At 40.1% G+C, this 70131-nt stretch overlaps 7 protein-coding genes across 7 annotated transcripts in view; 4 read left to right on the top strand and 3 right to left on the bottom strand.

Annotated features, from left to right (window-relative positions):
• The window catches only part of faxca (failed axon connections homolog, metaxin like GST domain containing a), a 10958-nt gene extending 9374 nt beyond the window's left edge, over positions 1-1584 (bottom strand). The window contains exon 1 of the mRNA XM_063495623.1: positions 1119-1584. Within this exon, the coding sequence (XP_063351693.1) occupies positions 1119-1378 (260 nt within the window). The 5' untranslated portion in view covers positions 1379-1584. The remainder of the gene's footprint in view (positions 1-1118) is intronic.
• Positions 1585-2652: 1068 nt separating this feature from the next.
• ccnc (cyclin C) lies at positions 2653-9979 on the bottom strand. Its single transcript, XM_063495066.1, has 12 exons — positions 9839-9979; positions 9379-9485; positions 9111-9195; positions 8783-8852; positions 8629-8680; positions 8466-8521; positions 7166-7201; positions 6984-7075; positions 6814-6881; positions 6638-6717; positions 5991-6109; positions 2653-4190 (listed from the first exon to the last, which is right to left on the bottom strand). Exons 1-12 carry the CDS (start codon positions 9868-9870, stop codon positions 4136-4138), a joined length of 852 nt encoding a protein of 283 aa, XP_063351136.1. The 5' UTR covers positions 9871-9979; the 3' UTR covers positions 2653-4135.
• Positions 9980-10595: 616 nt separating this feature from the next.
• Positions 10596-15292, top strand: ngs (notochord granular surface). Its single transcript, XM_063496057.1, has 11 exons — positions 10596-10906; positions 11096-11261; positions 11480-11629; positions 12769-12888; positions 12994-13089; positions 13381-13515; positions 13603-13713; positions 13791-13901; positions 14050-14174; positions 14714-14983; positions 15105-15292. The coding sequence occupies exons 1-11, from the start codon at positions 10710-10712 to the stop codon at positions 15196-15198; spliced, it is 1575 nt and encodes a 524-aa protein (XP_063352127.1). The 5' UTR covers positions 10596-10709; the 3' UTR covers positions 15199-15292.
• Positions 15293-24575: 9283 nt separating this feature from the next.
• pgm3 (phosphoglucomutase 3) lies at positions 24576-30115 on the bottom strand. Its single transcript, XM_063495462.1, has 13 exons — positions 29942-30115; positions 27767-27975; positions 27481-27665; positions 27311-27378; positions 26989-27122; positions 26648-26843; positions 26408-26565; positions 26220-26303; positions 26033-26131; positions 25789-25908; positions 25582-25704; positions 25151-25324; positions 24576-25027 (listed from the first exon to the last, which is right to left on the bottom strand). The coding sequence occupies exons 2-13, from the start codon at positions 27971-27973 to the stop codon at positions 24938-24940; spliced, it is 1638 nt and encodes a 545-aa protein (XP_063351532.1). The 5' UTR covers positions 27974-27975; positions 29942-30115; the 3' UTR covers positions 24576-24937.
• Positions 30116-32184: 2069 nt separating this feature from the next.
• Positions 32185-61060, top strand: snap91b (synaptosome associated protein 91b). The gene is made up of 23 exons (XM_063496114.1): positions 32185-32841; positions 32960-33237; positions 43296-43438; positions 43909-43984; positions 45646-45748; positions 45896-45989; positions 46092-46203; positions 46320-46426; positions 46537-46578; positions 47093-47166; positions 47349-47354; positions 47909-47921; positions 48014-48147; positions 48728-48801; positions 49017-49031; positions 49635-49805; positions 52130-52228; positions 55439-55513; positions 57815-57901; positions 59030-59091; positions 59981-60061; positions 60165-60276; positions 60946-61060. Exons 2-22 carry the CDS (start codon positions 33108-33110, stop codon positions 60249-60251), a joined length of 1785 nt encoding a protein of 594 aa, XP_063352184.1. The 5' UTR covers positions 32185-32841; positions 32960-33107; the 3' UTR covers positions 60252-60276; positions 60946-61060.
• LOC134643642 (uncharacterized) lies at positions 52539-55431 on the top strand. Its single transcript, XM_063496113.1, has 3 exons — positions 52539-54065; positions 54700-54786; positions 55313-55431. The coding sequence occupies exons 1-3, from the start codon at positions 53873-53875 to the stop codon at positions 55315-55317; spliced, it is 285 nt and encodes a 94-aa protein (XP_063352183.1). The 5' UTR covers positions 52539-53872; the 3' UTR covers positions 55318-55431.
• A 3150-nt stretch (positions 61061-64210) lies between the features above and the next one.
• Positions 64211-65942, top strand: LOC134643552 (leukotriene B4 receptor 1-like). The gene is made up of 2 exons (XM_063495979.1): positions 64211-64216; positions 64872-65942. Exons 1-2 carry the CDS (start codon positions 64211-64213, stop codon positions 65940-65942), a joined length of 1077 nt encoding a protein of 358 aa, XP_063352049.1.
• Positions 65943-70131: the final 4189 nt, after the last annotated feature.

Genomic DNA, 70131 nt, shown 5'->3' with positions numbered 1-70131 from the left:
CAACATTATAATAACGAATCACCGACCGGGTAATGTCAAAACTGCCACAACCACAGCCAGACGAAAAGCAGCACATTCACGCGGAGAGGATGCAGAATTAGGACAAGGAGCTGTCCGCCGTGTAAAGTGCTGAAACGACAAACAAGCAGGAGGCTGAGTGCAGAGGAGCTGTCTATTTTCAGTGCGGTGCTTAAATAGCCGCTGACACCAGAATGGAAAAGGATCACCTACAGCACGCATGGCTGCTGACAGGACGATGTAGAGAAAAGGAGGCAGGGGGGAAACTGCAACATATCCGCTCATACAGGTACAAAAACCAACAAAAAAACCCCGCAGAGGAAGCTTCCGTTTCCTCATCTTAAAAGCACATCGTCCAGTGCCATTTGGAGTAACACTAAGTACCCTTTAAACTGTGACATAGCACAGACCCTGGCCTGGACTGCGGGTAAATCGAAGAAATAAACTCGCTCAGTCAAAGCTTTCACCCTGAAAATGAACAATTAAGCACACAGCGCTTCTTTCTACTTTAAAGCTGCCATATCCCCTCCCGCAACCTTCATGATTCAAGGTGTTTACATCAGAGGTTATAAAAGACCCACACATCACTGCAGCGTTTAGACTGGACCTAAACACCAGCGGTAGTGTTAACCTCCATCACCTCCCTTGTCCTTCTAGCAGAGACTAATGAAAGCGACCTACTGCCTCTAATGTCCTTTCATTTGGCAGCAGAGCTATGTGAAGGCCGTGGTAGCACACGGATATACAATAACACTAATAAACTATTATCATGTCACTAATCACAGAAATAAGCTAGCGAAGATGGAAATCTCCCCTAATATGTGTGTGTTTATGAGGAGGAAGCTCAAGGGGTGGAGGTTCCGTTACATCACAACACCCCCACCCCCACTCACGACTTCTTCTCCTCCGTCTCCACTCTCACCCAGCCCAATCAGACGAGATTAAGTAATATCAGACCTCAGTGGAAAATACAGCTTTGGAGTGAAAATATGAGCAGATCAAATCCACACGGATTGTGCTCTGGCCTGGGAGGCCTGCGTACAGGGATCCTGAGGTCTGCCTCTCTCTGACAGTCCCTGTGTTGTTGTTGTTGTTGGTACCTGATGGCCAGCAGTTCGTGCAGCAGATAAGCAGCGGCAGCGAGCAGAGCCCCTCCGGTCAAATACAGTGTTTTCCGCCACCACGAGTCCGAGCCCAAAGCTGACATGATCCCGCCGCAGTCCTGCAGTGGGTACGCGATGATGTACCCGTAAAACGAGAGCTGCTCATCGGACCCCAGCAGACCGGAGGAGAGGCTCTGGTTCGGACCGAGATCAACCACACACGACCGAGTCCAGGCGAACCCGACACGCCAGTACATGCTCTCTGTCTCTGGCCACTTTCCGCCTCACTCTGGCAGCCAAGAGCTTCATCAGCGGGGGCTTCATGGGTGCACGCGGATGCAGGTGAGAGGCGACGGCACGAGGACCAGCCGACCGGACACAAGCATCCCGCCCGGAGCCCGTCCCCGTAGCGGGGTTGACTTTCTCTGAAGCCCGCTCGGAGCTCCCAGGTTACGTCCCCCTTTTTATAATTACTGTCAAGAGTGAGTAAAACACAAAAGGGGTTCCGGTTATACCTTTCAATATAAAAGTGGATTTGCGGGTCATCCTTTGCAAAATAATTCGAGTAATTTCAAGAAAAGTGCCAAACAAAAATAGCTAAATCCAAAGCTAAATACAAACCATTATTAAACTACTACAGAATAATTAGGCTACTTTACTGGTGGGCAGCCAAATGAATGAGTGGCAACAGGACAAAATTCCCTCCCTTTTGACAATACTTTGTATTTAACCCTATTAAAACAGATAAAATTCTTATAAATGAGGCAACGGTGCTAATAAAAATATTAGAAACAGCACAATATTTGTGGAAATAAAAGGTCACAAAAATGAACAGGTGTGCCACAGAGAATGAGCAAATATGAAGATTTGTTTCAAGTTTACTGTTTAAAGCGTAGTGGCTTTAAAAGTCGAACTTCAAACAGGCCTTTGTATCTTTTGACCATGATTAATTCTTTGGGGTTACGCTTATTTTAAACTTAATTCCCTGTTGGTGTGGTTGCCAACAGATGTGTCACAGACTTTACGTTATGGTTAAGGTTAAGTACTCCTGAAGAAGCACTTAAAAATAGCTTTGCTTCCGCATTTTGTCAGTTCATATATAATCATTTTAACTCCAATATGAACTTGACTTTAGACCTTTATTTTGAAGGAGACATCACATAGCTTGCCATACTACCTCCGCTGCCCTCAAATTCTCTTATGCAGCTAAAGTGACGTCACGGGAACTGACTGTACCCTGAAGGTGTCAACTACCAGAGTTTACTGCACCGCTTCATTTTCATAATCATAACGCACAATTTGTTCCTCACTTTTAATGTCGCCACTTGGAGCCCCAGGCTGTGCACATTCCGAATTTTCTACCAGTACACGCCAGATGTCACTCTTCGTAATCAACACTAGGGGTCCCACCGCAGCCCCTGCTCTGAGCAGACACTGCTGTTGGCAAAAAGGACTTCCTATGACTTTTGTAACATGATGGAAGATGCCTCAATGTGCATTACACAAACACGGAGGCCCACTTTGTTAAGTAGACAATACACTTTATTACCATAACTGAGCTTTGAAATGAGCTTTAAAGATTTTTTTTGTTCTTTAACTAGAACTAGATATAGGATCACACCCTATTTTAATGTGGACACCAACAATAGATGAGTTGAATGGGAGGAAAAAGGCCAGAGGGCACCGTGCCACATCTGCTTTTCTTTCTTTCTTTAAAAGAAAAATAATAATAAGCAACAATAGCAGCACACTGTGCAGTTCACCTGAATGGGACAATGTGCTTTCATGAGGGGTTCTCTCTTTAACCAGCAGCTTTTATTTTGTAAGGCTTTCAAGCACCTTGTTTTAAGTACAGCCACACACACAGCTTCCGCTGTATTACATCACAAAAATATAGAGACATTTACACACACATATTGCCACAACTCAGTGATTAAATGCAGGGAAGAGAGTAAATTAAAATAAGGTACAACCAAAACTTTGCAGATAAACATTAAAAAAAAAAAAAAGATGTTCCTTGACGAATTAAAAGCAAAGGTTTTTCCAAAAACAAAAAAAGTGTTAGATAATACACTATACAACTAAAGTAGGGTAAATTGAAAAAATAATTACTATAAAAACAAACAAACAGGGGCACTTTTATCTGAAGCACAAACCAGCTCATGATTTCCATTAAACTTTTCTTATATAAACAAAAGCATGAAAGATAAAAGAAAAATATCATAAGGCTATTTACAAGGAGGTGGGGGTTGCGAAGGGGGTGGTGGGGTTGTCATGATTCAAAACAGTAAATTCTTGTATTCAAAGAGCTCATTTGTGCCCTCATGAGGAGCTTCTCTTGGCATTTCTCCTGCCACAGTTTACCAATCAGCCAGCAGAGACACTTAACAGGGCAGGTGCATCCCATCACAGCTGAACAGGGTGATAACCAATAAGATCCACCCTGTAAGCTCAAAATCAATTAACAGAAAAAAACAAGTCTACTGCAATCCCTGAGGAATTAAAACCCACCCAGAGTGGCCGCTCACATGTAGTACACACAGACACACACATGCACGCACAGTGCTCGTGATCAAGTTTTGTTTTTTCAAATCCCACGGAGCTCGACGTGTAAACACTCACTCCTCTGGACTGTTCAAGGATGTCAGGATCATCACAATGACGAGTGTCTACTGAACCATTACATCTGTTCCCCCTACATTCCCTCCCACCCCCAAAATGTTCCTTAGCTTTTAAGTTCGTTTCAAGTTGGAGCCTAATCGAGACAACGCCATGGCTTGTTGTATTCGATTGGCTGTTCACTGCAGGCATTTCCGTGTTTCTCGCTCAGTCCACAAACCCATAATGATCAGACAAGGAGGAAAAGGTAAAGACACTCAGTTTGTTGGGGAGTGGGGTTTGATTGAGGATCAAATTTCTGATTGTTGTGACTGTTTCCAAGTGACACTGTAATGGTTGCATTGTGACATTACCACGTCGACATTATGGATTCCCACGGAAATACAGACGGCATGCTAAGACTGACTGTAGGAGTTGCTCTGGTTCCCATTGGAGCTCTGATCACTCTCACTGCAGACAGAGAGAAAAATGAAGTGCATACAGGTCACTGAGATAGACTGTAAGGAGTCCAAGTGTACAAGAACATACTGTACTAATGAAAGCAGACCCACAGCAATTAAAAACAATTAACTTGTGAAACCATTTCCAGAGAAAAGAAGCTCAAACCTCATCTTCACATGTACAGTAATTTTCTACCTACACTTTGCACAACCTTCCCCATAATCTTTACATATTTCTTAATTTCTATTCCAATATCTGTCGGTAGTTATATACTGTATATATATTTTAACGATACAAAATTCACCGTTCGGTTCGATACTTTGGTGTCACGGTTTGATATTTTTTCGATACAAAAAATGTTCATGCCTTTTTAATTTGTCATTTATTAAAATTATAAATATATATTTTAACTCAAAAGTAAAGTTTTTAAATGTAGTGTTGCTGAAACAACAAAATAATTAAAAACAATAAATCTGATCGAGAAATCACTCATCTTTGGAAAAGAGAGTTTGGAAAAGAGAGTTTATTACAGAGAAATGGCTCTTTCCAAAATAAAAGCTATACTATACGCTTCTTCTGGGCTATATTCTCAGCAGCATATTAAACATATCAGGTCCCCATAAGGAGAATCATGTGCTAACGGCTGTCTAAATGAATCAGGTAAAGTTTGTAGTATGCGTGCTTGTTGTTTTTGTCTGCTTCCACTTGTCTTTGCACTAGGATGATGTCGGTGTAAATGTGCAGTCATATTCATTGTGTTCCCACTAGTGCTGTCAGCGTTAATCTCGTTAAAATGACATTAACGCCATAACGCCGCAAATCTCCGTTAACGAGTTACCGCGGATCGCCTGCTAACGCACTAGTTCCCACCAATGTAATTGAGCATTGCGTGGCACATCCGACATACCGTTTTACTTTTGTCCATGACGCGCTTACCATCAGGGTCATACTTCACATGAAAACCAAAATAGTTCCAAACGCCAGATCTGAATGAGGGTGGGGGAGGTTCAATTTCGGCTAGCGTTGAGGCAGTTGCCATGTTGCAACGAGCTTAACTTCTGTCTCGCTAGCTTGCGCTGCGCTCAGTGGATCTGCGCTCGACAGTGCAGCCTAGGCGGAGTAGTCGAACGCAGATCCACACAGACAGCATCGTCAGAAGAAAAGTTGATAAAATAAATTAAAAATTTTGTATTGTTCGATACATATGCGTACGGAACCGAGAGCACTGTATCGAACGGTTCAATACCGATAAGAGTATTGTTGCACCCCTGAGAGATAGATAGATAGATAGAGATATCTATCTATCTATATCTATCTATCTATCTATCTATCTATCTATCTATCTATCTATATATATATATATATGCATGCATGCATGCAGTGGTGACAAACCAGATGTTGAAACTAAAACTGTGTTGATCAAACCACTTTATCAAAATCTCTGTTTTTGCACCAAATCCTTGCATTTTTGTTTTATTTGCACAAAGGTCTAACCTCCCAACTTCTTTTATAAATTGGTTTGTCAGAATCAGAATACTTTAATAATCCCTAAGCAAATTATGTGAGTTACAGTTGCTCCAAAACAATAACAGTAACAGACTAAACTAATTAAATAATACAATATATTACGAAGTTTACAAAATATAAGAAATAGCTAAAATATATACACAAATAGCTCAATTTAAATATCAAGAATATTACAGAGGTGAAATATATATGATTGATATTTAACTCTACTTAATCTGTCCTTACTGTTTTAAAATATAGAATTTTTTTAAAAAAAGAGAAAGAAACGAGTACACTACATACCTGTTTGGAGGTGGTTTGGGTTTTGGCATCTTATTTAGGACAGCAGCTATCTCCTTTCTATCATCAAAATTTTTCCACTGGTCATACAGCTTCAGAATGACACGGATAATCTCCAGGATCTTTACAAAAAATAGACACACAAAAACACAAGACAACTTGAGGCAATGCAACATCAGTAATGAAAACTCACAAATGCTAAATCAAAGTAAAATGGGTCATTTTCCTGTAAGTAAAACATACAGTAGTCATTGAACAAAATGAACATTTTCTTATGTAAAAACATATACATGAAGTGAATGACATGATCCGTCTGTGTCAGTATGTTACATGCTCAAATCCACAACAAAAATATCACTTTATGTGGTTAATATCTGAGCACAAAATATTCCTAGCACAAACACATACAGCACATAAAAGGATAGCAGTGATTTTAATAACTAGGTCAATCTCATGACCTCATGCTACTTAAAGGCAGATAACTCATCAGCAGTTTATGGTGGCAAAGTGAGAATAAAGATGTAAAAACTTGATTTAAACAGGCAACAATGTGCCGTATCACAATGTGTGGAACCTCAAGTTGCTATATGTTATGAGGCTAAGTACGAATGGGTAAAACTCTACAACACTGAAACTGATATCAAACTGACTTTGTCCATGTCGACCGAGAGCTCTGCAAACCACTGTCTGGCATCTTTCTGCTGCACCACACAGGCAACATGCAGACAGGCTGTGGGAGGAAAAGAAGAACTGATCAGGTTAAAGCTTATTTAAAATCAGTAACTATATTAGAGAACAATCTGAAATGCATGGGTACAAGTCTTACCCAGGGCGATCATGAAGGGAGGGTAGAGCAGGCACAAATCTGTCCTGTACGTGTCATTCACTATTCGCCTGGTAAAGAGACATTGGCAGGGCAGGCACAGAGTGAGGACACACAAAAGCAACTAAATCGAATAAACAAAAGCAACAAATGTCAAGCAGATGGTATCGTACCAGGCCAGAGGCAGCAGCATGTCCTCCTGTCCCATATCCTGCACATACTGCAACAGTGGTCTGTAGGGGTGGTACACAATCAGGCAACAGTCCTGAAAACATAGAAAAATATTACATCAATAAATCAGTAACACAACACTCAGTCAAGCCAGCACTAAAGACACAAATCTTTCTGTACTTACCATCAGCTCCAAAAGGTAAAATTCACATTCTAATATCTGTAAATACACAAAGCAGGACTGGGTTTAGGACACAACATGTCAGGCACCATAAACTAGTTCAGAGAAGACTCCAAAGAAAACACATGGCAGCTTCTTACAGAGATAACTTACTCACAAAACTACACCTGTAACAAATTAAAAATGCTTAAAAACCAAGACATCTGAGAGAAGACGATCTGGACAGTATAATATATTATACACCTTTAAGAGCTTGCAAAGCTTTTAAATACTATTCAACATACGTGACACAGCATGCAAAAACGCAGCTAGAGTCCAAAATAATAATTAATAAAGAAATTCCAAAATTTCTCAATTAACATGCAAAATAACAATTTTATTTATCCATCTTTGTTTATTTTCTCTGACTTTTAACTTGAGGAAGTTAAGCTATCCGTTCTTGAATTTTTATGGTTTAGTAAACATTCAAATAGATAAGCAGTCACTTGTAGCACATTTAGAAATAATTAAACTTCTGATAAAAACTCCACCAGTGTTACAGGAAATATTAGACTGCTCACAATCTACACCGCTTTTTGTTTAGAACTGTCTGTGTGCTACTCCATCACTCTCTTTTTCTATGTCTGCAAAAGCAGACACAGAGATTTATGTTTATGAGTAGCATCACCTTGCAAATTCCCTCCCTGCTGTGTGAACCACTCCCTCCTTTTATCACTTTGCAGTGGCCCTCTATAAATAATAATTTACACACTTTTCTGGTCAGAGGGCATGTCAAAGCTGTGCTGGTGATGTCCCAGAAACCCTGCAGTGATGCTAGATAAATAATATTGTGGCAGCTCACTGCATTTGCCACCACAATGTGAGATGCTGTGCACGACAACTGTGCGTACTATAGCACACAGTACAATGCTATCTCTCAGAGTAGCTGAGTTTTCATCACAAGGGTGTGAACATTAGCTGGGGAATCTCACATATTAATAGACACTAATGCCGTGACACTGTGATATAGAGTAAAAGGTTCTTGTTATGTTGTAAAGCGGCATGGCGGTTAATAAATAACTTTCCAGATAAATTGAATTCTGTCCAGTTTTTCCTCCATCTCTGCTTTACTAAAATATCATGTACATAAGACAACAACTTAAATATTTTTCATGTCTAATGTCCTCAACTCTTTCTGTCCTGTGCAATTTACCATCAAAACTCAAAACAGGTATTTTTGACTGTCATAAAAAAGATCACTTTACCTCTCTTTATTATGATGCTGTGCCTGTTATATTAACTGCTGCAAGGATATTTTACTTACATGATTCATTCTGTAGGGGAACTCCTTTGGAAAAGCAAAGGAAAATCTTGTTTTCACTGTTTGAGAAAAATAAAACAGTATTATACAACCTACCTACACTGCAGGAGAAAAAACAAATTTATTTTTAAATTTAAAGAATATGTTGCTGAACACAGTCACTTACACACAGATGTTGCTGCAGAGATCAGCCTGGTGTTGGATACAACTCCAAATTCCTAAAAGGACAAAAATGATTAAGATCAGATCAGTTAATAAGTGGGAACCTTAAAGACAGTAAGGAACTTCGAAGCTTCGCAGCAGCACATAAACACTCATACCTCAACTTTAGAAGCCAGGAAAACACAGGTAGGAGCCATGAGAACTGGATCTATACTTTTCAGAGAATACCTACATAGAAGAAGACAAAGAAAATTATTTGTTTGAGTAGTAGGTATTAAAGTAAAAAAATAAATAATAATAAAAACAACTATTTAAAAAACTGAACACAGTAACAATAAACTAAAACATTTTATATTGAAAGATAGATGTTTTTGAATGGAGTATGGGGACACACTTCACTGCCACTCCCACAGGAGTATAAAAATAAGATTTTTTTCCATATCACCTAGACCTAATAGATAGTCTATTTGGATGGGATCCGTTTACCTGGCATAGAAGCGTTTAAAGTAAACAGTTGCAGTAGCAATGACCTGCTGACGCAGCTTCAGGTGTTCACCTAAAGCCTGGATCACTGAAAGACACAGAATTAAATACTGAAAAGAGGTATAGCCCATTTTATTATACCAATATAGATTGGTTATAAATAACTGTTAAGCCTGGAGATGTTTTTTTCTGAAGCAAACACAGCTTACACGAACAATACCAACATAACTTGGTAGGCTATCAATTACTATCAGCCAAATATAACAAATACCATTGGCAAAGAAAATCTGTAGCTTCCAGTACTCCTCTTCTGTGAGAAACTTCAGGTCCTTCTGGCGCTCTTTCATCAGGTCCTGCTTATCCAGGACCCACTGCAGACTGACAAATACATGAAACAATATTGTTTCAAACCGCTTAGACGTCAAAACGTGAGCAATGAAGCTAGCAGGCAAGACAACAATAACAACATATAGCTAAGCTTTAGCCGCCGGCTCTGGTGTCGCTGACAACATAACAGAACGCTTGCATGATTACGTTTTATGGCATATACAATCTTACTGAGTTTTCTTTCGGTCTTCATTTATATTGACTATTTTAGATCCTAGTAGCAGTTTAGGAGAAACCGTTAGCGTCGTCATACGATGCATCCGCAAACACAGCTAGGCCTCACAACAAAGGCGGCGAATTCATAAACAAAACCGTAACATGTCGAAGTTTTAATAAAAACTTACTAATGAGAACTCTGCCAAAAATTCCCCGCCATATCGTAGCAGCTGAGGTAGAGAAGTAAGCTTTAAACTGATATTACTCGCTTGCAAAGGAGTGAATACCAGACGGAAAGTAGTTAGGGCTAAGCAGAAGCTAGAGTAACATCAAAAACCTTCCGGAAAACGAAAGGGGATGGTTCCGGATTGTATTTAAAGTCCTTTAAAATGTCAAAAGTGGGTTTTTTTTTTCTTCAAACAGTGTTGATTTGAGTTTTAAATAATTGATAATTAATTTGAATAAAGTAACATTATTCAAACGGCTAAATCAGTCTATGTCCAGTCAATATCATTGAGTTACATACAGTTACATTTTACAGTAATACAGTAACATTTTGATATTTTATATTTAAGCTAGCCTGATTCTATTAACATTGCACTGTACAAGTAAAACAAAAATCACCAGACACAAGACAACACTAAGAAACAGTGAGTAAGTAAGAAACATATCAGTCGTCGTACGTCTATCCTTCTGTCTGGAAGTTTTTATCCACCAAAATGTGTGACTGGTATATTGCTGAAAATAATATGGGCTCTAAATTCAGATTTCAGTGCACTGCATATACAAGTTGCTTTAAAGGAGGCTTTAAAAGTAGTTCAGCAGAAAATTCTGTCATTATTGTCAGTAATATTCTTTCAGTCTATAGGTCTAATAAATTATTTGGCGTAAGCTTGACAGATGTTTGTAGGGACATGCACCCTTTGGTTGGGGAGGTTCTACATTCCTCTTTAGGTGCTGAGGGAAGGGCTGAGGAGAATATAAGACCCCAGCACAGACTGTGAGACAAAGTAAGCGACCGGTTTCCAGTCTTCAGCTCCATCAGTCAAGTCTGCCAGGATGAGCCGCAGTCCAGAGAGGATGTCTTCATACCGCCGTCATTTCGAGGGTACTTTGGCAGCCAGTTCTGCCTGCCAGCTGCAGGCTTCCAGTCCATCTCCCACCCGGAGGGAGACCCGCCATCGGTCAGCAAGCTTCACCCGGAGTGGTGAGACAAGGGGGCGCATGGCCCTCAGTAACAAGGCTCGACTGACCAGGTGGGTAACGTGTAAAAATGTATTTATTGGTTATTTATGTTAGTTGTGTTCAGATTTGTCTTTTTAAAGAAGTGTGAAACAAAAAATACCAACATCAATCAGAAAAAAAAAAAAAGCTACAGTGGACTATGTTGTGAGTGAATCACAGATCAGTAAATTATTTTAAAGTCTTCTCTTTCTCTCCTGCAGCAGTACAAGCATGGGAGCTCTGTGCTTTGGTGTGTCTAAGGATGGTGAGCTGAAACTGGACCTGGATGTGGCTGCAGAGGAGAACCGGGCCTTTATGCTGACTCGTACCCACGAAAGGCAGGAGATGGTCGTCCTCAATGACCGTCTGACAGTGTATATCGAAAAGGTAATCTGCAGTCCAACCATATTCTGCTCCTGTGTTCATAATAAAACCTGAAACACATACACACAGGTCTGTTCTGTTGTCTGTTTCTCTTGTTCAGAAATGAACAAGAACATAAAAGTTAACATTACACATAGTGCTTCATAGCCTTTTAAGATGAAATGGTAGCACTTTGTGTTTTTTTTAAACTTTCAACCTCTTTCTCGTGCTCCTTGCTTTAGGTGAGAACACTGGAGTCAAAAAACAAGCAGCTGGAGGCTGAGATCGACGCCCTGAGAAGCAGCTATGAGAGATCATCTGGGCTTAGGAAGCTCTACGAGTCTCAGCTGAAGGAACTGAACAGGGACGCAGAGCAAATGAGAGAGCAAAGGGTGAGAGAGAGAGAGTCAAGTGACTTTTTAAGTGGCAAACTGAGAGAGCTGGTGTGGGTCCTTATTGTAGTCACCACTGCATTATTTCACTCCCTTATTTGCTCAGTTCTTACCCCTCAGCTGTAAAATATTGATGGAGTGTTGTTGTCATCCTGGGGGACGGGGCTATGGCTCCCCACACCCTCTAGCTGATTGTTACATGGAGAAACCTTTTGAATACAAGCACGCTCATCCACACAGGTGTACGCACAGTTGCACGCACGGGTGTTCACTGCTCACAGACACAAACTACACCTTTGTTGACTGCTACCTCAAAGGACATTGTGCGCTGTCTGTCCTGCATGCTGCACTACAACATTCAATATTTAGTATTTACTGTTATTTACACTTAGCTAGATTATTGCGATGGTGTTGTGTTTATTATGTTGCGCTCTTTTTTGCTTTTCCCTTTTTTTCTCTCAACAGGTGATCCAGTATTTTTCTTTTTAAGTGCCCTTTCTTACTGTCCCCGTTCCCCTGTTTTTCTTTCCCTCCCTCTCCCTTTCTTTCTCCCTTTCCTATCCCCCAGCCATGTCTATCCCGTCTGTAACAACTGAAAATAAAATAAATAATAATAACAGAGGTCGATCAAATGGACCAATACGGCAAGGCCTTCAGACAACAATTCTGATGGCTAAAGAACCAAACGGGACAGGCAAAAAACAAAAACAAACAAACAAACAAACAAAAAAAAAAAAAACAACAACAACAACAACAAAAAAAAAAAAAACAACCCACCAGCCTCTATCAATCTTGTACTTAGAGCTTGTTCTTGTGCTGCCATGATTCCAGTCTCCCTTTTTTCTTTGGTTTTTCTTTTTCTTTTTGCAGGAACTCCGGTGTGGAAAATAGGTACCCTGCTGGGATAATAAGCTGGCCAAAGTGTTAAAATTTTATGTGTGTTAGTAATATTTTGTTGCACATAAATGATGCAGTTCTTTTTAATGTTCTTGTTTTTTTGTGTATTGTCGAATGGTTTGCAACTACGTCCTGTTTTTCTCCTTTTCCTCTTTTCCCACATTGGGTAGCGCTAGCGCTGAGGGGTAGCACTATTTTTTGATTCTACAGGAGTTTGACAGTTGTATCTGTGGCCTGTACAGGATCTGTCTTTGGCAGCCAAGGAGGCAATGTTGGGCCAGTTGGACACGCTGAAGGCAAGATATAATGAAGCCCTGGAGACCAGGAAGAAGTCAGAGTATGAGATTGAGGCTCTACGCCCGGTATGACACAATGAAAAGTCAATTTGTAACTTTGAATAAAGACACTTAGTAGCTGCTTGTGAAAATAAATTACTTTTATATTCCTGTTGTTTCTGTTCTTCTCAGAATGTGGACGAAGCAACCTCAGCCCAGATTGCGCTGGAGAAGCAGTTGGAAAATTTGGAGGGTCAACTCTCCTTCCTGCAGAGAGTTCACAAAGAGGTAACACATAGCTGCCTCGTGGTTGGCATGTCATTCATTTTCCCCATCAGTGGTTTAACGGGCTGTAAATTTGCTGGTTATTGTCAAATCCAGCTCGTCTTGATGGACAGAGTGAGTAAGACCATAAATATTGTAGTTATCTATTTGGTGTGAAAACTTCAGAGGAAGTCAAACAGACAAGTTCTGATTAATCTGTGGGGCAGAGTGGGAGATTTGCTTTCATAGAATTGAAAATGTTCCTAGCTCATTTAACTGTTTTTCCCCCCGTGTTTGTTTTTGGTCTACTGAAAGGAAATCGAGGAGTTGATCCTGCAGATCTCTTCAGCATCCTCTGAATCTGACTTCACGTTTGGCCTCCCAGACCTTTCCTCCGCCCTAAAACAGATTCAGTCTCAGTACGAGAGCATTGCTGCCAAAAACCTGGAGGTAAGTGGCATTGATGAAGCTGAAGTATGCCCCGACTCTGGAGGATTTGTCTCTAGATCTCTTTGCATCTCATTCTGTGTTGTCCAGGAAATGGAGACCTGGTATAGAACCAAGTTTCAGGACCTTAATAACACCTCCAGTGAACATATTCAAAGAGTCCAAAGTATGAGAGAGGAAATTGCTGCCTATAGGAAGAATGTGAGTGTTACTTTCTGTTCTTCTTGTGGTTTGTTCTGCAACTTTTCTGGATACTCAGTGTACATGTGCACAAATAGATCCTAGACAAAGAACATGAACTGGAGGTACTGAAGACAAGGAATGAGTATTTGGAGGCCCAGATCCGTGACAGATTGGAGAAATATAAGAATGAAGAGAAGGGCTTAGAGGTAACTAACTGACTGACTTATAGAGATATTTTTTGTCGTCATCCTCTGGCCTGATCACAACAACAAAAAAAAAAAAAAAAAAAAAAAAAAAAAAAAAAAACCCAAAAAAACCCCAAAACCCCATACACCTCTGATGTAATTTCAACAGGAGCACATTGAGGGAATTAAAGCGCATCTGAAGGTGAGCAAGGAAAAGACTGCTCTGCTGCTGCGAGAATATCAGAACCTCCTGAATGTCAAGATGGCTCTGGAGATTGAGATCGCCACCTACAGGTGAACAAGCATTACAATAGGTTTTAAGCACTTAGAACACTTAAACCGTTAATGTGCACACACACACAGATGTGGGTGTGTGGCTTTTACGTCAAGTAGAAAATAAATAGTATTATGCAAAAGTCTTGAGACACTCCTTTTTTTTTTTCCCCCTTTACAGTTTGCTTCCAAAGAAAGAGATTTCCCTTTTAATTTTCTCAAGGCTTTCTGAAGGTTTTTAATGTTTTTCTTTGTACATTGCCACCTTTTTTCACTAATTTTCAATCCAGTTCTTGTACCCATCCTTATTTGTTAAACCACTTAACACTGACCTATTAATCATTCATTTACTACCGATAAATGAAGCCTCATTAGAAATTGCCTTAGTGGAAGGGTGGCTGTCAAGAAGGAAAACAGGAAGAAAAGGTGGAGGTATGCAAAATTACACAAGATGTGGAAAGAAAAAAAAAAAAAAAGAAAAAAAAATCAGGCAACAGATCAGATGGATGTAAACCGGTAAAACTTTGGTTTTCCTTTCTTTCCGTCTGTTTGTGTGTTAGGAAACTGATTGAGGGGGAAGACAGCCGATTGGGCACCATGGTCCAAAACCTTTCCTTGACTGGAGGCTTGCAACTTCCTTCCAGTGATAGCAAATGTGCTCTCTCAGCACCTTCAAAGCTGGGTGGATCTTTGAGTGATACAAGCGGTAACAGTACTGAGAGAGCTGCAAGTGCTGGCCGAATAGCAGCAGCCTCATCAGACATCCAGGCTGATGGTAACTTAGAGAAGCAGGCAACAGTGATGTCCAAGAGGAAGACGGTCCTCATCAGGTAGAGGGCGACTTTGGCACGGAATGCATGACACATAAAACCTGTAACATTTTCAGTCAGGTCTCTAGTGACTACACATTACAGTAATCATATTATTCTGCCTGATCTCCCCTTTTCCCAGAACAGTTAAGACAGATGAGGACATTTACGAAAGTGACACACAGGAGCGCACCATCATCATTTACGGAGCAGCCGCTGATATAGATGAAGAATAAACCCCCAGCTCTGTGATTCTTTGAGTACATCTGGTGTGCTGTCATCACTCCGCTCTGCCTGGTCCTAACTCGCTCTCAGCCTCTGCTTATTTAACCCTCCTGTGTGACATGAGCATGTCATTGAAAGTAAGAAAAATAAACAAACAAAAATAGCTGTGGTTGTCATTTCAATCATAAAAATTCTATCAGTGTTACTTCACTGTAATTAAAAAAAAAAAAAAAAAAAAAGGGCCAATCTCCTCTTTGTCTATCATGTAATTCAAATAATAGCAGCAAAACCGATTCAACAGTCATTATGTAAACTTACATGATTTAATGAAAATTAAGGGAATTATTTAAAGTAACTGTTCACAAATATCCAGTGTTGGGGAGTAACACAATGCATGTACCGGCGTTATGTACTTAAAATACAAAATATGAGTAACTGTATTCCATTACAGTTACTGTTTAAATAGGTGGTAATCAGAATATAGTTACTTTGTTGAAATAAATAGAATACATGGCGGTCATTTCCTGTTTCATATGTTAGACCAGGGGTCCCCAATCTCAGTCCACGAGGGCCGGTGTCCCTGCAGGTTTTAGATGTGTCCTTGATCCATCACAGCTGATTTAAATTGATAAATTACCTTCTCAACATCTCTTGAAGTTCTCCAGAGGCCTGGTAATGAGCCAATCATGTGATTCACGTGTGTTGACCCAGGGTGAGATCTAAAACCTGCAGGGACACCGACCCTCGTGGACTGAGATTGGGGACCCCTGTGTTAGACTATCCTCTCTCCCAACTTTAGTGATTAGATGGAATGCGAACATTCCGGAATGCGAACATTCCGGAATGCGAACATTCCGGAATGCGAACATTCCGGAATGCGAACATTCCGGAATGCGAACATTCCGGAATGCGAACATTCCGGAATGCGAACATTCCGGAATGCGAACATTCCGGAATGCGAACATTCCGGAATGCGAACATTCCGGAATGCGAACATTCCGGAATGCGAACATTCCGGAATGCGAACATTCCGGAATGCGAACATTCCGGAATGCGAACATTCCGGAATGCGAACATTCCGGAATGCGAACATTCCGGAATGCGAACATTCCGGAATGCGAACATTCCGGAATGCGAACATTCCGGAATGCGAACATTCCGGAATGCGAACATTCCGGAATGCGAACATTCCGGAATGCGAACATTCCGGAATGCGAACATTCCGGAATGCGAACATTCCGGAATGCGAACATTCCGGAATGCGAACATTCCGGAATGCGAACATTCCGGAATGCGAACATTCCGGAATGCGAACATTCCGGAATGCGAACATTCCGGAATGCGAACATTCCGGAATGCGAACATTCCGGAATGCGAACATTCCGGAATGCGAACATTCCGGAATGCGAACATTCCGGAATGCGAACATTCCGGAATGCGAACATTCCGGAATGCGAACATTCCGGAATGCGAACATTCCGGAATGCGAACATTCCGGAATGCGAACATTCCGGAATGCGAACATTCCGGAATGCGAACATTCCGGAATGCGAACATTCCGGAATGCGAACATTCCGGAATTCCAACATTCCGGAATGCGAACATTCCGGAATGCGAACATTCCGGAATTCCATCTAATCACTAAAGTTGGGAGAGAGGATAGTCTAACACAGGGGTCCCCAATCTCAGTCCACGAGGGTCGGTGTCCCTGCAGGTTTTAGATCTCACCCTGATTTCGGTATACTGAACAAAACAATACTGCTCTTGATGATTGAGTTGTTGCAAATCTGGATGAAGTGAATCCTGCAGACAGTGTCTCTAATATCTCAAGTGTAAAGCTGCGTTCAAAAACATTTTCAGAGCAAAGTCGAATTTCATCAACAGCTTCTTCGTGCATTAAAGCTGCGGTTGACAAGGCAGCGCTCATGGAGCGACTCCCTGCATTAAAGAAAAAAAGCATTTTATTGAAGCGCAAGAAGAAAAACTGAGAAGAGAAAAGGAGAAATTATCCTTGGAGACAGAGCTGACAGCAACAAATGCAAAGCTTTGTCTTGGAAATAAGCTTGCGTTGTGGCTGAGCGTTCTGATGTAATGAACTCTTATTTTGAAAGAGGGCACGTACAAGAAGCATCTAGGTTAAACCCTTGTGCTGACACATTTATTCCAATATAAAGAGATTACTCTGGTATAAACGCTGCATGTGAATCACAAGTCATCATACCTAGACAAAGTCAAAACCAACATCAGGTGGACAAGATGATTGAGTAAAAGTTGATGCTTCAGCTCAAGTGACGCAGCAAACAGCCTCAGTCTCCTACTTTGACTGAGAATTGTACGAATGAAATTGTTAAAGTTATGCAAAAACAAAATGACATCACTACTTTGCTTGTAAAACTAAACCTATCCTCTGTCCTCCCAGCCAGAAACATCGCTGTGTTTGATGGAGACCCTTTACAGTATAGATCATTTATGAATGCCTTTGAAAATGGAGTGGAAGCTAAAACTGATAACTGGATCAACTGCACTTTTTAGAGCAGCTCACTAGGGGGCAGCCTAAAGACTTGGTGCATAGTGGTCAGCATTTACCTCCTGAGCAGGGCTATTCCAGCCAAACAACTTCTTGAAGAACATTTTGGGAATGAAAATAAAATTGCCTCTGCATATATGGAGAGGATTGCTTTTAATAGGTGCCCAACTCACAAAGATGTGAAAGGTCTTCAGTCATTCTCTTTTTCTTCGAGGATGTTCAAATCTAACAAAGCAAATTGTTTATATGAAGGAGCTGGATTTGCCATCAAACATGAGAATGATTGTTATGAAACTTCCATACAAATGGGGGGGTTGTTGCATATGAGCTGCAAGAACAAAATGGTCAGAGAAGTGTTCACTGATCTGGTTGCCTTTATAATAAATAAGGGGAAAGTAGCATCAGATCCAGTGTTTGGAAACATCCAAGACTCACAATCTGGGAGCAGCTTTAACGTTTCAAGTTCCACCAAGCAAAGGAAAAAGGGAAGTAATTTTGCCACTAATGTCAGTACTGTTTCCAGGAGTTAAAACTCAACTAGAAACAGAACCAGCTCCACTGTTCTGCATAGTTCGTTTTGTTCATAGAGAAATCGTTTACTAGATAATTGTACGCAGTTCAAAGCTAAAATGCATCAGGATAAGTTGACTTTTCACAGAAAGGGGAAATTTGTTTTGGTTGTTTAAAAGTTGGTCACACAAGCAAAGACTGTAGGAGTCGTATGGATTGCAACGTGTGTCACCAAAAGCACCCAGGGGTTCTTCATATAAAGGGAAAAGATCCAGGTGCATCCACAGAACAAACTCAGATGACAACTTTTCAACTGCAACCACTCAGACATGTGGGCATATTGCGGTCGGTCATGAAGCTGATTGAGTCTGGAAGTGTTTGGGAGCAAATGATTTCATGGCGTTGCCAGATGTTTTGACTCAGACCAATATATCCCCTTCCTGGGAATATTCCCCAGCAAGGGGATATTGATCATTGGCCTCATCTTAAACTTCACAACATTGATGCAAATGTGGAGCTACTGATAAGCACTGATGCTTCTAATGTTTTAGAGCCAAGGAAAGTGATAAACAGTGTGGAAGGTGGACCTTATGCTGTAAAAGCCAAAGTTGGCTGGGTCATACATGGTCCCCTGCACACTGGAAGTAACAGCAGAAATAAAAACAACTGGACTGCTGTAACAGCCAATAGGATTTCTGTTGAGAGTCTTGAAGAAATGCTGATTAAACAGTACAATCATGACTTTAATGAAAGATCAGAGGAGCAGACTGAAATGTCAAGAGGGGATCTGTGTTTCATGGATATTGTTAGCTCAATAAAACTTATTGGAAATCATTATCACATTGATTTGCCTTTCAGGGGAGAAAGTCCCAGCTTGCCACATAACCTGTGTCGCGGAGTAGCAGCCCCAGAGTCTCAGACGGAGATTTGAAAAGGATGCGCGCTATAAGGATGAATACACTGCATGTGTAAACAACATGGTTGAAGAAGGATATGCTGAATTTGTGCCTGCAGATGAGTTGCAGAAAAGTGATGGAAAGGTGTGGTACATTCCTCATCATGGAGTGTATCATCCCACAAAGGGCAAGTAGAGAGTTGTATTTGACTGTGGAACAACTTATAAAGGCGCATCATTGAACAGTCAGCTTCTAGAGGGACCTGATCACAAATTCACTGGTTGGAGTTCTGATCATATTTAGACAAGAGTCTGTTGCACTAATGGCGGACATTGATGCCATGTTTCACCAAGTTTACGTCTCAGAAAAACACGTCAACTTTCTCCGTTTCCTGTGGTGACAACATGGTGACACTACAAGGCCTGCACAGGAATACAGGATGAAAGTACATTTGTTTGGAGCAGTATCTTCACCAAGCTGTGCAAATTATCCTCTACAGAGAACTGCAGATGCGAATGCACAGCAATTTGCAGCTGAAGTAGTTGATCCAGTCAAAAGAAACTAATGTGATTGTTTGAAATCTGTTGCTTCTGAAGAGAAAGCAGTGCACATGGTGAAGCTATATATATATGAAGCTATCTATCTATCTATCTATCTATCTATCTATCTATCTCTATATAGATATTTTTTTTTAATTCCATCGCGTCAGGTCGTCTTGCAAAAGTCATGTTTTTAAAGTGCAATTAACTGTACAATTTCCCCTTTTAAACTGAAATTAGGTATCCTACTTGAGTCAAAAAAAACCATATCCACCAATGATTTCTTATATGGATTTAATGTTTCTAAAAGCAAGACTGAAGGGATTGAGCACCCTATTTAAAAAAAAAAAAGAAAAAAAAAAAAAAAAAAAAACCCACACCACACACACAACAGCATTTACCAAACATTTTTTTGCAGGCCTGTGTAATTTGTATGCCTTCTTATTTGATGCAGAACACCTGATTATTCTGTAAATGAATGGTGATGAAACAAAAACAAAACACAGCTGAGACATTGGCTGCATTTTTAGGTAAATAGTTGCATTTCAGTTTGTTTGCAAAACTTGTACATACAAAATTGTAAATTTTAAAAACCTATTTTAATTTAAAGTTATGAAAAAGATTCATTAAACCCGTTTGTGGTTTTTGGCTGTAAAAACAAAACTTGGATTTTATGTTTTGTCTGATAAAATCCAAGTTTATTAACACAATCAATTATTAACACAATTGATTCAGATTAACCAGGGGCATAATTTCCAGGGGGGAAATTATGCCCCTTAATTTCCCCCCCCAATAAAATTATGAATCATCTTGCATAAATGGGCTGTTGATCTTCTTTACTCATGTCAGTTATTACCAGCAACGTAGTTCCATGTTTAATCATCTGGGAATTTCACCCAGATTTATTTATACAGAGATCTTAAACCCCCCCCCCCATGTTCAGCACAAAGTTACGCTCATGGGGTCAACTGGTTTATCGTTTGGCAGGAAATAACGGAACAGAGGGAGAGTTTCACTGAGCAGCGTTTTCTGAAATGGAGCCTAAGGCGGGGACTGTGTGATATGATAGCGGAGTTTGCCTTACTTGATTCGCAGCAACGGAGAGGAGGGAGTCAGCTGTTTGCGGGCGACAAAGAGGAATATTCCAGATATGAGGTAATCAATGGCAGAGAACTGGAGAGCAGGTAAGTGTGTTCCGGTCCTTTCTTTTGCAGGAGCGGCGAGAATGAAGTCTGAGCGTGGAGGCAGCAGCGTATGGAACACGTAACCCAACGGAGATAAATCAGGTGAGTAAGGAGACTTAGAGGAATGAGCCATGTGCCGTTACTAGGGAGATTATAACAGAGTTATACAGGGAAATTACAGGAGAAAACAAGGTAACAGAAGCGATTTACCGCTGTAGATGAGCAGACAATCTGGTGAAAAATGCCGGTCCTCAATGTTCCTAAAAGCTGCTGCACTTTAAATATCTTTGTAAAACTATTGTTATGTGTTGCAATTTCTGCCATCCTCTTGGCCAGACTACTCTTAAAAAGCCATTTTTTTTTTTTAAATGCCAATTAGACTTTGTAAACTAGATAAAGGATATATAAAAGTGCCAAAAACCGTTTGCAGCTTCTTACTTCCGATAGGAATGTTGTTTGTGGCTCAAGATTACTTGATATCTTGTATTTTGTTAGGACTGATGTTCACAGGTTTGCTACCGTTTGTCATTTCCCTTCATTTAGACCAGGTATTTAAGGAGCAGCTGTAGCAGAAGTTCTCTGCCTGATCATTTTTCCTTCTACAGCGGTAACTCAGCCAACCTTCATATAATTTAATGCTGCAAAAGTAACCGCAATTTCCCTGGCAGTCCTCCTTGTGTTTCCTGAAGTTCAGTCTTCGAGTTGACTCTTCCTCTGGAAAACATGGAGAACCAGCCATGGTTGGGCTCACACTTCACCTAGATATGTGCTTACCTTGTAATGCTGTGGATTGGATCTGTTCGCTCACCACAACATTCTAAGCCTCAGGCTGCACATCTTTAGTCAGCCGCCTCCTTTGCCTCCACTCACACAAGTCAGCTTCTACTACAGTGGGTGGGGTAACTGCAGAGTTAATGTAGTTTTGCATTTTTTTTTGTTTGTTTTAATTTAACTTACTTTCTAGTGTGACCATGTTTATTTCAGTTTAGTTTTTATTGTCTGAAAATGTTTAGCTTTCATTTAGTTTCACTGTTAGTTTACTTCAATACATGCATACTTGCACGAACAGTTCAGCAGCAAAGCCCCAAACACCACCCAGGCTCATCTGGGATTTGAACCCAGGACCTCTCACAGCCAACGTGAGAATCATGGCCCTAAAAAAAACAAAAAACAACAAACAACACACCAAACAAAGAACACCTTTAAAAAAACAAAACCAAATTCACATTTCCCAATTACCAGAAGATCTGCATGAAAGATTGTCTTAAATGCTCAGAAAATTATCAAATGGAATTTGATTTAATCTATTTTTCCTTCATCCCAAATTAACTGCTTTGTGTTTTGTTCTTAGACTCTACTAGAGTAGCTTTGCATGCATTTAAAATATTCCCTACATTGTTCCTTTGGAGAGACAAAAGGCTGCCCTCAACAAAGAGACGCTCATTTAACCACTTTAAGATCAGAATTATTACAGAAAAGCTAAAGAAAATACAGACGCAAAAAAGTACAACGATGCACATAACTACAAATAGAAAAGAAGTAAAATGACTGAAAATAAAGTTTGCAGTTGCTCTGTCTCTTTCTTAACACCGTTTTCATGAAACAGAGCAGAAATAAACTGAAATGTGCTTCTTTTTCTCGGCTCTGAGTGCACAGTGAGTGACTTCTCTCTGCTGAATCTGCAACAAATATAACTGTTAGTGTGTTTGAACCATTCAGGCATTGCTCTATGTGCTCTTGAAACCACTAAATCACGCTCAATGTGGGTTTCACCGAAGTAAACCGTCTGAATCTTTGCATACATAGAGCATTGTTTGTAGATCACAGATCACGTCATAATAATTTGCCTCACTTAGTAAATCTATCCCATAGCATATCCAATATTAAACATATCTTATTTTCTTAGTGCGATATAATTTCACAGAGCTATGAATAACAAAATAACCTGAGCATGGTGAGCAGAGGAAAGGAACAGGAAACCAGGAGGCAGGAGAATCGCAGATGTAACATGGAGGAATGACACACAAAAAAGACCGACAAGGAACAGAAGGAAACACACACTATAAATACACACAAGTAAAGAGGGAAATAAGCAACAGGAGGGAGACACAGCTGAACCTAATAAGACATGACGAGACAGGGAGGAAGCAAAACACGATACATTGACACTGGATACAGACTTTCAAAGTAAAACAGGAAACACACGAACGCAGTGGCAAGGATGACAAGGAAGACACAGAGAACACAGGCTGTGTCCCAATTCAGGGGCTGCATCCTTCGGAGGACCGGACATTCGCGGTCCACGTGGGCGGGTCCTTCGAAGACCGAGAAGGCCGGAAGTGCGAGGCTTGTGAAATGGGACGCTGCTAAGGAACCGTGATAAAAAAATAAATAAAAAAAAACCGCTTCATGCAGCATTGTTTGACAGAAATTAGGGAGACTTTTTTTGTTCATCTGTTTGTTTTTATATGAGCTTTGTTTGATTTGATAAGTATCTGAGGCTGAGACCACGGGACTGTAAAAACATGATTGTTGGGCTTCATTTCTGTACTGAACAGTAATTTTAAGATTAGCTAGTAAATAACAATTAGCTAATGTTGTTCATCAGACTAAAGTCATCTCACTTTGGTAATGTTACTATAATATGACCAGTATTAAATTTATTATTATATTAATCATTAGTAATTATTACAGCAGTGAGTTTGAACTCTGTGTCAAATACTGAGCTTCAGTAAAGATTCAATTTGTAGTTATTTATATTTCCTATCACCTTAAATCTTCACTCAAAGACAAGTACCCTTTACAGTGTATATATCAATGTATTATATATAAGAGACAAATATTGTTCTTTTAATATGTTGGCATTACTAAATTTGTCTGAATGTTTACATATATGTGTAAACTGTTTCTGATAAAATGAAGAGTACACTGATACCATGTCACTGCTTTAAGTCATACAGAATAGATATCAGAGCCTTAAACAGGCTGACTTCTGCTAAATGGGTCAAACTGGGCAGAAAGTATACAAACACATAACATCCCTATAAAATATGATGTAACACTATAGATCAACTTACCTCAAAATATATAAAGCATATAAACAATTACAGCAATATGATGCAACAAACACAGCAGTGCTACTAATCCAAAATACTCAAAGCTTCATAGAACTGAAAAAAACAAACATTTATTTTTAGGTACATTCTGCTACTGATACATACTTTAGGTTTCTGAATAGTAAGCTTGTTACTGCCTTTCATAGTGTTTTACTTGAAGGCCCTGAGTACTTACTCCCACTTTGAAAACACTTGAATGATAAAATTATTTTAACATTACCTAATAAGACTGATTCAGAACAGACCATTAGTTATTTTAAACTTTTCTGTTAGTCCTTCACACAGAGGGAACACTGTCAGCTGGTGCCGACTCTTCCTCAGACACTGCTGAGTTTGTCCTGGTGGATCATCAGGGGTGCAAAGTCTCACAGATCATCTGCAGCAGTGGGTCCCTCAGTCTGTCCTCACTCTGGACACTTACAGTTGTCACACATGGAAATCAAATGTGTGATAAGCTGTATGTATTTATAAGTTACAAGTGTAACTTATAAATACATGTTCATACTTTTATTATCCGGAATGTTGCAAACATAGTTGTGGTTTTCATTTCAATCATAGAATTCTATCAGTGTTACTTCACTGTAATTAAAAAAACTCCACTCTCCTCTTTTTCCATTATTTAATTCCAATAAAAGCAGCAAAGCCGATTCAACAGTCATTATGTAAACTTACACGATTTAATGAAAATTAAGGGAATTATTTAAAATAACTGTTCACAAATATCTGGGACCAAGTGAAATGACAACCCTCATTAAACCAGTTGTTTGACTGTTTAAATTTTATGTATACACACACAATTCCCCCAACCTTTATTAATTCCCCTGATGTGTACCCCATCATCAGAGAGACCGAAATACGAAGAAAATAAGGACAATATAAAATCATTTGGTATCACCTGACTTAAAAATAAAATAAAATAATGATCAGCAATTCTGTAATTCTGATTGATCAATATGGTGTGTTTGTGTGATTGTGGTTCTAATGCAATGGTTTGGGTTCATCCCCAACTCCTCCAGCAAGGCGATACACTGCAAGGCTGACTTCATGTGCCAGGGCGTCAGCACTCTCCTGAAACAACACAGAGAGCCAGAGTATTATTCACAAAACCATTCCCTTCCAGATATTTTTTAACCTCAGTAACACTGGCATGAGAATCAATAACAGAGAAAGCTTGGAAAATAGATTTCTCACCTGCGTGTCTGCCTCTGCGTATACTCTCACCACATCCTCGGTGCCGGAGGGCCTCACGAAGGAGCGAGCCTGTCTGTACTTCTTCACTAAATTGTCGATGGCCTCCTGCAGGCCTGCTGGGGTCACCGCCCGCCTCTCTGCATCTGTTGTGTCTATCACCCTGCGGTCCGCCACCTACACAAAAAAAGAAAAAGAAAAAAGATCACCCTCAGGAGCCACTATCTCTAACTGGCTTGAAGTAGACACAGACACTCTACTATGTGCAGGGTTATAGTAGACAAACGTTTATCTAACAAAATAAAAGCCTCCTCAGTTTGGTTTCGGCACTGCTGTATCATACTATGGAATAAATTAAATGTAAAGTGCGTATTTCTTTCTATCAGTCACACTTTATATCCTGGATATAATACATAACTATACAATATGAGCACCTTGACTTTAAGTTGCCTATTTGGCAGGTCGGTATAGATGGTGTCCCACTGCTGGATAGTCATTCCTTTGATGGCCAGTATGGCTTCAATCAGCAGCATGTCAGAAATGGCATCTCCTACAGTCTTTAAAAGAAAATATCGAGGTTAAAAACAGAGCTCCGTTGTCTGCATGAGCTCAGTTCAACATTGATGTCAGCGTGAGCGTGCCTGGTTGATGACGTTGATCGTGTTTCGCAGCAGGAGAGCTGCTTTCTTCCTCTCGTCGTTGACGTTTGTGTCCTCAGCCAGCTGCTGGATTTTCTCTTCAGCTGCCTTGCTGAACAACACCTGATCCAAACACGAACAAACACAGGACAACACATTACTTCTGATTTTTGGAAACATTGAGACAGGTTAGCCTTACAGGTGATTTTCAGTGCATTTAAAGATGTGTGCATATGTGTGTACTCACTGTTCCGTGGCCATTGGCCTCAAAGTACACACCGACATCAAACTCCTGGGCTACATGGTGAAGATGCTTCACTCCAGTCTTCGTACACCTCACTAAGACCTAAGTGGCAAATAAATCTGTGAGAACCATCCTCTCCATATAAATACTAAATAAAACACCTGAATTCTCTGTGGAATTTTTTTGTCACCTTCATTGTGTTCTCCAGATAGTGTGTTGAACTTCCATTAGCATAAGCAGTTTGCACTACTGCTATCTTCAAGTCTAGTCCAGCCTGTGCATTCCAAGGGAGAAAAAATACAAAGAACAGCGATTCTTGGTAAGTGCGTGCCTGTATGTCATTTACATGTATTTTTTTTTTTTTTTTTTAGAGTATACCTGTGTGAGCAGCTCTTTGAGAAAAGTGCTGATGAGGGTAGCCATCTTGTCTCCATCCAGCAGGTGAAATGTTCCTTCAGAGTCCGTGTAGTAATAAACTATTCGATCGGCGTCGCCATCAAAGGAACAGCATCGCTCTCCTGGGTTAATCTTAATGCCTTCATGTGAGAATGCAAGACAGGTCTCGCATATTAAAACGATTACAGTACATTCAAGTAATTTAACTGGCCCTATGCGCACCTGTTGGGGGTTTTTGCTGCACCTTCACATAGTCGGCTCCGCACTGGTGGTTCAGCCTTCCTTTGCTGCCATCATTATTAAGAGAAATTTGTAGCTCTTTCTTCAGGTGACTCTCCATCTCACGTACCTTCAGAGCCCCGATGCCATTAGCGCCATCCAGGCAGAGGTGCTTCTGGTCATCCGTACGGTTGGACGTCTAATTGAAAGAAAAAACATGGAGGAGAGAAAGAAAAGAGTAGTTCCTGGATGATTGAATGTATCATAAAACACGTCGACACAAACAAACAAAGAGCGACTGAATGCAAGCGCAAAACAACACACGACACACTTCTGCTTCTTACATTCTTGGTGAGCTGAATGAAAGCTTGGCAGAATTTAGTGTAGTATCCTTCCACTGTGGCCTCTCCATATTTACCCTGTGTGTTTTGACAGCAGACCACGTAGTGAAGCTGAGGGGTGGTCACCAAACCATAGTCTGAAAGGACAGATGGAAAGGATAAAAAGGCAGATAAGGAGCCAGAAGAAGCACCAACAATAAAAGAACAAAAACAAAAAAGCCAAGCAAAGCAGGGAACTAATACATTGCAAAGTATATATTTTAATGCAACCCAGCTGAGGGGCAGCCAATCACAGGAATATCTTTTAGGTATCCACTTCTCTTACCTTTGCTGTGACCACCAAGAGCAGAAACTCCATCCAGTACTGCTTGTGAAAGGCTGGCACTGCTGCTCCTACAGGCAGAGGACATGACTGTAAAGAAGCTATTCTACTCATACACACAGGTTTATATTTGATCAGCTTTTGATTTATTTGTTTGTAGTAAGACTTTATACCTAGTATCTTTTCCCACAAACACATTAGCCTCCTGGCTCATGTTAATGGCCTCCTTTTCTATAATGTTCTTCAGAGCAGTGAGCAAGTCTTCCTGATCTGCATTGGCCAGCTGGGTGGCATGCTCCTCCCAGTCTTGTGTCACCATCTCGCCCATCGGGTCAATGAGCTTCACCCCGTTGTCTTCCTACACAAGTACAGACATGATGAGACAAACAGGAATGGGCTGAAGTTGTCATTTATGATGAAAATGAACCATAGCTATTTACGCTTATGAATCCCTCTAACCTCAGGGTTGTGCGATGCAGTAACCATGACACCGATGGTTGCTTTGGTCTTTTTGGAGCGGAGTGTGGCCAACAGACCCATCCTGAACATGATGTGGTCCAGCTGTTTGGCGTTGGTCCTGAAGCCAGAAGTACCATACTGCAAAACAAGCCCTGCAGGCTTCAGGTGCAAAGCGGACAGCTTTGATACTTCTTGAAATTGGGCCATTGCTGAAACACATCAGAAAAGCATGAGTAGCAGAGAAAGTGTTAAGGTCTTCCTTAAAAGCCCCACCATGTTAACCTTACTTGAATTATAACATGTACAGTTATTATTATGCAATAAAAGCAGGGGATTCAAGCTACCGATGCATACCATAACACTATAAATTCTTAACAAAAAAAATGATTATCTGTTTATCAACAGATAATTTTTTAAATAAACTCTTTAACAAACAATGGACTATTTAGAGGAGTGCTGAAGTTCCCTAAAACTTCCCTGATATTGTTTTTAAAGAAGGAACACTCGAAAAATGTTCTTTGGAGAATTTTGTACAAGTCTTTGTTATTAAAGAGCGTTTCCTTTGAAGTTTGTCTTTAAAGTTTTATGATGGTTAAATAAAGGTTTTACAAAACAAACCCTCAGAGAACATTTCTAAAAAAAAAAATTGCAAACACTAAATTTGTAGGAAACATTCTACGCATCTTCTCTCAAGACTCTTTTTCATAAAGTCCTAAAGGGAATCTTCAGGGTGTGCTCCCTCTAAACAATAGTTTTCACAAAATAATTTCTGGGTAACTCCTCAGGTAGTGTTCCCTGGAGGTTCCTGAAGCCTCTCTGAAGGTTTCAGAGAATTACATTTTTCGGGGAACGTTTACTAAAAAGGTTCTTCACATTTTTTTGTGAAGAAAAAAAGAATCCCTTTTACAGAAGTTTGCACTGCCACATTAGTAAATCCAGCATACACTTTAGCTGTATTAAACAGAACTATTAAACCAAATTCAATGGAGTAATAAAGAACATCTTATTCAGAAAAGCAATGTTGTAAAATCGGTAGAAACGAGAGGTATGAATGGCATCGAGTTTGAAGTAACTAATGTACTAAGTACTATGTTAAAATGGTTGGAGCATTTGTAAAAAATTTACATTATGGTTTAGTATCCTGGCATATCTTTTACAAAAAGCTGGAGGAATAACAATAATGTTGATGTAATTAAAAGTTAGTTAAGTTTCAAGTTATCTGATTATCACGCTGTTAATTAAGTTACATAGACAGTGTTCATTAATGGTTGTTGTAGAAAAAAATAAAAGCATTTCCTGTATTAGAATATGATATGATTAAGTTTCGGGTTTCTATAAAGAACCAAGGTGGAATTTCTGTGTGTAAACCTTTTGATTATTGGAAAGTTTTATATTTATAAGTGTGATTTTTGTTTATTCCAAGTTTTTCTGCATTTAAAAATTATGCAATTTATCTTCAGTGTATAAAAAGATTGGAAAAGAGGAATGCTTTAAAACAGAAATACTTGGAATGAGTCCCAGCAAAATGAATTAAGTTAATTTAAGGTACTTCATTTATTTGTTTATATTCTGTTTTTCTTTGCTGGCTGGAATATTTGATGAACATGCTTGACAGTAATGCCTGTTTGTTTACTTGAAGGCAGTTTAGTAAAAGGATAAATAAATAAATACAATTTTGGCTCTAGCAAAGGTAATACCACCTGTATCTGTTTTTTTTAAATATGTGTGTGTGTCCCAGCTTTACGGTTTGAACATATTTGCAAAACAAGCCTAGTAAGCCATGAAGGTCATTACTATAAATAATGGTTCGCTAATCGTAATTGGGGTAAAGTGTTTTAATTAGTCGTGATTTTGATTTGAGGTCACATGCCCAAGCACTTGTCTCGAAAAGCTTACTTTATTAAAATGCTGTTTATCATATTTAACCATATTTAATAGGCTATAAACACGGCGACTGGACTGAACACTGACAGCACTTAATGAGGGCAAAGTATAAAGCTCAATAAAATGAAGCACAACAAATGAATGGCAAACAAAGTTACTTGCTTCTCCCAAGTAAAATAAGTTACAGAAAATCGTCTCAAGCCCCATAAACCAAGAGACTACAATAAACGCGTTGTGTTTAAACCAAAGCTTGCGCTGTGCAGCAGATTCGCTTGATTTTAATTTACTTACTGTTGTGTTTTCTGAAGTATCTCCACTACAGTGCAGTCAGTGAAAAGCTTCCTGGATCTAGGTTCCTCCTTCTCACGGGCGACGTGGCTTCATTTCCGCGTACGTCACGTGTTGCGAATACACAGCGCATGCTCAGTCAGAGTCGAGCGTTTTTTTAGTTTTTTCTTTTTTTATACTTTACTGTCGGTACATTTTATTTTCCTAATTATCGTATTTTTTTAGCTCATTTTCACAATGAGAAAGAAAACAAAAACAAAAGTAAAACAACACAGAAGTAAAACAAAATTAAAATACACAAGTGACACAACTGAGGATCCCGAGCTCTGCAGAGCACGGGATCGTGACGTCGCCGACGTCATGCATTATAGTGCCCTGACTGGGCACTTCCCGTACACTTCATGTCAGACATGTCTGGGTACAGGCTGCAGGGCAAAGCGAAATCTTTATTCCTTTGTTTCTGGAAAGCCAGCTTTTGAAATGCGACAATGAAATCTGGGTACGATTTTACACCTCAGACACACAGAAGTCACTGCGACTCCCTCTGACTGGCATCACCACAAACCCTTCCACTTGCTGCTGCACCAAAACATGAAGTGTTGTAATGAAACACTGTACCATAATAAAATACATGAAAAACAATTTCACGTATGAGTTACTTTCATTCTGAAAGATTCACTGTACAGTTTAGTGTAACTATAGTGTAGAAACGTAAGGACATTATGACACTGCAATATTAAAATTCCAAGTAAAACCTTTTGCCTAATAAAGGTGTATGTGGTGCTATAAGATGTAAAATTATAAACTGGAAAAGAAAAGAAATATGTAAACCTGCAGCATTAAAAATACCAAGTAAAAAGAAACTGTGCAGGGCCAAAGATCCAAAAAATGTTTTTTTTGCATGAATCACAGAGCCAAGCCTCATTGGTTGCCTGACTGAGTCCCACAAATGTTTTGTTGAGAAAATGTTGCATTCTGTGTTGAACTTATAGTAAAGAATGCACTTGAAATGGTTTGGTCTGTAAGAAAGGGGAAAGAGTTGCTGAACTAATAAAGTTTAGCCTATATGAACGCAGGAAGAAAATGTCAACTGTGTGAGTTAAAAATTTCAAGAATCTAGACTTTATTGTCATTATGCAAGCATAACAAAATGAAGGCAATACTTCTTCACACAGTGCAAAAAAACTTAGATAAGCTAAGTATACTGACATAAATATGAATATACACAATATATAATAATTTATGACATGCGTTAAAATGTATAGTTTGAATAAGTGTGTATATGTCTACTCATATAAAACCATTTCAGGTGACGACCCCATGATGCTCATTAAGAGAATGCCAAGAGTGTGCAAAGCAGTAATCAAAGCAAAGAGTGGCTATTTTGAAGATCTAAAACATGTTTTGAGTTATTTCACACTTTTTTGTTTCTGCATAATTCCGTATGCTTTAAGTGAAAATCTACACTGTAATAGTCATCAAAATAAAGCAAAACCATTAAATAATTAGGTGTGTCCAAACCTTTTACTCGTATTATATTTAAATATATGTATGTATGTAGTTTCACACTTACTGATCACTAATTTTGCAGTAAGTCACCATGGCAGTTTAGCCTGGCAAGAAGTGAATCCAGGGTCAACCTTGAAGTTACCTGGATAAGACCAAATCTGGCTACAGACTGGTGTCCATCTTTTTAATAATTATCTTGTTAATAATTAAATTAAAAAAAACCTAGCCTAAATAACAAGAACACAAACAAGATTCACAATATCAGATAAGCCAATGGCTCATAATAGCAGCATAAATGATTATATAATGTCTATCTTTACTTTGGTTTTACGTGAACAACATGGCCGGGTCTACCCAGAATGCATCGTGATTATCGAGCTCTCTGGCAGAGTTGAGCTACAAGCAAATACGCTAACTCACCATATGCCACACATCCCCAGTATCATCTGCTCTGAATACAAAATACGTGATGTTCCCAAATACAAAACAAAAAAAAAAATATTGTGATAGTAGTTTTTTGTGGTTTAACATGTGATTAAAAATACCTCTGCCGATCACATATTTAAAAGGAGCCTGCTTAGACCAGGAATTGTTTCACCTTCATCATCTGTCACTCCGCGTGATCTACGAGCAGCCCCGGTGTGATACAGCCCACATGCAGCAGCTAGTATGCCACCATGACGCTGGTGTATTAACCCTTTGGCGCAAATTGATAGCGATTTCTGTACTGTGACCCCCCATGCCCACACCCCTTTAAGAGACGTGGTGATGCGACGTGTGTCACCCAACCCTGTCCGAGAAGCTGCTGAGAGGAGGAGAGTCTGGATGGACTTGTAGACAGGTCAAATAAATAAACAAACCACAGGGGGAAGGGGAAAAGGAAATTCCCTCCTCGCTTTTCCTGTTCCCGAGCCTCTTGCGCTGCGCAGTGTTGGCGACGGGAAGCGGTGCGCAATTTTCTATCGCTCTGAGGAAAGGACCACAGCCTGAAACGGCATTTCCGAGCCGAGACTGACGGATCAAAGAGGACAGAAAAGCCGCAATCTGACGACCTGCTTTGCACTGCGGGTTCTTCATTTATTCAAAAGCTTTTTTTTTTAATGCAACGACGAAGCGAGGAAAGGGGGCCAAAACCGGCGTTCCCCTCCAACAGGGATATTTGACCGACCTATGCAGCGCTGATTTATATACCTTATTTTTCAGAAACACTGTTCTACGATTAGACGAGTCTATTCCATTGCTGGCTTATTAAAAAAATAATAATTTCACCGGGTTGAGAAAGTAGCTTTCGTCGCCAGCTTGTTACATAACCGAGTGGCTTTAGCTCTCCAAGGTGCTGAACTGAACGCTCGGAGCCTATAACAGGACGAGCCGCCGGGAATTCACAACCTTGCGTAAGTCTACTCATGCCACGGCGAATATTAACAACGTGACCACACGATTTACTGCGAAAATAATATTTATCCAGCTCATTTTCTCTGCTTTTTTCCCCACCCCCCTCCCACACATAAGGTCGCAGGCCTATATCATCTAGGAGAGGGACGCACTCATCTCACTGAACCGCAGGGAAGAAGCTGGGTTGTATTCGTATTTTTCCCCCCTCCCCCTCACCGTCCTGTGGTGAAAAAATTCCTGAGGAGGTCGAAACAACTAGGAGAAAATGTCGGGGCAAACGCTCACGGATCGCATTGCCGCTGCGCAGTACCAGCTAACGGGATCGGATATGGCCCGGGCTGTCTGCAAAGCCACCACTCACGAAGTGATGGCGCCCAAGAAAAAGCACCTGGAATGTAAGTGTGGCCCTCATCCTCACTGCACTGACTGTAGCTTTATAGGTCCTAGGCCTTACTTATTACACAGCCACACACGCAGACCATGCCAGCATTATGGGCTTGTTCGTTCCGTTTACTTAAATGGGTGTGCTGCAGGATATAGTAGCCATGGTGATGACCCCCTCTGTTGACCCTTTGTGTCCAGCGAAGATGGTGGACACTCAGGGAGAAAGAAGGAGAGATTGGGAAGGAGAAACATGTAATATTTTAAGGTAGTTTGACAGACCCATTTAGGTTCCCCTCCCTGTGCTGTTTCAAGGCCACTTTCTTTTACTCCATGCTGAAACCGACTGTAACCGAGGTGGTGGCAGGCTACAGGAACCTGTGCACTAACTGGGTTAGAGTGGAGCCATTTAAGACCAATAAAGTCACAGCTGAATTAAATTACAAACCTCACAGCTTCATTGACACATCTACAGATGACAGCGGGAGCCACCTCCACAAATCATCATTACCACAAACACTGAGTCAGCCCAAAGCAGTGGCACTGCTCTGGATAGTTTGATTGGCTCTTTTTCTTGTATGTCTGCCTGTGTATTTTCCAAGGGTGTGTGTGTGTGTGTGTGTGTGTGTGTGTGTGTGTGTGTGTGTGTGTGTGTGGTCAGGTCTAGTCTGGTCCTGTGTCTTCTGCTAGGACTTTATATCTTGTGATCCACTCCCCTGCTGAATAATTTAAAAATCAGCCAATGGCTGTCTTGCATAATTTACAAAGCCAAAGGTGACAAAGCCAAAGCTAGACTACACCAGAGAGCATTGTTTCCTCATTCTCTGCTGCTCCATGTGATAGTTTCAGTGTTTCTAGCTTTCAGTGGTGCAGATTTGGACATGTGCATGTGTGGACGTGTTGGGAAAACTTTTATCGGCACTGCTTGTAGCCTTTTTGTATAAGGACATAAAACTGCTGCAGACATGTAGAGATTTCTCTATATATTTTCATTTAGTAAGCTATAACATAAACATGTGTCTTTTATTTCCATAATCAAATAGGTTATACTGGGTCTATTTCTAGGGCAATTCAACAGGGCAGTTCAACAGACTTCTGTTATGTAGGCCACTGTGCCTCTGCTGCAGTCTTGGCTGGAGGAAATTCCTCACCTCAAAACAGTAAAACACATTTTCACTATGAAGACCTATGAAGAACCACACACAGCAAAAAAATCTAATAAACAACTAAAGACTCACTAGGGTAATTTTTAATGATCAAAACATATCTAATTAGTTAGCGTTCAGTGTTTTTGATTAATAATATTCAATATATTATGCAACTACAGGTTTTAGTTATTGCTTGGTGATTATTAGGGTTATTCGACCCTTGGGCTTGACATGCATGTGTAGCGGTGGTTGTGCAGTGCAGTTGCCAAGGGAACAGATTAATAGTGTCAGGGGGCAGTGTAATGACAGAAGGGGACTCTAAGAAGAAAGAGTGGAAATGACAGGCCTGTCATCACTAGACTGCAGAGGAAATCACAATGGATGTGTAGCTATTAAACTGAGACATTTGTTATGGTCTTTCAGTACAGTTAACTGTCTGACCTTTTATAGTGACACGGTCCACTTTTATGAGAACAAATTACTGATTTGATTGTCTTTAGCACCATCATAAGTAGCCTTAGAAGAAGCAGGTCTGTAAATGTGGATTAGTAAGAACATACAGGTGCCTTTCCACCCATAAATAAACTACAAACTGAAAGCTCAAAAAGTTATACTTTTTATGTGCTTTTCCTTTGGAGCAAAAATCACCTTGTCTTTTGACTTAGATGTCTGTGTTTGCTTTTATTATGAAACGGGCTGGGGTTAAATGACACACTGCATTGAATTTTGTATTTCTGGTTTGTCTAGTCATGCATGGTTACGGCAAACATAGTGAAAGAGACAATGGAGGGCATGTACAGAGTTAATGTATCCACGCAAGGTCAATGAAAGAGTAGCATTTTCTCATCACAACAGGCACTGATTGTCAGTTTTTTAAAGGTCAAATTGGTATAAAAGTTGCTGTTATGAAGAGTGTCCCAGTGTTCTTACCTGATCTAGAACTATGTCACACAAGCTTTAGATTATTCAGTCAATAGTTTAGTACCTGAGTCAGCCTGGCTCTTTCCAGATGTAGAACACGTGCCCACCGGCATCTATAAACTTCACAAACTAACATTTTACATCTCCTCGATTTAAAGATGCAATTCGTAAGTGGAAGGGGTTGCTAGATAAATGATATGACCTCACTTATATGCTGTGTGGGCCAGTCCTTGGTATTGCCTATTGTCAGTGACTCTGGGAGGGGGCATCTAAAGCATGTGTGAGGAAGTATAAATGCAGGAAGAAACCAAACTGCTAAGACGTCAGACATCATTGAGTTTATGTTTCTTTCACTGACTGTCTTTCATTCAACATGATTAAAAAGAGTAAAGAATCACAGACTGTAAAAAAAAAAAAAAATCCTCTCTGGGCAACATTGCTACTCCGTCACCTGGTGCTAGCTAATTAGCATGCTAACTTAAGCAGACAGTACAATATACTAACTTACATATTTGACAACTTCAACATACTGTAATGTCCTATTTTTTAATTATTCACACTCTGTTTAGTTATATTAAGTTTCTAAACAGTGTTTTAAAGAAACACTGTACATATTGAAAGTGGAATATTGCTATTTTCAGATTGCAGAGTGACATGGAAGAGGCTTTATGGTGTAGTGGATTACACATTTGCCTAACAAGTGAAAGATCCCTGGTTTGATGCAGACCCAAAGGGAAGAGACACGACTTCCTTTTGGGTCTGCATCTGCATAAAAAAATCTGCCAACTCAAACATATGGAGCTACTTGCTGTAGTGACCTTTTGTGAATAAGGGAGCAGCCAAAAGTAGCTAAAGTATCATGGAAGCACTAACTTCCTAATTTCCTGTTGTCGGCGTGAGATGAATTTATTACCTTTACAGATTCTGGTTGGCTAATTTTGATGTATTTAGATAAAGCAAGGCTAGAAAGTTTTCCCCTGTTTTGAGAACTTATGCTAACCTGTGCTAACCATCGAATATCTTTATCCATGCACTGTATTTCACATATAAACACTAGAGTACTGGTAGAATAGAATAAAATAGAATAATCCTTTAATTGTCCCACAAGGGGAAATTTGGGTGTAACAGCAGCAAGAAAGACACATATACAAACAAACAGTACACAAGACACAGAACAGAAACATATACAATTTTTACATATTTACATCAAGGACAATGGTTACCAAAAACAGAGTACTGTACCGTTATTAAATTAAATAAAATTTAATACAGATAAGAGGCAAACCCTGGTTATAGTGTGAATCGGTTGATAAAATAGTTCCAAGTTACAGCGCTGATGTAAACATCTATGTTTGTTGGGAGCAGTTCTGATTGTACAGTCTGACAGCTGCAGGGAGGAAGGACCTGCGGAAACGCTCCTTCATGCATCGAGGATGCAGCAGTTTGGCCAGAGTCCTTCTGTCTCCCACCACCTGGACTGGGTCCAGGGTGCATCCCAGAACAGAGCTGGCCTTCCTGATGAGTTTATCCAACCTCTTCCTCTCAGCTGCCGATAAACTACTGCTCCAACATACAACACTGTAAAAAAATGACAGATGCCACCACAGAGTCATAGAAGGTCTTTAAAAGCGCTCCCTGGACTCCAAATGACCTCAGCCGTCTCAGCAGGTAGAGTCTGCTCTGACCCTTCCTGTAAAGAATATCAGTGTTGTGGCTCCAGTCTAGCTTATTATTCAGGTGAACACCCAGGTACCTATACGAGTCCACTATCTCAATGTCCACTCCCTGGATGTTCACCGGTGTCAGTGTGGTGGGTCTGCGTCTCCGGAAATCCACCACCAACTCCTTGGTTTTCCTGGCATTGATCAGCAGGTGGTTCTGCTGGCACCAGTCCACAAAGTCCAGTCCACTGTCTGTACTCTGAGTCATCCTCACCTGTGATGAGGCCGACTATGGCAGAGTCGTCAGAGAACTTCAGTAGGTGGCAGCGTGGGGAGTTGATGGAGAAGTCTGAAGTGTAGAGGGTGAAGAGGAACGGTGCCAGCACAATTCCCTGTGGGGCCCCTGTACTGCAGACAAGCGTATCAGAGACACAGCCCTGTGACCTCACATACTGTGGGCGTTCTGTGAGGTAGTCCAGTATCCACTGGGACATGTGGTGGTCCACTCCCGATAGCTCCAGCTTGTCTCTCAGAAGTCATGGCTGGATGGTGTTGAAAGCACTGGAGAAATCGAAGAACATGATCCTCACAGTGCTTCCAGGTTTCTCCAGGTGAGTCAGAGCTCGGTGCAGGAGGTAGATGATGGTGTCCTCCACCCCGATGCCAGGCTGGTAAGCAAACTGCAGCGGATCCAATGAAGACCTCACCAGGGGGCGCAGATGGTTTAGAACCAACCTCTCGAGGGTCTTCATCAGATGTGATGTCAGGGCTACCAGCCTGTAGCTGCTGAGGTCCTTGGGATGGGAGGTCTTTGGTACCGGTACCGGTGAAGACTCTCTTCTTCTCCTTGAGGAGAGCCTTTATTTCAGGATTTATCCATGGCTTGTTGTTAGAAAAACACCGTACCTTTATGATGGGTACGGTGTTGTCCACACAGAAGTTCATGTAATCCGTAATGCAGTCTGTGATGTTGTTGAGGTCATCCTCCAAAGGGCTGCAGAGGTTGTCCCATACAGTAGAATGGAAACAGTCCCCCAGGGCCTCTTCAGTCTCTGCCAACCATTTCCTAACCGTGCATTTCACAACTGGTTCTCTGTGTACTAAAGGTTTATACACAGGCTGGATATGAACCAGGTTGTGTTCTTTCATCTGCCTCCTTGGTGTTAGCATACAATAAGTCCAATGTTTTATTGTCTCTGGTGTGGTAGATGACATACTGGGTGAAGGCGGGGACAGTGGAGGACGGGGAGATGTGATTAAAGTCCCCAGAGATCAGGAAAAGGGCCTGAGGATGCTGTGTTTGGAGTCTGCTGGTTGCAGTGTGCATGATCTCACAGGCTGCTGCAGTGTTAGCAGAGGGCGGGAAATACACAGCTATCATAATGACGTGTGTAAACTCTCGCGGTAAATAGTACGGTCTCATGCTAACCGCTAGCAGCTCAATGTCCTTACAGCCTAGCGTCTCTTTGATAGATAAATGCCCAGAGTTACACCATCTATCGTTCACAAACACAGCCAAACCCCCTCCTCTCTTCTTACCACTCTCCGTTGTTCTGTCTGCCCGGATCAGATGGAAACCATCTATGTTTATGTGTGAGTCCAGAGTTAGCGCGGTTAGCCACGACTCTGTGAAGCACATCGTGCTGCATTCCCTGTAGCTCCTCTGATGTCGGGTTAGAGTCGCCAGTTCATCCACTTTTTTGGGGAGCGATCTCACGTTCCCCATAATAACAGATGGAATCGCTGGCCGGTACCTCCTAACCTTACTGCGACGCCCGATCCCGGCCTGAGTGCCGCGTCTCTTCCTCCTCATCTCGCGGGGGATGTTGGCTCACTTGGAGGTAGGCAGAACAGCGGAGGCCCCGAGGGCTAACAGCTGATCCCTGCTGTAAACAATGGGCGGTCAGACCAGATCTCCGGACACAGATGCCGTAAAAAATGTGATAAAAAACACGATTGTCCATAAAATTCTGAGCTCCATTGTGGAGTAGTACAGTCCTCGATAAAAAAAAAAAACAAGAACAAGAAACACAATAACAACAAAAAAAGAGAAAAAAGGACTCGGTCAGGTCGGAGCTGCTGATACTGGCTGCCAGCTCGGAACGGCGCCGGAATCCATGGTACCTTCTGTCAGCAAGTTAGATGTTTCCCAAAATGTTAGCTGATTAAAACATTCTGCTAAGTGGTGCAGTGAGGTCCCACATGAGATAATGGTCACATTAAAAGCTCCTTATTTTGCTTTTATTTACCATAGAGATGGTAATGTTTAGCTAGCTGTATATGCTAGGTCTGAAATTTATGTGTTATATATTTCCAATGAACAACCGCCTATAGTATTATTGATAGCATTATAAATCTACACATGTAGCACAGCAAGCAGATGTGTTCTGCTCACCATTATCTATAATAGTCGGGCTGGTGCACGATTTTGTTGTGTAACTGTAAAACTCATTCCTCAGTCTCAGACTAAGATGTAGGGTAGAAAACGCACACCGAGACACTGTGGTGCAGAGACATACACAGTGTGAGGCCTCGCAGTTCATTCTTAGAACTCGTGGATTACCGTAAGAGTCTTTATTTAGCTCAGCCAATCCTCATTATGCACACATAGGCACACCAGTTGTATGTCAGTGTGTGTTTGTTTCGGGTTATGGTACCACAACACAGCAGCATGGATTACAACCCGTGATATGGCTAATATGGCAACATAGCTAACATCCATAAACGGATGAGATTATGTATGTAAATTGATATTTATTATGAGCTGGACATCTGAGAAAATGGCTCTTGGTTAGCGCTGTGTTCATGCTGCTAATAGAAATCTAAACTTGTAGCTGTGCCAGTGACATGATAATGTTATATAATCAAATCTCAGCCATTGTGGATCCTGACTCTGTTTGTGTGTGTTTGAAAAAGCTTCAGGACAATCTTTAACAAAACATAGAGTATATTCAAATATGGGAGGGGGATGATTGGTTGAAATGATAAAAAATGAGAGAAGATTTGCTTTAACATAGACTAAATGACACTAAAGTGAGAAAATGGAGACTAAATCATATCTAAACATGTACAGTGGAAGGACTGACGTCACCCCAGCCTTCATTAAAAACATCAGACATCTTTGGAGCAGCTGAAGTGTCGCTGTTACCATCTGGTGAAGCTGTACAGATGGACTGGGGCGTAATTAGTTCAACAAAGATCAAAGGAAGAGCTGTGATCATCACTGTGAACCAGCTAAAACACATTCATGGAGCACATCCACCTGCTGTTTATTTTCATTTTGTCCGGTTCGTTTTGTGCTAAGATCATCAGTTCCATCAGATCATCAGTGAGACATCCTACAACGCCACAGACAAAAAGCTGATAATGAAGACGTGTTAGGTGATGAGCAGTGTGTAGAACAGGGTGTGTGAGGTGTAGCAACCAACCACAACAGAAAAGAACAAGATCAGTGATTAGTAATAATCTGTTTACAGCACCCCAAGCATTAAAACCCCCAACCCCCCAACCAGCCTGTTGTCTGGACCCTGAGCAGCTTCATTGCTCAAACTCGTATATCGCTTCATTTATTGCACACTCATCTGACTCCCTACTGTTCTCTTCCTTCTTGTCATCCCTTTTCTCATCACCTTGCAGACTTGTGGTCTGGTTTAATTTATAGTTTGCTCTCTACCTATTTGAAACAAGCTCAAGGTCTATTGAATACAATGGCCTTCCACTCCCTCCATTATCACAGATGCCTGCCAATATTTGCTGCATTTCTTACTGTATGGATGCACTCAGTTCTGTCCTTGTTGTTCAGATGCCAATGTCAGCAGGACACAAAACAATGTACAGGCACATTATGCTATGTTTAAGCGAGCAAGAACATATAAAACGAAATGTTCATCTGTTCTACTGCCACAGTGAGCACAACATATACAAAATCTACCAATGGATACATTTCTGTCATGTATTTCAAATGTATTTATGGCCTATTTGAAAACATCTCGAAGTGTTACTTCTTCTGTTTCAACTAAACTTTTTGTGCCTACTTTTCAGCCGCATGCCATATCCCTTCTTTGTTGGAAAGAAAACAAACTGATGCCAAACTCAATCAAAGCATGAACAAAGGAAAAAAGAATAAACAAACTGTTCATTATTCATTGCAGATAGGCATGGCTGATGCAGAACCGTTCACAGTTCATGTCATCATACCATTATTTTAAGCTTGTGAGCAATGCTGACGTACAGTATATGGACAAAAGTATTGGCCCACACCTCTTAATCTTTGAATTTAGGGCTTTCATTCAAGTATATAAAATCAAGTACTAAGTACTTAGCCATGCAGTCTATAAACATTTCTGAAAAAATGGGTTATTCTAAAGAGCTCACTTAAGCATTACAGAAAGTCAGTTTGTGAAATTTCTTCCCACCTAGATATTTCACAATCAACTGTAAGTGGCATTAATGCAAAGTGGAAGCACAGTAACTCAGTCAGTCGAGAACACATAAAGTCACACAGTGGGGTGCTTGAGTGCTGAGGTGCATAGTGTGAAAAAGTCACCAGCGCCCACGGACATTAACATCAGCACAAAAGGTGTGCACTGGGAGCTTCACATCATAAGTGTCCATGGTTGAGCAGTAGCTTCTGTAGGTGTAATGCATGATTAGTGATTATAGCTTTATTAGTTTAAAGCCATGGACAATTCATGTGTCTTTAGTGTCTCTATCTTTATTTCTGCTTATTAGATTTTATTTATTTATTTTTTTACATTTTCAATACAAAAACTCAGTTTTCTTTTGCTATCAGCCGTGGTATGTTAGATATAGAGAATGAAAATCTTGAGTGTTCACAAGAAGAACATGAGTCTGAAATAGATTGAGAAATCACATGAGTCAAACCCTTTCAAAACCCGAATCTTTTGGTTTTTCTCAAAACAGAAAAACTGTGAATCAGTATTTGGGTTACGCCTAGGTTCATCTTATCTGTATCATTACTGTCAAAGTACGTTGTACCTTCTGTTATATTTTTTACTGATGCAATAGTCAGGACTTTTTATTTCTGGAGACTTCTCTGTCTGAGTATCTGAACTGGCAGCCAGGGAGAGATGACAAAGCATAATTCTCTCTCTTTCTCTCTCTGCATTGTCAGCGTGTGTCCCTCCTTATGTGAGTCTGTGTGTGTGTGTGTGTGTGTGCGTGTGTGTGTGTGTGTGTGTGTGTGTGTGTGGGTGGGTGGGTGGCTGGGTTCTTGCACCAACATTTGGTATGTGCATCAGGTCTTTCTCCTGCCTCAATATTTTCATAACTGTCTGGTGCAGCTCTGCAGTGAGCACTTTGCCTCCTCACTTAATCAAAATTTAATCAGAGCAGTTAAATCAGGGCAGAAAATCTTGCAGACATGTGTCTAAGAATAAGTTCACTTCCCTTTTAATAGCATATAATAAGCTATTTAATGAAGGGTGTAGGAAAGTTAGTGAATCAGGAAGCACAGAGGATTAGTAAAGAGGAAGTGGGGGCAGCTATGAAGAGAATAAAGATTGGAAAGGTGTTTGGTCTTCGAGACATTGCTGCAGAAGTATGCAGATGTCTAGGAGCAATGGCAGTGGACTGTTTGACCAGAATGTTTAATACAATTCTGGAGAGTGAGATGAAGCCTGAGGAAAGGAGATGAAGTCTACAGGAACCAATTTTCAAGAACACGGTGATGTGCAGAGCTGTAGTAACTACAGAGTAATAAAACTAATGAGCCATAACATGAGGATTTGGGAAAGAGTTGTTAAAGCTAGATCAAGAAGAGAGGTGATGACCAGTGGGCAGCAGCATGGCTTCATCCAGAGAAAGAGCACTACAGACGTGATATTTGGTTTGAATGGAGAAGATCATAAGGAATTGCAGTGTGTTTTTGTAGATCTAGAGAAAGCACATGATGGGGTACTGTATGAGGAAGTCAGGGATGACAAAGAAGCATGTGAGGGTGGTGCAGGACATGTATGAGGACAGTGAGACAGTAGTGAGGTGTAAGGTAGAAGTGACAGATTGATTCAAGGTGGGGTTGGTTTGCATCAAAGCAGAGAGCCTAGAGAGGTGGAGGCATGCTGTTGAATATGGAGCTGTCAGTTAGGAGGAAAAGAAGAATACCACAGAGAAGACTCTTAGATGTAGTAAAGGAGAGCATGCAGATTCTTGGCATGACAGAAGCGGATGTAAATGATGGGGTGAGATGGAGACAGGCAATCCACTGTAGTTAAAAGAAGAAGATGACGACGACAATAAGCTGTTTAAAGTTATCACAAGGTTAAAGCACTCTGTGAGAGAACCTTTGACAGATGAGGAGAACTCTTTGTTGCTGTGTTGCAGACCTGGTGTCAGCCACCAATACCACCAACGTGAACATCCCTCAGATGGCTGACACACTGTTTGAGCGATCCACCAACGCCAGCTGGGTGGTCGTCTTCAAGGCCCTCGTCACCACACACCACATGTGTGTCTATGGCAATGAGGTTAGTGAACAGTAAATAGACCATTCAACATGTGAAGCAGTTTGGTTTAAGCTTGAATCTCTTCTAATCAGGATAAAAGATAAATAGAAATGCTGAATAGTATATATTATAGTATACTTTAATATAGTAAAGTTTCTTTTCTAATTGCTGACAAAAACAGTCACCCCTTTGAAATAAATAATAAATGTCTGGTGTGGTGTGAAGTTACCACTTTAGACAGCTGAAATTGGTCTTTCAAGGCATTTGCAGGAAGCCTGATGTTTCACAAATAAATAGAGGCTTTGACCACAAGTTAGTGGAATGGGTCCACTGTGCATTACTCCTGTAAAAGCTATTAAATGATGGAATAAAAGCTTGAAAAGCACAACAAAGAAAGCCCTTACTAGAGATGTCAATGCTGTGTTGTTGGCTGTAGTTTTCAGCTTTGACTTCTACAGGATTTTTCACTGGGTTTTCTTTCTCTTTCTCAGAGGTTCATTCAGTACTTGGCATCCAGGACATCCTTGTTCAACCTCAGCAACTTTATTGACAAAACTGGATCTCATGGTAAGACGACAGTCTGATCAACTGTAATATTCTCCCTTTGTATCGTTGTGTATCGTTCTTTGTAAATGGATAATCTGATAATAACCGCACATTACTGAACTTTCTCATCCTTTGCTCCTTAGGTTACAGATTTTAGAGAAGAAGTTAGGAAAAATAGGAACTAACAGGAAAATAACAAATATCACATATCAGCTACAATCCCAGCAGCCAATCTCAGTGCTGATGGATCAGCTGCTACCCTTCCATATATACATTCAATCTAGGGCGTTGTTTAATTTGTTGCACGCTTTTCAAACCACCTCCTTTCCTGCTCCACCTTTCATACTCGCTTGGACTTAATCGGTGTCAACTAATGAGATCCATAATTTGTTAGACAAGGATAGAATTTTTGTAGTTTCATCTCTGTACACAACCAGACAATCTAAGTGAAGTGCAGACTTGAAGAATTACAGCCCTATACACAGCTCCCCCATTTTCAGAGATTTAAAATGAATTGGAAAAACTAACATAATTTTAAATATAAGGACTGTTTTCAATACTTGGATGGAAATCCTTCCCAGTTTATGGTTGCTGAAGTTTAGAACCCATGGACATCACCTAATGCTGTATTTGTTCCATTGCAAGGTGGCTGCTAAGCCTTTACTGCAGCCACCTTTATTGCAGGGTCTTTCCATGTACGGTTGTATTCAATAACTGAAAAGTCAGGTGACTGACTTGGCCTTTGAAGAATATTTTATTTTTTTGCCTTGACAAACTGTTGCATTGCTTTTGTATTTTGGGTCATTATCCAGTCCTAAAAATCTAATTCTGGCCTTTCTGTTTTTGAGTGAAACCAGTGATTTGCACCTTGTTATAAGCCATCTTCCATTCATGAATGCATCTCTTGATAATGATATGTCTACTTCCTTAAGAGTGTCCTTTTTCTTAACTATGGAAAAAATGCTGTCATCATGCATTTTGTTGTCTTCTGATGTATTTCGGACCTTTTAGAGTTGCTTAACTGGCCAATGCATTTTTTCCTTTTAAGAATGTACCAGATCACTGATTTGGCCCTCACAAAGGTGTATTTTTAGCCAAATGACGACCTCACTCACTTGCACTGACATCCTTTTGGGCCCCTAAAATTACAGTGAAAAGCTATGAAACCTTATCATATCAAATATTGTGTCTTGTGACTTCATTTGTCATGAAATAATAAGATGACAGGTCTCACTTGAATTGGCAGATTCATTTTAGCCTCGGCAAATGGGGGCTACATAAAAAAAATCACTGAAATTCCTAAATGCAAACCCTTTGAATGAACCCTCTCAGCTTTATAATCATTTGCATTATATTTTTTGTTTGATGTGGTACATCACCACTGTGGTAATGTACAGACGCTACAAAATTGTGTGTTCAGCAAATTATGGACCAAACTGTCTCAGCTACACATGGAGAAATTGTGATTCCTGTTATATTGACTGCTTTAGGGATACACTGTTTACTGCAGGTTCTAAAAAATATTTTCCCACTAGGACAAAGAGAGATCAATGCATGAAGTGAGCTGTTGAGAAACAAATGACAAATAATAGAAATAATCAAGAAACAAATAGGAGCAGACAGCAAGAAGCCTATTAGCTTTTTGTTCAACAATCATTTAATTTTGATTTCATTTTGTGTAGGCTATGACATGTCTACATTCATCAGGCGGTATGGACGATACCTGAATGAGAAAGCCTTTGCTTACCGCCAGATGGCATTTGACTTCACCAGAGTCAAGAAAGGGTACGGTAAACACGGTGTGCATGCAGTCGTTCATAGCAACACTTGTTTGGCCATTAGCATTTTCTTTTACATGCTTTTACTTAGCGTGTGGTTAAAACCTGTAGCTCTTCTTTTATGTAAAATACTCTCTCTATTGTGTTACCTCAGCGCTGATGGAGTGATGAGAACCATGACCACTGAGAAGCTGCTGAAAGGCATGCCTGTTCTGCAGACACAGATTGACACACTCCTGGAGTTTGATGTACGTCTTTGCTTTGATTTGCACACTTTTTCTTCTTATTTATTTATTTGGATGAACAGAACCTCAGACAGCCCTACTTATCTCTGTCCTGTCTTCTCTCAGGTTCATCCCAAGGAGCTGAACAATGGGATCATCAATGCTGCATTTCTGCTTCTCTTCAAGGACTTGGTGAAACTGTTTGCATCCTACAATGATGGGATCATCAACCTATTAGGTTAGTAGTCCACTTAAAGTGAATAGATTGCAGTTTTTTTTTCACTTCACCGATGATAATCAAAAAAGATGGACAAGGTGTTTGTCAGTCAGCAAACCTCTTGTTTTTGTGTGTAGAGAAATTCTTCAAAATGAAGAAGAGTGAATGCAAGGAGGCCTTGGAGATCTACAAGCGTTTCCTGACCAGGGTGACAAAGATTGGAGAATTCATGAAGCTGGCTGAGGTAGCCTCAGCGGTCCTTTTTCTTTTGACTCACATAGTGACTGTAAAAACTGAGTCTGTGCAGTGTGATAATATTGTTTTTTAAATGTATATATTTGTTTTCTTTAACAGACAGTTGGAGTTGACAAAAATGACATTCCCGACATCAACTATGTAAGTTCCATATCACAGCTCTCAGGGTTTTTTAATCCCACTTTGCAAGCGATGGGATCAAGAATATATAATGCATATGAATACCATCCATCTCCTCTCACACACACATGCATACACAGAAGCCCATGTCTCACCCACCACCATCTCCCCACCCAGTGTCTCCACCCAGGGGTAGTGGTGGATCTAGCAGACTCGGATGACGAGGACTGCCCCTTTAAACCTCTCGAGGAACCGGTAACCACAGAAACAAAGGGGTTATTTTGGCTGAGTGCCTGTTTACAGGATGAAATGTTGGCACGTTGACCTTTCTTTAATTTGACAAACAAGTCACACAAAACACACAAATCACTCTTGTGTTTGTGTGTGCATAGACACATGCATGCGACTATTGCGGTGGGATTTTCTCTCACTCTTGTTTCTGGTGATTAAACCTCGGCTGGAATGTATCTGAGGAGATGATTTAGGATTTGTGTGGAGTTGCGATTCCAGTTTGAATTTTCTTTGTTCTGTTCAGGCTCCCAGCAGTATCCTAGAATCTCTGGAAACCCACATGAATGGCCTGGAGGATACAAAAGGTGGAAAGAAGGGGTAAGACGTAACATTTCTTTGCAACGTCATAGTAAAAACATTAGGATAACTCTTTCTATCTCCCGCTTTTGTTTTCACGAGTAGCCAATAGAAATATTGGTAGAAACAGGTTTTGTATTTCTACAGTTTCCTTTAACCCCTCCTCTCTTTTACTCTCCTTTACGTTGATTTGGAAACACCAGTGAAGGGTGAGCATAAGTGTTATGTTTCGTTTGCAGTTTACTAACTATTTAGATGTATTTACTGTCCCACCTCTCGCCCCACCCTCCCCCAGGTAATAAATGTGCACATTATTCACATGTGAATTATGAACTGGATCAATCGAATAGTTCACATGTGGAAATGTGTGTGTCGGTGTGATTACATGCGTGACCTCTGGGAGACACATGTTTTGGTAAACAGCAGGTCACCACATGTGTACTGTCATACGCTAATATGCAATGTGAATCGCTATATGAAGGGTTTCATTCCCAAGTCAAACTGAAAATGAAATAAAAGCTGGCAAAATCAGACTGATTTAACAAATCTTATGCGCTGGATTTTATTCTTGTTTTCATACTTGATTATATATTATGGTACTTTGGAAATTAACTCTTCATATGATCACATATGATTCAGTCTATCTTAAATGCTTGTTTGAATCCCCGATATTGAGTTTAAAATGATCTGTAAAATTGAGTTTTTGTCAAGCAGTTTGTTTTAAGCACATCACTTATACCTCCTCTTGTTCTTCCACTTTCAGGTCTCCAACAAAGGTAAGATGCACATTTAAAGTAGTCTGTTTTTTTCTTTAGCCTTTTATATTGTGAATCAGCACTGAAAGGGGGCTTGTCTGTCTGCTTTCCAGGGATCTCCTACAAACAATGTGTCTCCAACGTCAACTCCAGCCAAATCTTCAAATGCTGTTCCCACATTGCAGCCTCCTCCTGGGGACAGTGCTGCCAGTGCTGCTGCTTCAGCTGCTCCTGAACCGGCCGAAGAGTAGGTTCCTATTTCTAGTAAATACCCCGCCAATACAACCTTTCAAAAAACATTGGATTTTGTTAACATCTATAAAATACCATATACTTACAGTGTATCTGTATTGTCAGTATTGCCAAAAGTAATCACCACCCATCAGAATCAATCAATCCAATTCCAGCGTGGTACCATGATACGATGCCGCCTGTGCAACACGTCCAGTGTGAAATTTCCTCTCTATAAAATATTCCACAGTCAGCTGTTAGTGGTATTATAACAAAGTGGAAGTGATTGGGAACGACAGAATTTTAACAGACAGACAGAAATCACGAATTGTGATTGTTTTGGTGTCTGCTTGCCCAGTTTAGTTTCTCTTTTCATTCAGTTCACATGTATAATTTGGATGATGGGTAAATGATCTCAGAAGCAAGACATTTCCCACGATGTTGTCTCCACTTTTTTTAGTGCTAGGTAACAAAATGTCAGTCTAACAGTGCTATTTTAACCTCACCCAGCTGATTAAGTGCAAGTAAACTATTGATCATGTGCAGCAGCAAATTTTCACTCAGAAAAGTGTGGTTAAAACTTCATCATCTTCCAGTTCATTGCTAGATCTGGATCCACTGGCCTCTACTGGCCCTTCAGCACCATCAGCTGCCCCCACATCTTGGGGAGGTAAGTGGCCCTCCTTACTTTAGAACAGCTGCTGGCTCGTCTGATATCATGCACATGGTTTTCGTTGTAGTCATTGTTAGAAAGAACGACAGATAATCTAGTCCTTTTAGTGAACACGTAACAGTCTATTTTCATTGGAGTTGACTAGAGAATCAAATCAAATCTCCAGAATAAGACATATCTTCTCCCTGTTTCTTTGTTTTCTGCCTCCATAGATCTTCTTGGATCAGGTGAGTGCAACTCCCCCTCTTTACTTCACCTGTAGGATCTGGTCCAGACTAGTCCATTCTTAAAACCTCCTCCAGGTTGCCTTGATTTTACTGGTTTTCTTGCTGTAATATGAAATTGAAGCAACCTGGAGGCAATATATTGTTTCTCTATTTAAAAAATGTAAAAATAGACAACATTGCAGCAGTGTCACATGGTTACTTCCCTGTTTGTCTCCTCAAGCTGTTCTCTTAGTCTGAGTACTCTCTTTGTTTCTCTCTGCCTTCTCCCTCCCCTCCCTCCACATACTCCATTGTCTGTTTTTGGTTTATAATGGGGGCTATTTTGGTTGATTGTTTTTTAATATTTATTTCTTGGTTGTGACTGGACAATGCTGGATCATTTGGCGACTTTTAATTTGTTTAAAAATACGGGTTTTTCTTCTTCTTTTTTTTGGCCACTTCTAAATGATCTTTATTGGGCTTTATTTGGATTGACCTTTCTTTTGGCTTTTTTTTTTCTTCACTCTCACAACGGTGACTCCACTGGCTATTTTGGTTCCTCTTTTGTGGTTTATTTTGCCTCCTTTCTATGGGGATTTCAAACACCCCTGCTGGTACTGGAAGAAATGGGCGATTCCTTGCTATCTGAACCCACCCTCGCAGCTGAGCCCACCCCCTCCCTTGCAGCGGCATCGCCCACTCCTGCAGCAGCAGAACCCGGAGTCTCTCTAGCTCCTCCCACTAGCACAGCAGCCGCCACCTCCCCTGGCGCCGCCAATGTGGATCTGTTGGGAGGTCAGTGGGCTTCCAGAAAATTCTCTACGAAGGAATCACTCTGGGAAGCTCAACTGTAAAACCCATCACACGATATGATAACACAGACGACTGCATGCTCAAACACGTACAGTATGTAGACAGAACTTTGCTGAATTATGGCAGTTGTTGTCTGTCCACTGCAAGCAAAGTTGTATCATCAAAAACTCTCACTGCGTACTGGATTGATGCACATCCCTATCAACTGCCTTAAAATTATAGCCCCACATTATTTAGTTATATTTAAACAGACTAAATAAATTTGATTATGGATTAACCGTGTCAAAATATATACACTTAATAGCTTAAAATGCTACTCAATGTTTAGAAAAACTTATCACTTGAATTTTCACTTTTCATTTCCTAATGCCACATTTCATGACAGTGTAGTAGTCCCTGCCTCTGTTAGCATCTTTTTGACTTTGATGCCCTAAAAACAGCAATTTATTAACAAGATGCTGATCGTAATTTTGGCCGGCATTGATATTACTCAGCGTTAAGAGAAGGTGAAAAGAAAGAAATGCTTCCATGCAGGTTGTGTAGAATAGATGGTTTGTGAACTAGGGTTTGCCATTTTGGAGGTTACTATGTTCATTTTCTTGTGACGTTGTTCATTTTCATGTGAGGGTAGAGTTGGGAGAACTATCAGCTACCCTGCAGCAATGCTGACTTATTTCACAAGATTAATCTGTAACTTATCACTGTCTATACTTCAGTAGGGTTATTAAAAGTGTTTCTTAGTGAGGAGACTCAATAGGTGTGCCTCTTGCTTAGGGCCCACAGAGCGTGCACGTTAGTGACAGGAACACATGTTGGGTGAACATGAAGAGTCTAACTACAAGGTGAAGACTGCAAAGTTTCTTCTGATAGAAACTCTACAAGATTTACAAGAAACTGTAAATCCAGACAGCGTTACCACCACAGGCCAAAGACAAAAAAGCCGGCTGACTGGTTAGGTTCCACTCCCAGGCATGCGTGGCTGTGCTGAGTGTGGTTTTTCCCGTCATAGTTGAAAGGTTTGCTAGATAAAGATTGGGGGGCAAAATAGGGCATTGTTAATTTGCAGTTGATGCATCAAAACCTGTTCAATAAACTATCATTCTGGCATAGTTTTGAGAGATGTTGCATGCCAGTTGTTCTTGATCACTTCATTGCTTGGCTAAATTTGTGTACAGCCAGGTTTCTAGTTCTGGACCTTTGGCTTGCTTTTCCTGTGCTCTGTGACATAATAATAATCTACTGTATTACAGAGAGTGGTATAGTGGCTAATGTGTGGTATAAAAGATTTCCTGTGTCTGATCTTGTAGCAACAAACAAAAAAACAGTCTATTACTAAAAGTACTGTGCACTAAGTGATGCACAGGGTGGTCCGAATTATCCATGAGCTGTTATTCCCACACACACCGCAGCTAAGTACAGTACTGCAATCACAACTTTTGTTTCAAAATGTTACGAGCGGAATTTATCAGATTTCGAGAGGTACATGAAATCTTGTCACCATTCAGGGTTGCTCCTTCTTGGAAGAAATTTACTTGAATAAAGTGTGTAACTACGTGGGCAGTAACTATGCTTTAGTGTCATGAAAAGTGTCATTATTTAAATTACTAAAAGTGAAATTCTGATGTGAAAAATATCTCAATATAGAATTTAAATGAATGAACTAGCTAATATGATAATAAGAATGACTAACAAGCAGTTTAGTGATGAGTTGTGTTTTAATCGTTTATCGGTGGTACGCAGTTTTATGTGATGTGCTTTTTTAGGAAAGCAATCACATTTAATCACATTATTTTAATCCATACAAAATGTACAATCAGATTTAGACTTAATATTTCTACAGATATTCTCCACATACTCACCACATGTTCACTTTTGGCTTGTATATACACTGCTGCACTCATGCGTCCTGTTTGATAGGCCGTAATGCTTTTCTTTGATCTCTGAAAAGCAATTCTATCAAACCCTGTCACATGTCTACAGCTACAGATGGCAGCTGTAACACTTGTAGAGTCCTGGCTTATTCGGCTCTTTGTGCACTAGATTAATCCTTGCTGTAATGCCTCCTGTCTGTATTCCCATTTGCTCATTCACCTGTCAGTCATCGATGTCACATAACAGTTCTGTACGCTGCAGTTTCTAGAAATTGAAAACAGCTTAAAAATGCTTTTGCAACTTAAATGCTTTAATCTTATGTTCTTTTTTCTTAATAGTCTCGTTTTCCTCTGGCTTTTTGACTCTCTCTTTTTTAATCCTTATTTCTTCATCTGTCTCTCTCCGCGTTTCTGTCCTCTCCTGGGGTTTTGTAGAAGCCTTTGCAACTCCTGCTCCTGCCGCTGAGGCCTCCGCAGGAGCAGCTGAAGGTGGGGCTGCTGCTACATCCACCCCAGCTGCCAACGCTGGAACTGGTGGGTGACCAACATCTGTCTGTGTGTGAGAGAGTGTGTGTATGTGTGTCAGCCAGTGGCATACATGAGAAAGCAACAACAACAAAAAACACGCAGTTAAGCAATTCTTTCTTTACATGTTTTCTGCATGAAAACATACAAACAATACAGCAAAGCAAGTTAGCTAAAAACTCAAAAATCTCAACAGGAAAGAAGCTGTGAGTTAATTTGTGATGCTAATATTAGCTTAATTAGCTTTAAAGATTTGCTGGCTTCAGCAGCTAAAAAAAACTTTGAAACAGTTGGTTTTTATTTTAGATAGCGGCGCTATCTAAAATAAAAACCAACTGTTTCAAAGTTTTTTTTTATTACACACAGTACTAAAAACCTACTCACAGTAGAAAAGGTACAGGTGTAACTATTAAAATAATCCTGGCTTTTGTTTGTGTACGTCGAGTCACGCTATTGTGGCTTTATATTTTCTCCTGTAACTATTTAAAATGCGCATATTTATTTAATTATGTGAGTCAGAGTTTCTCATCAACAATTACTATATTTTACTCACATGCTTTATTTTCCTAGTTAGAAAGGTATTCTTTCGACTTCCGTGCATTTCCATAGTTTGAACTCAGAACATGGAGATAACATGGGCACAACAAAGAGTTGTTAAAATGCAGGACTTTAATGGAATATATTGTTTGTTATGTTGTTTTTGTATTTCTTTTATTATGACTGTGAAAGAAGGAAATGTTATAACTTTACAGAGAAAGATGTAGGTGCCTGTGGTTGTGGATGTGTAAAGGTTAATGAGGGTTTAAACTCACGTCTTTGTGCAGGTAGTATGGATTCATTCATCATTACTGCTTGGGTATGGAAGGGAAATCTTGTGATTGGCGTTCAAGAGCAAGAATATTCATGCTTGTCTTTTGTCATCACAAGAAAACTTTAGACTTTCTGTTATGGAGAAGACTGCCTGGTTTTATTTGAAGTTCTTAACGTTATGGACTGTGAAAGGATTTAATAGCCGCTCCAGTTGTTTGTCATTTTCTCTCCCATCACAGATGCTATTTATAGCTGTAACTGTTACGACTGACAGCAGGAGTATGTTGGAGCTCTGCACATTTTCTCCTCCTATCATTCCCATCTGATGTTTTCCATTTCTCTGACCTCCTTCTTGTGGTTATTGCAGTACTCCTGTAACCGTTACATAAAACATACAGTATTGTGTCAAAATGTTGAAAAATAATGCAGTGAGTAGCTTCATAAGTTCACCCTCAAATCAGTAATTGTTGTGCTTGCACTTTTTCTTTGATGCAGCACCAGTTCTCAAAGGAACATTTTTCAAAGCATCTTGAAGCACTTGCTGCAGTTTTTCTCTGTCAGCCTGTCTCTCACTTTTCACTGTCTTTTTTTGTAAAGACAGACTGACTCATTGATATTGGGATCAGGCCTCTGCGGGGGACCAGATATCTAATGTCTAGAATTGACCTAAACTTTTGCTCAGTGCCGTATGTCTGCTCTCTTTTGTATGTCTAACATTCCCCTTCTCTCAATGTTTTACATTTCTTTCCTACCCCCAACACCCCCCATTTCTTCCCAAAAGACCCCTTTGCTCCCTCAGATGGTAGCACCAACGCAGCGTCTTCAGGTCTAGACCTTTTCGGCATGATGTCAGTGGAGAGCAATAACCCGGCTAGTTCCCTGGATGCCTGTTTTAGCTCTGGTGTGCCCCAGCCCTCCCCTTCCCATTCCCCTTCACCGCTCTTCACCTCCTCATCCAACACCATCACCACCACTGCAACCATTTCAGCTCCTATTGCCGCCAGCACCACCAGCCCTGGGATTGACCTTTTCAGTGGTAAACATTGGAGATGTGTGTGATCCGGCATTAGTAACTATCGCATCATACTGAGGCAGGCTGGTGTCTTCTTGACTCTGTGGTTTGAGGCTGTTTGCCATCTTTTTTTGTTATTATTTTTATGAGGGAAAATGTGCACATGTTTGCAGCTTTGCCTCTCCAGTTGAAAGAGTTTGAGCTTTTTAATATTCCTGTCTTGGGTGCGCATGTATTTGTAGATATCTTTGACTCCATGCCAGACACGAGCTTCTCCAAAACAGACCCCGCTTCCAGTGCTGACTTGTTTTCAGCAGGTACCCTTTTGCACTCAATCTGCCATCTTGCGCGTGCTCTTACTCTCATATCCTGTCTTGCTGTTTGTGTTTTTCAGCTTTGTCCTTGGCTTTGATCACGGAGAAAAAAAGGAAATGAGATTGCTCTGTTATGGGTCAGCTGAAAGCCACTGAGCTGTCTGAAGCATTTAGTGAATGACACTTACCTCTTTTCTTATTCCGGCATGTACTGCGTGCACTGAAACTGAACTTGATAAAAGCGCACTGTGCATTATAATGAATAGTTTCTGTGTGTGTGTGTTTAGTGTGTATTTGTGCGTGTTTGGGGTCTAAAAACATAATCTCCACCTTGCCTCCTCCAGCGGATGTGTTCAGCTCCTCTGCCCCCATCCTCTCCTCAGCACCCCCATCCAAAATTGACACAGGAGCCATCATGAATCTGTTTGGTGGTGGGTAACTCACATGACCGCCTCCCCTCACTCTGCCTCTCTTGTTCACGCTGAGGAAGCAAAGGACATAAAATGAAACAAGTGATTTTGAAACCATCAGGTTTTCTCCTTTATGATCATAGCTATTGCGATTGTTGCTGCTGTATATTTTGTTCTTGTTATTCATGTGGGTGGATACATTATTGGAGATTCGCACACAGATAGCTGAGATGAGTCAAAGTATTTATCAACTGCTAATGATGACTCTGGCTCAAGATTTTCTTTCTTTTAAACCAAAAGTGGCTACACTACTTCAGCACAATTATACTTGCTCTCATTTATCCTCTAGAAAAACACGATTATGAGCACAAATCTAACAACTAAAATTCCTTGCTGTGTATATCTGAGTGTTACATGTGAAAAGGCCATTTTTATAAGCAGTATGTGTGTGTGATGTTTTCATTTTCATTTTCTGAAATCGAAAATCCTGCTCTCATGCTTTCAAGCCCTCTTTTCTAACTCTAAGCATTTTGTCTGACATTAATAGTGTGAAGCTGAAGGCTGATTGTTCCCCTTCTTTGCCTTAATGCTGCGATGGAAATGGCTCGACCCACTGCGACCCTGTCATGGAATGAATGGTGGACTGTGTTTATGTTTTTGGTTGACCTGCCAGAGCCCACAGGAGGAGATGCCCCAGCTGCTGCTGCTGCCCCTGCTCCTGTTGCCCCCGGTGCTGAACTGATGTCAGGTAAATCCTCAGATGTGGAAGTGCCAACCTGAATGTGATCAGTGAAGGTTATATCGTCATGTTTGTATGAAATAGTTCCCTCTCACTGCATGTATTGTGGTCATGGATGGATTTCATAACAGATATTATGAGCACAGGTCTGGAGGCTCCTGAGCTAAAGCCTCTGTATTAAGATTTGTTTTTGTCAAGTTTAAAGTGGAACTAGACTGATGGTATTGTTTTGTAAAGTCTGTAAGCGTGGAATAAAAGAGAGAACATTAACCAGAGGTCCTCACAGACTGACTGGATGGGGTCACGGTACCAAACAAGCACGCTCATTTATAGAATTCCCCACTCAACAATTATTTCAATGATGGACTCATGCGCTCCAAATATGAGTCTATATTATTAACATATATGCGGTAACAAACTACTCACTCATCAGAACTTCACCTTTCAGACCATGCTCTCAGCAAAGTCAGTGCTGCTCAAGTTCCTTAAGTCCAAAGTCCTCCCCTCTACTCTCCTTCGTCTTTTGAGGACCACCTTTTTTTGCTTTGGCTTGCTAAACATAATTTATAATGCTGCTGCACAGAGGAGCTACTCTGTTTTTTTTTCTGACACTTGCCAAAAACAAAAACAGTTGCATACTTGACATCAACAGGTTCACATGCATGTTCTGCAAATGACAGACAGCACAAAAGGATTTGATTCATAATATTAGTAATAATATATTGTTTGGATACAGTTAGGCTTTGGTTGATGAGTTAACATGGCTTAAACACATTGTGGAACTTTTATGTGTTAATAGTTCGGTCGACCTTGCTTCTCCTGCCTTTTGGGCCCTGGATGCCCTGTCCAAAAAAGAATAGGTTGGGGTTTCTGCTTAGCTCAGAGGCCCTAACCTAATAATTCATCCATGGCTACAGCTGTTCATCTTGTAATAACACGCATGATGCCTTGTTGTTGTCCTGCTAATACCATAATATCACTTTACAATATTTTACTAACACTTTCTTTGATAATCTTAAAATCGGTTTGCTTGCCAGACTAGCTGTTTTGTGTCAGTGGATGTATCAGTTACTGTTTCTATTAACTTTGGTAATGGTTAATGAAATAGTTTGCTGTCAGCGGCTTCTCTTTGGATTGTATTTATTAACTTTTAACAGCAACATACATCAACATTGTTTGTGCCACACAAAATGGTGCATGTTGCTGCTGGCTTGGTTTTTGCTTCAGTTTCATGATAACAGCATCACATTTTGCTTATGACGACTTATATTCTTGGGAAAATCCTCCAGTCTTTCTCACCTTTCAATACTTGATCCCTGCTCATGTGGTTCCTGGTCCTCTCCTTTTGTGCTGCTGGTCTCATATTATATAACTAATGGTCTGCAATACTTCTGCTTTAAGGCTTAACTCTTTCTCTTTTCCTTCCTTTCTATCGACCATACAATAACCTCCTTAGAAAAAAAACACTCTATTGAAACCTCATTGCATTTTCCCCTCTCTCTCTCTTTGGCATCTGTGCTTTTTTTTTTTTTTTTTTACTTTCCTCTCTTTCTCTCTCCCTCGCTCTCTTTCTCCATCTGGCTCTTGGGCTGGCTCATTTCTTGCTTCCTGCCATTTGATTGGGTGAGTCCCCTTGCTCTTTAACACGCTAATTTCCCACAGTGCACTGCATTGCGGTGGTGCAAGGCAAGCTCAGCTGCACTGTCTCCTGAAACACCAGATGCTTGACGGTTATGAGGACTGTGTGAAGTAGCAGTTATTATTCAGTGCTTCTTTAGCATTTAACCCAGCTTCATTCTAGCTTCAGTGCTTCTGCCCTCATGCCAGTTTCTGCAGCAGTCACAAACTCATGGGAAAACTACATTAACGGTCACATTCTTGACATCATGTTTGATGCTATGCAGAAGCAAGCTCAGGTTTATATCTGTCCCACATATATACGTACTTTTAAAGTTCTTTATCTTACTGTAATTGATCATAACAGATGTCTCCTGAGTCATGTATTCAATGGTTTTATGTTATATTCTATTTCACATGATTGAAATTCACTAAGATTTAGGATTTTCCAAAAAGAAACCATATGTCGTATTTTAAATGAACCAACTCTTCCTCAGTAGGTTACATTTCAATGCTCTCTTTTCGCTGTTGTCATGGAGACATCTGTTGGTTGTCATGGTTATATCCCAAGTAATAAGAAGGCCTGTTCCTGAGTTGTAGTAGAGTGTGACAATTGCTTGTAGTGAAGGATACTAATATCTCCCTCCCCTGTCCATCTTCTCCCTTCCTTGCTGCACCTCCTCCCTGCTGTAGTATTTGATGGCCTAGGGGATGTAATGAAGCCCACAGTGACTCCCCAGGCTGGGGATGTTGACACCTCTATGGCTAACATGGCAAGTAGTAAGTAGAGTTTTAGATTTCTAGATTTCTGGACTATGCAATGCAGTAAATTAACATTTTGAGAAATATGCTTGTTTGTTCTCCAGCAGAGATTCTTAAATTGCAAGGTTTGCTTTATTTATTCAGTCTAAATAAATTGTGAAAGGCTTGAGAGTCACTTCTTTACATATTAAACAAAAGAGAAAAGCAGTCTTGGGAACGTTAGATGTGCTGGCAGTCACATTTTCTTTTATATTTAACAGAGCCAAACCTATTTATGCTATACATGCCCAAAATGCTAACTAAGTAATTTGAATACTTATCATTTTGTTACAATGTAAAACATTAGGGAATTTGGTCAAATGAAATTTATTTGAGTGGTGTACATTCATTACATTTATTCAATATTCAGTTCAAATCAGTTATATTTCTATAGGACCAAATCACATCAACAATTGCCTCAAGTTGCTTTATTTTGTATGGTAAAGACTCTATAATATTACAGAGAAAGCACCAATCATCAGATGACCACCTATGAGCAAGTGCTTGGTGACAGTGGGAAGGAAAAACTCCCTTTTAACAGGAAGAAACCTCTGATAGCACCAAACTCACGGAGTGGCAGTCATCTGCCATAACTGCTGGGAGGAAAAAGGATGGATACATTAATTTTATATTCAAGCATGCTTTTCTTAATGATTAATTATTTGAATGAATAAACCTTTTGATTTTATACATTTAATCTGTGTTTTATTCAAAATTGTTGCTTAAAGTTTATGAAGGCAAAGAGTCATTTTTTGAGTGTGTAACTCCATCTAACACTTAGTTCACAATAAAAACAAATCAAGTAAAAATAGCAGCAGTAGCTCTAACTCCCCTATAAACCACAAATATGTTTCTTTACACTTAAAATTATTTATGAAAGTAAATCATTCTTGTGAGCTTTAAGAGTGCTTGTGTTAAAGATAAGCCAACTTATTAATCTTTCCACCTCTGTTAAAAGAAAGCAAAGAAACTCATCTACTAAAATGGCAAACATCTGCTTTAACTGACTGTCTTGTAACTTAGAAATCACTGCAGTAAATTACAAGTTACAAATGATGCAACAGATTTTTTTGCAGTACCTTTTTTCTCTCTTTCTTTCCTTCCAAGATCTCACAATGGGAACTCCAGCGGCCCCTCAGGTAGCTCCCCCAAGTTGGGGTGCTCCCATGGTAAATGTTGTCTGTGTCTTAAAGCATGGAGTGGAGCCGCATGCCAGCGACAGATAGGGCAAACCTGTGGCAGCAGTCACAAGTGTCGCCTTCATCTCCCATATGGAAAAGAAACAGGAAAAAAAAAAAAAACAACTAATAACAAATGCTTATGTTTTGGAGATCTGACCTCTTTCTTTTCAATATGGCCCAGCTCTCCAGGTTCCAGGTGTACCATAAAGCTAGGAAGCAGGGCATAAATTTAATTCAGCCTAATGTGTGTTTCTGGAATATTTACTGGAGAGTGATGAAGGGTGAAGTGATAGTACTGCATTAAGAAGCTGTTGCTTGGAAACAGCTATTAATTTTTGAGTTTTGTTTGAAACCTGATTGAGTTGAGGCAAACCTGGACATTGCAGTTTCTTTGACGCTTCCATCTGAAGGCTAAATGAAACAAGCTTCACTGCTCTCCGAACCCTTGTTCATATGCAAATAGAGAACAAAAACTGAAGATGAAGTTGGGCTTTCTGTTGTGGCGTGTCCTCGTTTCTTGTGTGCCAGCTTGTTTTGTCCAGCATTCGGTGTGTCTGTCCTTTTTTTTTTTTTTTACCTTAAATTTTTGTTTTCTGTGTTCATTTTGCCATATTTTCATCTGAAATGTAGTACAGTAACATCCCACCTCCTCCTCTCCATCCCCTCTCCTCCACACCTTTAGACCATACCCATGGGTGTCAGTCCTTTTATGGGGATTCACCCTAGCTTCACCATGGTAAGACCTCCAGTCCAGTCCAGTAATGTCCAGGCAGGACATTACTGGATAACTAATGGACAATCACCCCCTTTGGGTGGCCCTCACACACCCATAAAATAACAGACATCTAGTTTTATTGACTCTTTTCCCTTCCATCAGGCCGGAGCACCAGCTGGAGCTCCCATGATGCCAATGGCGAGACCAGGCTTCCCAGCCGCTGGGGTGACCCCAGGAGCACCGGTAACACGTTTGTTTGTTTTTTTAACAATGGAAATTATTATTATTTGCACAGGTTACAATGACAAAAGAAAGAATATGAGTGCTAAAATAAGGTGTTTTACAGATGTCTCCTGGAATGGCCCAGAGCCCCAGGAAGCCTCCACCACCCAGGAACGCTCTGGATGACCTCAATATTAAGGACTTCATGTAGACTGACTGATCCAGAAACCCCCAAGGTACACATCTTTACTGATAGTATGCTGAAACTGCAGATTCCTCTCATTACAGATAATATTCTGACAGTTTTTCTCTGTAGAACAGGCTGGGGTTTCAGCATAACAGGGTACAGCACTACTACCATCAGTTATTCTGCTTAAGATGTAGACATGCTTGTTGCTTGTTGTAAACCTGTTGTGCAATTGCTAAACTAAAATATCTCATATGTCATGAAATAGCAAAGCATAAGGAGCAGAATTTGAGCCTTAAACAATAACCACATGCAAGTTCAATTTGATGCTAGAAAAGTGGTTCCCAGACCTGAAGATAAAATTAAGGGTGGTTTTTCTGAGTTTTTTTTTTTTTTGCAAACAGACAGAAGAAGACACTAGCAAATATCAAGATCTTTTCTGAAAGTAGACTTCACAAATTTTAAGTGATCAGCATTTACAAAACAAAATGTGCTAAAAGCTGCTTTGGGTTGGGATCCACAACAGTACCGATAAGGTAAAGAAACCAAATGTGTGACGTTAGGGTTAGGGAAAACATTTTGTCACAGTTAAATCAGATATCACATGCCAGTTTCAGGCCGTTAAATAATAGTGTTAATAATGCAATATGTTGTGTCTGCTAACACACTCCCTTGACAGAAAACTAAAACAAGACCATGTTCCTTTTTCTCTTTGTAGGTTTGTCATCGTGTCTGGAGCTCTGTGGATGTGGATGTCTGCACCCCCTCCCCCCCTTTTCTCAGCCCCTTCAGCCATCAACTCTTCGATCTTTGCCCCCCCCCCCACCCCCCACCCCCGCCCCTACCAGCCGCGACCCCCTGAAAGCAATCTGCCCTCTTTATCTAATGTTGTAGCACAACTGTGAATGTGAACCCTAGATACAGAAAAAGAGAATTCCGTTTATGTGTGTGTGGGTGTGTGTGTTATTCAGTGTTAACATTTACTTAATATACTACTGAAAAATTAACAAAAAAAATCAGTAAATGTGTATTTAGATTCATTCTGGATTTTGGCGTATCAGCTGACTTGGAATGGTGGATATATGTTGGTTTCTTTGCGCATCTCCCAGACGAGGACTGTGTAGTTCAATGTGGACTGTGTTCGGTGTAACTTCACTGGCCAACTCCCACTCCTCTATCCCTGTTGTTCAGACTAATACTGTTTATTGTCATTAAAGACTTGGTTGTACCCATATATATCTGATGGCCATCCATCCTACCTGTCTACTTCAAGTTTTTTGGACAAAAGCTCCTTATCAAAATGTACTTAAACACCACTTGCACTGCAAATCTGGGCTTATCACTAAAGACATTAAACAGTGTTTCGTTTCATTTTCACATTATCTTTTTTTAGGGATTGTATGAAACATGCAAAAATTGACATATGCATTTTAGACTATTTTAAATGACAGATTATACATATTTTCTTTATTTTAAGTGAAAAAGTGTATCATATATTTTTAGTTACATTAAATTATATGGTTGGATAAAAATGCAAGTAGACTAAAAAGTTTCCCACTTTGTACATACCTCTGAAGCTGTAACAAAGGCGGTATTGAGTGGAAATGTTGCTCAGAGTGTGTGCTGTGTCGCCCTTTGCTGGTGTGGAGTGGTACTGCATCATGACGTGAAACAGGTGAATCTGGGAGGCACTCTGAAAGAGCTCCATTCCTTGTTTTGTCTCTACGTACGATGAGTCCAAGTTAACGTGGAAACAAAGACATGAGGAAGTGTTTGTGATTGGCCTCAGTTGTTTTTGGGTGATTTGTGATAGAGCAGCAGTCGGTACATTTGTTCATGTGCTGCTTAAGGATAACGGGCTCACTGTAAAGCACTCGAGTATACGCTGGATGTTCTGTGTATTATTTCAAAAAGTGACTGTATCTTAATCCATTGTGGCATTAACAAAGTGTTGAAGGAAAAATAAAAATGGCACCCAAAAACAAGAAGAATGTGGATGAATATCAAAAATGAAGGATTCCTTTCTTTTGTTTTTTGTTACATGGATGCCATCACCCTCCCTCCCTCAACCCCACCTGCATGTGAGTCCAAATGAGATGTAATAAAAGACAAATCCGTTGATCTCAGTGACCTCAGCTCATCACTTATGCCTGCTTTGGTTTCTATCAGCACTATTTATGTTTAACAAAAAAAAAGAAAAAGTATTTGCGACATGAACACTACCCAAGATAATGAAAAAATAAATTAAAAAAATGAAAATGCATACATATGTAGATCCAGTATTTCCCTTATCACAAAGTACAGGATATATCAAAAATTCACAATTAACAACTAAAGCACATATTGTTAGAAAGACGGGATTCATGAGTTGCTGGTAGGTAGCAGTGGCTGTGAAAATCTAAATGCGAAATTGCACAACAACAGCAATAGTGGCTGCAGTGACTCTAGACATGGTTGGAAAAGCAAATAAGTTGTGCTATCATATTATTAGATTCATTATATGAATCTAATAATATGTGTACATTGTCTCAGTCTCCACTTGTTTGTCATCCCTCATTGCTAAGTCATCCCTCGTCTTGTGGTCCCTGCAATGAGTTTTCCTGAGGATGTTTAGTTTCTGATGATTTCTAGTTTTTTGGATTCCCTTTCTCTATTCTCTGTGTTTTCCTGAAGCTTTGACCTAATCAGCATTAAATGCTCACTGCCTCCTGTGTTTTTCATGTCGAGCATGTCTGACAGACATGCAAATATCCTTAGCTGGAAAAATGCAAAAAGCTTTCAAAGCTCTCGCCAGCAAAAATAATAAAATAAACATGCAGTCCTAATTCATTACTCTGGATTTATCTTTTGCTCTAGCAGTTCAAAATGCCAACTGACATAAATATAAGCACGTTTAAGTTTTAAGGAACTTTTTCTTTTTTTTGTTTGTTGGTTTTTAAATCCCTGTTGGTTTATTGCCACTGCTACATGCAACAACAGGTAATTCATTACATAAGCTCCTCCCCTCTCCTTAATGATGATCCACAAACAATTAAAATACTTTTTTTTCATGACAAATCATGTTTGTTACACACATAAATGCTCAAACCATTTTACTCAGCACAAAAACAAGAGCAGTTGAAAAAAAATCTTACCTCAGTGTTTATGTAATTGCTGCTCTAGAGATTTTATTGTTTTATAAAACAATATTGTTTTATGTTTCATCAGAAGAAAATGTCATTGTGTTCAACAGTCATTTATAGGGTTTATGATGTCAAAATCATGTCATCCTCATTGTAAAAAGTTACTTTCAACTGCTCTACTACATACAAGGGGTTACCACAGAGGTAGCGCCACATGATTTTATTTATTTTTTAATAGAGTGGTATTCCTACCCTTAATATGACTGCGCCAACAGGTTATGGGCCCAGAAGGGAGCTTGGAAGTCAGTGGGAGAGATTATGCTTCGACAGAGTTGACAAAAACTATGAGTTATTCAAGACAACATTTCTAGGGCACCTGGTGGGTTTAAAGGATGCTGTACTGAGAGAGGCCAATGAAGATAAAGACGACAGAAACGCTGAGAAAAAGGAAGAAGCCTAAGGTAAATTGATACATGATAAAAATGATAAAAATCTTTCCCTCGTTATAAGAGAAGCAGTGGAGGATGGAAGAAATCTGTTAAAGATATTGAGAGAGCATGATGCAAGTAAAGGGAAGCCATAGGTGATTAGCCTCTACACAGAGCTAATGTTTCTAAAGAAAGGCATCAACGGCATTACAGACTACATTATTCGTGCTGAGGCGGTTATTACTGCACTGAGAAATGCTGAAGAGTGACAGGCTATTGGTAGCAATGATACTGAAAGGTTTGCCCGAGTAATTTAAGCTTGCAATACAATGCAATGTTTGCAATAGATGTAAAACAGAGTGAAAAGAAGATAAATTTGGAAGAGTTAAGGAGTTATGAGGGCACCAAAAAAACCGACTCCAGTTCCAATGTGATGAAGGTAAGTGCAGCCATAAAGGACGTAAGGACTGAGACTGCAGTGTTGAGCGCAGAGGACAGAAACAGTGGTGTACCAACCACTCACAAAGATTAAAAAAGCAGATTAAGAAAGAGGAACAATGTAAAGATAAATAAATAAACTTCAGCACCTTACTCACCCCACCAGAACGGGACAGCAGAAAGAAACTGTAGCACTGCTTGAAATGGCAAGGTGAAAGCAACCTGCCAAAAGAACTAGTCCAATTCCTTGTAATTGTTAGTCTGCTTGCCTATGTTGTGGGGACAGAGCTGTCCAAGTTGTCCAAGATAAGGACAATGCAAGGGCAGGCTGTATGCAGGTACTCATCTACATCCCAGTCTGGCATATAACAACTTTAAGTATGGGGTTATCTGCTGCTTTTGCAGTTAAACTGTGAACTTCAAATTCATGTTAATTGGCCTTTTTAAGCGTGTCCAGTCATGAGCATGTTATTACCACACGCACAAGGCCAGAGCAGATCTAGCCTGTTTTGTTTTTTAACTCTTGTTGCTTTATTTTGCAGCCAGCCTTACTGCTACCTGCAACAACGGTTAATTCATTACACAAGCTCGTCATGATCCACACCTAATTTAAATGGCAAATGGTTGCATTAGCATCATGGTTTCTCTGTTATTAGTTCCTCTTTGATTCATCAAAGGAGAACAGCTTGCTCACCACATTTATCATCGTCACTTGTTCAGTGCATGACAGTCAGCAACCTTGCAACATACCACAACTCAGCTCCACCATGGTTACTTATAACGACAACTCCTGTGCTGGAAATTCATCTGGAACCTCTTTGGACTCCAGAAGTCTGATTCCTGCAACAGTGCTGTCCATCTGCTTTCTGCTGGGATTCCTTGGAAACATCGCTGTGATCATTCTCAAGCCAAACTGGGAGAACATGTCCAGTCTGAGCCAGAGTTTGATGCTGAACCTGGCTGTGTCAGACCTGCTCTGCATGCTTACCATTCCACTGTGGACATACTCTTTTCTCAATAGTTGGACCTTCGGGGTTGAGGCCTGCAAGCTGGTAACATACCTCGGCTACTGCAGTGTTTATGGTAGCCTGCTGACTGTGACTGCAATGAGCATCCAGCGTTACCTTCAGGTGGTGCACTTTGAGAGGAGGCTACATGAAATTGAAGCATGGCAGCTGTTGGTTCCACTGTGGCTGGTTTCAATGATCCTGTCCATCCCTGCTTTAGTGGTTCGAAAGCTGCACAAAGATCAGCACTGGATACACTGCAAAGCTCACTACTCCTCTGAGGGCCAGAGGATTGCTGTGGTGTTCACAGGATTCCTGGTAGGATTTGTGGCATTTTTTGTCATAGCTTTTTCATACATCAGTCTCTACAGAAAGGTGAATCAGGCAGCCTTTTTCAACAATCCACAGACCACCAGACTGATTACCAGCATTGTTGTGACTGTTTTTGTCCTGTGGGTGCCATATCGTGCCATGAATATTGTGGAGATTGCAGCTGTTTCCCTACATAACAATCCCGTGATGAAGTTTTGTGAGGACACCTGGAATGCTTTCGCTTCTGTAACATTTGTAAACAGTGCCGTAAATCCACTCATATATGCCTTTACTTCTAATCATTTGTTCACTTTTTGCCAAAAAAGTGCTAAATATTTAATGGAGAAGTTCAGAATTCCCCAAAATCTGCCTGAGTTATCAGATATCACTGCAGAAACTGCTCAGTGACGAAGGTGCTGTGGTACTCTGTGTTTGTCACAGCAAACTATAGGTAATTGGAGGTTTAATGATGACATCTTTTCTCACATCAGCTGTGTGCTGATTACAGCTGGTCCTCACCCAGAGCTGCAAAACAACATGTTTGATAGAATGCAATGTTTGTTGACATGGAATCAGGTAAACATTCAAAACGAAGTACAGTGGAACCCCGACTTACGAATACCCCATTTAACGAAAAATTCAAGTTACGAAGGCACTTAATGGCAATATTTCTGCCCGTGTTACGGCAAAATGCCCGCGTAACAAAATCTGCTGGCTCTGATTGGCTGAGCCCAGAATGCCCACAATGCCCTTCGAATCATGTGACAACCCTCGGGAATGAATTAATTTCGTAAGTCGGGGTTCCACTGTACATAGTATTAATTGATATATGTATAATTTTACCATAAGTTATAGTATAATCTCCATAGTTTTTAATCTTGTTTAAATCATTATTATAATCATCTTTAACTGTTATCATCCCCTATTTTTTCTTTTTTGCTTTGTTTCCTTCACAGTCTCTATGATTATATTCCCTGGAAATTCTCAGTAAAGCTCTGCATTGTTCTTAAACTGACTGGAAATTACTTCAGCACTGGTGTGTTTGGTAAACCAGGACACGGACACTTTTTTTTTTTTGTCCCATCCTCTTGTGTCAATTCCCCTTTTTTACTTTCATAATGGTACATAATGTGCAAGTTGTTGAGCTGTGCATTACTAAAACCACCAAATGAAGTGCTGCATTGTATACATGCTGTATTCTAATCTGTTGCAGAGTCTCTTAAGCTACAAGAACAGAAGCTGCTGACAAACTAAAGTGATTTCCATGTCTTCTTCATTAGGCTCGGGGACTGAAATATTTATTGTTTAAATGGATCCAGTTTAAAGTTTCAGAGCGCTAATGTGAAGCTATCATCCTAGAAATAAGCAGCAAGTTGTTGTTAGCAGTATATACATCTTTATCAGCATAAAAACATTATCATTATCATCCTCCTCACTCCAAGCCTCATCTCCTTAAATGAAGTCAATTAAGCCAATTCACTGTTGCAGTAAAGTGTTAAAGGAAAAATTAAATAATGCCTGTATGACATACAGATAAGCTGACACTGCAGAGACTAAGAGGCTGGGTTATAATTCAGTCAAAAGCCTGAATATTTTGTGCAGCGGAGAGTTTTGTACCATACCAATATTGGGCGTTTTTAATTGAAATGGCCACTAAAAATGGTAAGATATAAACTTAGGCTGAAATATTAATTGAGATGGAAGGACAGAATAAAATGGTTCCAATTGTTGAGTCAACAAAGAGAATTCTTGGGCTCAGCAAGAAAAATCAAAACCAACTTTGGCCAGCAACTGTCTATAAGTCTATAACACAAGAATTGGTATCATCAACCTTCTGGTCTTTGAAAAAACAATGTAAATTAGCCACGGCATGCGATGAAAGGAGCTCTCTGGTTAGAAGGACTTATAGAGGCTGCCTAGATTTTTTTTGCGCTGATAGTGTTGCACTGCTAAGAAGTGTGCGTGCTTGTACAAAAGGTCATTCAGCCTCAGTATTTACACTCTGTCCAACACGGATATATGAAGAATGGTAAGGAGCTCTGTGGTGATGGACAGTATGGTGATGGTTCCTGCAGTGATGATGTTCCCCTGTTTTCTGCAAACACCACCATATATACTCATTAAACATGTTCTCGGGTATATCTGTGATCACTTTCATGTTGTATGGCTGTAGAAATGTGAAATTATCTTCCAAAATCACAATATAATTGTTGGTCAACAATGTTGACAAACAATTGTTTTTTTATATTAGCTGACTTTTGGGATACAAAACAGCTAATATGATGACATGATTTACAAGTTATGATTTTAGCACTGAATTATAAAAAACACAGCATCAAAACAAAAAACAAAGTGATTACAGATATGTTTATCCCAACAAAGGAAAATTAACCCAGAAAAGTCTTTTAAACAACCTAATCCCATACTTAATCCCAAAGCACATCCTTTAGCTAATATAATAGCTAATCCGTGAACTAACATCATTTGAAAATGACGAGTGAAGTTGCCATTTTAAATGTCAGAAATAAATATTTTAAATTTATAATCCATCTCCTTTTTTCAATTTTTTAAATTGTATTTTAAAAAAGATCTCAAAAATCTGTTTCGTTTTATTTGGAAATTCATTTTTTCTAACCTTTTTTGTGTAATCCATTTTAGATTTGAAGTATTTGTTAAGGGATTAAAATTTACTTTGAAATTTAAAACGTGTTTTTATTTTTAAATTGCTCTTGTAATTGTAACCCATATCAACTACACCCTGTCACATGACCCACGTCAGCTGATTTGAGGTCCCTCTCCTGATTGGCTCCTTCCACGTCGCGGCAACTCTGAAAACCGGCTGTGGAGGGATACTTCCGGGTTCGACTCCTGCTGTGGCTGTAAGCTTATTGCATATAGAACGGCGTTGGAAAACAAAGCGTTTCTCCCCTAAATTCGTCTATAAAATTGTATCACCTCAGCGGTAAGTGTCCTTAACATCTACCACTAACAACCTTTTAGTTGTCAGTAACCAGTCGATCGTGTTCGCAATTAAAAATGACTTTGTTCGGCGGCGTTCCCACCGCGAGCAGAACTCCGGTTCAAAAACCGCTGTTTTTGAACACTTTTATTTACTTAAGCACTTTAATGGGCTTACTTTGAAACAAAGTGCAATTGAATGATTGTTGTTATGTGTTGCCTTGAATTCGGCTATGCTGTCTGTTAGACAGTTGTTTTTCTTTATTGTTGTTTTTGTATTTGTTTGTAGCGAACGCTGCTGGAATGTATAGATTAAGCTACGTAGCCATGATGATTGCTAATTTAACTGTTGTACATTTGTTGATGATAATGATGATGATTCATGATTTGCATTGTTACATAGACTTGCAGAAAAATGTATTTGTTTACCGGTAAACTGAATTGATTTTGATTTACTAATGGACATTTTTCTGGCCTACAGGTCAGGTTTTTTTTTTCCCCCTTTTGAATTGATCTTCATATTGAAGTGGCGAGCCGGTAGGACCATTCTTTGTTTTTTTCCCCTCTTTCCCCCACTTTGCCGTCTTTGGATTACGGACATATTTCCCCACTATGAAGCTGGACCCTAAGGAGGAATTCCTTAAAAAGTGAACTCTAAAAAAAAAAAAAAGAAACTTTAACAAAGGACCAAAAGGACTCTTAACAAAAAGGACTCTTGCACAGAAAAAATCACATTGATTTATTATTTAATTGTGGGCATTTATTTATGTTGTGTGTTGTATTAATTATTTTGTTCCATTTCCCCTTTCCCCCATTTATTCAATATATTTTTTGGTACAAGATATTACAGTCTTTGGTCTCGTCATTCACACCATCTAGGCTCCATAAAGAACCATTTCTTCTGCGCGTCGGTCAGTAAACTCATCCATTGCAATAAAACTAGCTCTTAAATAACTTTGCGTTACATAATGTTTAAATAAATAAATAAATACAATAATTAAAAATGAATTAATTAATTTATTAATGCATATTTGATTGCACAGTTCATTATTGAAGCACAAAATTCTTAATTTTGATGGCTCTTCTGGTCGTCCATAATATCCTACTCAATTTGACAGAAAGATCCAGTCTCTGATTATGTATAATATTTAGAAAATCCATAGAGAATCACAAAACAAAAAATAGATTAAAATATGTGAACAAAGGAAAAAAAGCAGCATCTAGGTAACAGTTTTAGCTATTCTTTGGACTACAAAGTAATTTGTAATCATGTAATCAAAATGCATCAAATATTTTACTGTTTCCAGCCATCACTCTATTTCTCACCCTTCTAACCTTTCCAATAACCTGCTTTCTTTCTCTCTGCTTTCTTGTCTCCCTCCTGTGTGTGTGTCTGTGTCTGTGTGTGCGCGCGTGCACGCACGCCCTGGGTAAGTAACCCTGCCCCTCCACTTCCTGCTTAGTGTCGACCAATGACTGTTTGGTGCGGACAGTCAGGCATCACCACATATCATGTCATTGACCAATGAGGTGTGACTTTGGGAAAGAAGAAAGTAAAGCTTCTCCAGCTCTCAGGCAGGAACCGGATGCCATCGTTCAATTCGAAGATCTGGCTCTAAGAGCTATTTCATTCACTCAT

This window comes from Pelmatolapia mariae, linkage group LG15 (genome assembly GCF_036321145.2).
Source record: "Pelmatolapia mariae isolate MD_Pm_ZW linkage group LG15, Pm_UMD_F_2, whole genome shotgun sequence".
NCBI classification, from domain to species: domain Eukaryota; kingdom Metazoa; phylum Chordata; class Actinopteri; order Cichliformes; family Cichlidae; genus Pelmatolapia; species Pelmatolapia mariae.
The sequence above is the reverse complement of the archived record's forward strand: the minus strand, read 5'-3'. Positions and strand labels throughout refer to the sequence as shown.

Excerpts from the sequence above, each read along its gene's own strand:
- ccnc (XM_063495066.1), bottom strand. The coding sequence starts at position 9,870 with ATGGCGGGGAATTTTTGGCAGAGTTCTCATTA. Across the intron at positions 9,486-9,838 it reads TTTTGGCAGAGTTCTCATTA|TCTGCAGTGGGTCCTGGATA; the intron begins GTAAGTTTTTAT and ends TGTATTTGTCAG. Across the intron at positions 9,196-9,378 it reads ACAGATTTTCTTTGCCAATG|TGATCCAGGCTTTAGGTGAA; the intron begins GTATTTGTTATA and ends TGTGTCTTTCAG.
- pgm3 (XM_063495462.1), bottom strand. The coding sequence starts at position 27,973 with ATGGCCCAATTTCAAGAAGTATCAAAGCTGTCCGCTTTGCACCTGAAG. Across the intron at positions 26,844-26,988 it reads TCATTCAGCTCACCAAGAAT|ACGTCCAACCGTACGGATGA; the intron begins GTAAGAAGCAGA and ends TCTTTCAATTAG. Across the intron at positions 25,325-25,581 it reads ATAGGCAACTTAAAGTCAAG|GTGGCGGACCGCAGGGTGAT; the intron begins GTGCTCATATTG and ends TTTTTTGTGTAG.
- ngs (XM_063496057.1), top strand. The coding sequence starts at position 10,710 with ATGAGCCGCAGTCCAGAGAGGATGTCTTCATACCGCCGTCATTTCGAG. Across the intron at positions 10,907-11,095 it reads AACAAGGCTCGACTGACCAG|CAGTACAAGCATGGGAGCTC; the intron begins GTGGGTAACGTG and ends TCTCTCCTGCAG. Across the intron at positions 11,630-12,768 it reads AGCAAATGAGAGAGCAAAGG|GATCTGTCTTTGGCAGCCAA; the intron begins GTGAGAGAGAGA and ends TGGCCTGTACAG.
- snap91b (XM_063496114.1), top strand. The coding sequence starts at position 33,108 with ATGTCGGGGCAAACGCTCACGGATCGCATTGCCGCTGCGCAGTACCAG. Across the intron at positions 45,749-45,895 it reads TTCACCAGAGTCAAGAAAGG|CGCTGATGGAGTGATGAGAA; the intron begins GTACGGTAAACA and ends GTGTTACCTCAG. Across the intron at positions 49,806-52,129 it reads CAATGTGGATCTGTTGGGAG|AAGCCTTTGCAACTCCTGCT; the intron begins GTCAGTGGGCTT and ends GGGGTTTTGTAG.
- LOC134643642 (XM_063496113.1), top strand. The coding sequence starts at position 53,873 with ATGATGTCAGTGGAGAGCAATAACCCGGCTAGTTCCCTGGATGCCTGT. Across the intron at positions 54,066-54,699 it reads TGGGATTGACCTTTTCAGTG|CGGATGTGTTCAGCTCCTCT; the intron begins GTAAACATTGGA and ends TGCCTCCTCCAG.